The 72,089-nt window shown below is 44.8% G+C and overlaps 4 protein-coding genes across 5 annotated transcripts; 3 read left to right on the top strand and 1 right to left on the bottom strand.

The window, feature by feature from the left end:
- Nucleotides 1–29,168: 29,168 nt before the first annotated feature.
- LOC308169422 (UDP-glucuronosyltransferase 2A1-like) lies at nt 29,169–30,785 on the top strand (the record flags this gene model as incomplete). Its single annotated transcript, XM_080544104.1, has 1 exon — nt 29,169–30,785. The coding sequence occupies one exon, from the start codon at nt 29,169–29,171 to the stop codon at nt 30,783–30,785; it is 1,617 nt and encodes a 538-aa protein (XP_080400230.1).
- Nucleotides 30,786–32,839: 2,054 nt separating this feature from the next.
- LOC308169639 (G-protein coupled receptor 4-like) lies at nt 32,840–34,213 on the top strand (the record flags this gene model as incomplete). The annotated part of the gene is made up of 2 exons (XM_080544345.1): nt 32,840–33,420; nt 33,820–34,213. The coding sequence occupies 2 exons, from the start codon at nt 32,840–32,842 to the stop codon at nt 34,211–34,213; spliced, it is 975 nt and encodes a 324-aa protein (XP_080400471.1).
- A 2,111-nt stretch (nt 34,214–36,324) lies between these two features.
- LOC308169421 (prostaglandin D2 receptor 2-like) lies at nt 36,325–37,503 on the bottom strand (the record flags this gene model as incomplete). The annotated part of the gene is made up of 1 exon (XM_080544103.1): nt 36,325–37,503. The coding sequence occupies one exon, from the start codon at nt 37,501–37,503 to the stop codon at nt 36,325–36,327; it is 1,179 nt and encodes a 392-aa protein (XP_080400229.1).
- A 7,223-nt stretch (nt 37,504–44,726) lies between these two features.
- Nucleotides 44,727–69,426, top strand: LOC308169125 (RNA-binding protein FXR1-like). 2 transcript variants are annotated; one of them, XM_080543771.1, is made up of 17 exons: nt 44,727–44,982; nt 48,003–48,055; nt 49,196–49,289; nt 50,334–50,405; nt 51,717–51,865; nt 52,320–52,413; nt 52,671–52,787; nt 53,032–53,202; nt 53,355–53,433; nt 54,150–54,307; nt 55,232–55,318; nt 63,257–63,479; nt 63,735–63,923; nt 64,891–65,094; nt 67,412–67,519; nt 67,800–67,888; nt 68,005–69,426. In XM_080543771.1, exons 1-17 carry the CDS (start codon nt 44,932–44,934, stop codon nt 68,113–68,115), a joined length of 2,049 nt encoding a protein of 682 aa, XP_080399897.1. In that variant the 5' UTR covers nt 44,727–44,931; the 3' UTR covers nt 68,116–69,426. The 2 variants fall into 2 exon arrangements, with proteins under 2 accessions (XP_080399897.1, XP_080399896.1); XM_080543770.1 differs by having other exon boundaries at nt 50,334–50,420.
- The last annotated feature ends 2,663 nt before the right edge of the window (nt 69,427–72,089 follow it).

Raw genomic sequence — 72,089 nt, 5'->3', positions numbered from 1 at the left:
AAGGTGTATGTATTGTTATTGTAATGTTTATGTATATGTTAATGACGTGTTATATCCGGGGTGTGTCCGTGACCCGGATGCTGTGTCCGTGACCCGGATGCTAGGTTCGGTTGGTATATATAGCGACGGAAGTGGTCTGTGCGTGAGAGTGACGAGAGTGAGAAGGAGAAACGAGAAGTCGATCTAAGATGGCGGAGTCAGTAAAACGCACACCGTGCTGAAGCTGAAGACCTGAAGAGTGATTATTGAGTTTACCACTGGGACAGAGGGCAAACCTTACAGCAGCAATTCAACATCTCTCAACAGTCCACAAGGAGAACGGGAGACTCTGAGTGTCGGAAGAGACCTGCCTTTGGCATTGACTGTTCGAAGTGAATCACGGGCTACCCGCAACACCGCGGGAGTTCGGAGTTTGTTGAGTTGGCAGCGCTAGCCCAGTTTAGCTGTGTCCCCGTTAGCCAGCCTTGCTAGCCGCCGGCTGCTAACGTTGGCGCATAGCGAGACCCAAGCTGGACAGAGCCGTCGCCTCCACGAGTGGATTGCGACCGGCCGCCGACACCACCGGAGCTGACCGTGGACCACCGGACCTGAACCCTTCCCCAACCTCGTCGTTGACTACGAAGAAGCCCCTTTCCCTTCAGTTGCAACGTCACTCCCCCCCCCCCTTTGTCTGCTGCCTTCCTCGAAGCACGTGCGAGCTCCAACCAGGCCTCAACGCGCTCATTCTCAGTCCGGGACTCTAAGCCTTTTCCAGGCCAGGTACTGTGAGTGAGTGAGTGTGTGTGTGGCCGGCGGGGAGGGAGTAGATTGGGATGTGTATATAATCCGTATAAATAAATGTGTTTGTTCATCTTTGCTACATTACTGTGTGTTTTAGTTGTCTGTTAGCTAATGCTAATGCTAATGCTAATTCTAATGCTAATGCTAATGCTAGTACTGCTAGTCTAAAGGGTTGCTGGCGCCCCCTGCCTGTATCCTCCTACACTGCCGATTTAGCTCCGAGTTAGTTAGATAACCAGCCCTTCCTAAATTCTACAGTCCTTTAGCTACTCCCTGGTTACAGTTAATGTGTTACGTTAACATACCTGACTTCTATTCAGCCTGTTGTTCTGTGTGCTATTGTGTAGTTGAATAAACTTGCCTTTCCAGATTAAATGTCTGTTCTTGGTCTTGGATTTTGTGAAATACATTTCTAAATAAATGCGACTTATAGTCCAGTGCGACTTATACTGTATATGTTTTTTTCCTCTTAATGGCGCATTTTTTTGCCTGATGCGACTTATACTCCGTCATTAGAATTTGTCATTAGAATTATGAATACATTTTCTTTGATTACATGATGAGAGATATTCTGATATGTCACACCCTGCTGGGACAGTCGTTGGTAATAAACCAATCTCAATGGAAAAAAAACGATCTATTCCCAGAATCCTTGACTTCACAAGGAGACTGACAGTCTGTAATGTGTGTGTTTCTGTCAAACCCCAAATGAAGAAACAGCAAGCGTCTCACTCTAACCTGTCACTTCTGCCCGCATTCTACACGCGCACACACACACACACACACACACACACACACACACACACACACACACACCCTTTCCTTCATGCACACGCTGGTGCTGAAGGGGAATAGAGAAAAGCAATTTAATGACAGAAAAGCAACAACAACCATGATTATGATGTTTGTCATTGAGCTGTCACGGCCTGCCTCATGAATATTCATCAAGGTTGGAGTTTAGGCCCAACTCTGTTTTACCTCACTCACAATGGATGCGCTTCCTGCGCTTGTCTCATTGTTCACATAATAGACCTGTCAATCTGTTGACACACAAAGACATACTGCCCTGCACTACCATAAACAGCCCACATGAACTTTAATGTACACTGCAGACAGGATTGACATTGATCGAACATGTCAAGTGATTGCTGGAAATGTTTAGGCTTGTGTGGTCACAACCAGTTAAGACAATCTTGCTGTTTCACCTTCATGTACTGGTATTCACATTCTCATGTATGTTATAGTAGGTGGTTTTGCTCTAATGATAATACAACAGAATGAATTCATTGTCAGAATAACTACATGATTGCAATATGACAGTACTAGTGTCATAGGTCGCAGCTGTATTCAATAAAGTAGAAATATATTTTTTCATAGTAATGAGATGGATTGATGAAGAAGACAACATGTTGAAGATGACTAACAGAAGCATTGTGGCTAATAAGAATCATTCTTACTCCAGGAGATCAAGCTATTTACCTCAGCCAGTTACATCGCTCAAGCCCCAATCAGCTCATCAATAGATACCTCCAGCCTGCCTGAGACCATTAACACTGACCTACACTGAACTACAATTACCCTCCGAATTTGATCAAACAGGCCACGAGAACCCTCTCCCTCTCATCCCTGAGAGACACTTTTAAAAAAGATCAACATCGTTGCTTACAATGGCCCCTTGTAGATTGATGTCATAAAATGTAATTTGGATTTCACAGCTCCTCATTAGCTTATTTGCGTTAAAGAACATGTCTTCTCATTAGCGGGCTCATCCTTCAGTCTTCTCCCTCTGAGCGCCCAAGCGAAGTCTGCCTCCATTCAGCTGCTGCCTGTTTTCCTTGTCCCTGAAAGACCTCTATGTGTTTCTTAGTCAGAGGGGCTGGCATGTAATGCATTACTTTTATAATCCCTCCACCAAAAGGGATGAAGCATTTAATGAAGAAGTGACTCATAGAAGTGTGCCTGCAGTGAGGGGGAGCAGAGTTCAGTGGCTGGAGCAACTCTCTATCGCTGGCCGTCTCTCAGTCCCATGTCTCCCTGTGAGCTGGCTCTGGTCAACAGTTGTCTCCCCACAGTGTGATGTTGGGGAGTGTGCTGGCTGAATTGTAAATCAGCACCTAGACACTATTTCCTAGACACGCCTGTAGCAGTGGATAGAAATGGATAGAACATTGGATAGAACATTGGATAGAAATGGGCTGGGTGGAAATTTCACCATATTGCTTTTACCTATCCAATCCTCACTAGTCTACATGACTGTGTAGGTTTTCGGGGTTAGGAGACCATTTTTAATTCAGCATGAGTGTGGCGTGATGCGGGTGATTTCATTGGTCCTGTTGTTAAGAAGATCCCTAATGTTCTTGTTAATCAGAGGTTGAAATCCCCCTCCCCCTGTCGTGACTGCAGAACATCATAAACATTGAGTAGGATCAAAGCTGTGATAAAAGGAATGGTGTAGAGCCACGTAGACCAAGAGACATTGTCTTCAAAGCGCAGACAGCTAATCAACATAACCATACTCCATCTCAGCATTCCTCACTACCTTAAAATTGAATGTGACGCATTTAACATATTAATATGACAACGTGTGGAGATGACGCATGCTTCATCCTATTACTCATAGGATAGAGAGAGAGAGAGAGAGAGAGAGAGAGAGATGGGGGGAGGGAGAGGGGGAGAGGGAGAGGGGGGGAAGACAGGGGGTGGAGAGGGGGGAGAGAGACGGGAAGAGAGAGAGAGAGAGAGAGAGAGAGAGAGAGATCTGTAAAGGACTCAACGTAATCTATTTTAGGGCTTCCATAACCTGAAGGGACTCCATGTAACCGATAGGCCTTCCATGTAACTTCAATAGAGACGCCATGTAACTGCATCGGTCCTCTATGTAACCGCATAGGGCATCTGTAAGCTGTGAGAATTCTTTGCAACATTTTGCACCAGATTCTAACAAAGTCTTTTGCATATCAGTATCAGAGATTATCCCCTCAATAGGGGAAAAACAACATGTGTTAGATTAGATTATAGCAGACAGATGAGGAATGATCGGGGTTTCTTTTGGTCTCCTATTTAGAGACCATACATTAAAGCTCTCTGGCTGGACTGGGTGTTTGGATAGAGCTAGCGGTCTGTTTTTAAAAGAATATATCACAGCTAAGATGACATACGTGTTGTATTCCAAAGTCATGAAATAATTGAGGTCCGCTCAATGCTTTGTTTGTAGCTTTAGTGACAGGTGCCATTCATTCTAACAACACACACACACACACACACACACACACACACACTGCAAAGTATATAGCCCAAATACTGTAAAAGCATAACGTCAAAACGTGACGTCGCAAACACCAAAGCACACAGTGTCGTACATAACAATACTCTTCGAAGAGGCTTGTAGTGTTTAAGGTTGATCATTTACAGGCAGGTCTCGTATGCTTCTATTCATGCCCTTTGGGATTGTCAGTTCTAAAGGAGCTTTCCCACTTCTAAAGAAGATTATGAAATTGACACTCTTCAAACCTTCACTACATCAAATTATACACCATCCTCTATTGTACAATGTGAATGAGACACATATTCACTGTGGAATTTCAGAAATATTCATCCGGAGACCAGGTTTGCTATTCTTCCATTCAAAGTCAGTGGGGGGGGGGGGGGGGAGGAGAAAAGGAGAACAATTGTTGGCATGTCTATCAAGAACAGAATAAGCAACAACCATGCATTCAATCTGTCTCCTCATAAGGCTGATTATGCATCTGCGTTCCATGAACGTGTAGTCTATTAAGTTACCTGTTGGCTACTAAAATGAAGAATAGTTCTTGAGCAGTTTAAGACTATTTATTCAAAGTACAAAAGTATACAGATATCAAAGCTGGATTCTGGTCTGGTCTGGTAGAGAGAGAGAGAGAGAGAGAGAGAGAGAGAGAGAGAGGGGGACAGAGAGGAGCTGCTTGGTCAAGCTGAGAGAGAGAGAGAGAGAGAGAGAGAGAGAGAAGAGAGAGAGAGGCAGAGAGCTGTGTGTTCCAGAGGTGAGAGCGAAGAGAGAGGGCCCCTCAGAGCCCACACCCTTACTTATAAACAATAGTATGCAAATACAGTCAAAATGCAGTCACAGACAATGGTCCTATCACATTACCTAGAGATGGTCAAGGGGGAGAGGCCAGGAGGTCCTCCCTCTTGTGAATGACCATCTCCAACAAAGAGTCGTAAAACCCCCATTCCCAGCAGGACAGGCCCACACCACATACCAGGCATGTGTGTGTGCAATCAAGTGAAAATATACTACAAACGACAATAGTGGAACTCCGACCGCCTACCTCGGATGTCTGTAAATGAAGATTTCTTCAAAATAAAAGTCCCCATTAAACTTGTTAACAGTTTTTTTTCTGATTGCTAAGTCGCAGTGTTCAAAGCTGAAGTTACATTGTCAAAACATTTCATACAGTCTGCATTACTAACATGCATTTTGGCCAAAGCTCACTCAAACCACCAAAACACATACATGTCACAAAAGAAGCTTGTTCAACCATACACTGGCAACAAAGTTCACTCAGAAAGCATACGCAGTCATTCATAACACTCTGACCTACAAAACATTAACAATAGGGAGCATTACATAGTTTGAATGATTTTCACAAGAATGAATATGTAATTATAATAATGGTTTGATTTATAGTAATCATAGACAGAATAGTTGACTGTACAACTGTATTAGGCAACAAGAGTTAATCAGAAACGCCACAATTAGCTTTTTTTTTCTGTATCAGAGTACAGTACATTTACTTGTGTAAAATTAAAAGAGGAAAGAAATCAGAAATTCCAGGCCTACAATACAATAGCAATGATATATATAGCATATAATAATCATAATCATAATCATAATCATAATATGAATATGAATAATAATAATAATATTTTCTAGACATTTCAATATGATTACTGCAAAAATGCACCACATCATTCTGTTTTGAATGTTCTTCACAGTTTTGAACACAGTGTGTTACATTTTTACAACGTAGGGAAGGCAAGGCAAGTTTATTTGTATAGCACATTTCATACAACAGGGGCAATTCAAAGTGCTTTAAATACATCATTTAAAAATACAGTAAGAGGAGAATAGTAAGAAAATAAAAATTACAATGAATAAAAGCATATATGCATATATAATATATGAAGTAAATAGATAAAACATTTGATAAAACAATAGTTAATGGAAAAGAGATTGATAGAAAAAGACATTGATAGAAGTGTTTGTGTTTAATCATAACTGATGCAAAACGTAAAAGGTTTTTAGCTTAGATTTAAATATTTTAAGGGTTTGGGCCTGTTTGATTTCTTCAGGGAGTTTGTTGCTGCACCGTGTATTGCAGGACAAGTGCTATACAAATAAAGTTATTATCATTATTATTATTATTATTATTACTGTTTTTTCCAATTGCTAAGTCACACTGTAAGCATTAAGAAATAGTGAATAATTATAAATATAATAAATATTTTTTTACTTAATATAGTATATCTGGAAACAAACTGTTAAACGGTATCCTCTCAATGTATTATGGCATCAGGACTGCTGCTTACGTGATGCATTACAGCATCCATGACCTTACAGAGGAGGAGAAAGGCCCTGCATGTTTCTTCAATATCTGTTGACTCCACCTGACAGCTCCTGACATTTTGAAGGCATTGAAAAACACTGAAACACACCTCTACGGACTGCACCTTAGTTGGAGCCAAGGTTGGTTCATTTTAAATTGCGGTGAACACTTAAAAGTGAATATGTACGTATGTTGAGTGTCACATAACCGCTATGCAACACTTATGATCCTGATCTTGAGTGCTACTTAACTTTTAGCAGCCTTTGAATGAGCTGCGTTGAAAGCAGCAAATCAAAAATCCATGTGTGCACTCAGAAGAACTTAGAGACATGACCTTTAACTCAAACTAACACACAGTATAGAACAATTCCTTTTCCAGCTCAATAGTCTCCCAGTGTGTGTGTGTGTGTGTGTGTGTGTGTGTGTGTGCGTGTGCGTGTGCGCGTGTGTGTGTGTGTGTGTGTGTGCATGCATGCGTGCGTGTGCGTGTGTGTGTGTGCATGCATGCGTGCGTGCGTGCGTGTGCGTGTGTGTGTGTGTGTGTGCGTGTGTGCGTGTGCGTGTGCATGTGCGTGTGTGTGTGAGCTTAATTTAAACCTGTTCCACACAGACGAGCAGCGATTGGTCTTGACATCCTTATTGCATAAAAGTCAGGTTAGATCCAGGCTGAGTTAGAGTTATTGGTTTGTGTCCAACTCCCCTCCCCGATAGGATCATGTTACAGTACGAGGACTGGAGAATAAGGCCTATAGTCATGTCTGTCAACCACATCCAGGAACCATCTCCACTTGTGACTTGTTCCCTAGATAGGAATGCACACCACCTTTCTGCCACACTATATTTATGTATATAAAGATGAATCACAAATAACACATCACACATAAAATCACATCTTTAACCACTCATTCATACTACCCATGGCAGCCTTTGAATATAGCACGCAACGACAATCTATTCAAACTGAGCACTGATAGTACTGATGCTAACCCATATGTGACACGTTCTAGTCTTTTGGTCCGCATATCAGCAACCAATCAAAATGTTTGGACTTTTATTTTGAAACACGGAACTACGTTTCAACGTTGTTGAGAATCACAACTCAAACTCGCTAGTCAAGCCAAAATACTGCAACGGAATGGATTCGGTGAGTAATCCCCACTGCTACCTAGTTAACTATAACACTACTTTACATTGTTAGCAGGCTCATAAAACAAGCTGTGTTAGTTGACTAGTGAGTGTGTCATTGATTTTCAACAACGCGGAAATGTACATTTTCAAAAGAAAAGTCTGATCATTACATCACATCCCGATATGAGGACCAAAGCATTAGAATGTGTCACAAATGGACTTCCTAGGACCTGGGTAGTAGGGGTGTCTGTTTCCCTCAACCTTATATGGCTTCATGGCCATGCAGGCGAGGTAAGGGAGGGGGAAGGAAGGTAGGATTTCTTCTTTAATTAACAGTGTGAAGAAATTAACTCTTGTAGTCAGCGTGGTCTCTGCAGGTGTCCTCTTTATAGCAGGCTGATGCTGTATAATTAGACTGATGGAGGAAGCAAGCGTCTGATTACGGATGAGACATATGGTACTGTATATATCAGCTGTGAGGCAGAGACATGTGCCAAACTCTCTAAGCCTGAGAGGCACATGTCTCTGCCTCATAACTGATCACGTAGTCGTATAAATGTGTCCTCATCCATCCCTCTCATATCTCCGAAACATTCCTGAGGAGTTGGCAATTGGGTCTCAGAAGGTACTGAGGCTACACTAGTGTAAGCAGTGGAGGCTGGTGGAGGTAGTAATCAGAGGATGGGCTCATTGTAATGCATGGAATGGAAAGTAGAATGATACCTGTACAAATACGTGTTTGACACCATTCCTCATTCCATTCCATGCATTGCAATGAGTCCATCTTCTGATTTCTACCTCCAACGACCTCCTCTGGATATGGAATAGTTGGATTTAATGCACCGCACAGAGGTGTTGACTATTTCATGAACTGTTGCACATCACAGTCTACACTGCCAGTATATTTGCTCTGATAGACAGAGAAAGATACACAGATAGAATGGAGATAGAGAAAGAGATATCGATACTTGACACAATGGCACCAACATGTTACACACACACACACACACACACACACACACACACACACACACACACACACATACACACATACACATACACATACACACACACACATACACGCACACGCACACGCACACGCACATGGCACATGGTGATTTATAAACCCTCTAGATTTCCTCACACAATGGAAGCATTGCACGTTTTGACTTCCATTAGAAAGGCGCCCTAGGCTCCGCACGTTAGCTGTGTTTATAGGAAGGAGCAAACAAAGCAGAATGGTGAGGCTACAAAACAAGCATGAATAATAAAGAAGCCATTAAAGTCTAATTCAGGAGCACTGATCCTCAGAAGCCCTCTTTTCCATCCCATTGATTCAACGCTAAGACATATTAAATTCAAAAGCTCTGAGTAGAATGACAAAGAATTACGACCATTGTCTGGTTGACCTTTCTCTGCCATCCTGAGCTCTTCATTTAGACATAGGCCTGCTGCACATTTAGCAATGGCCCCTCCACACCAGCAAGCCAGGAAATCACAATGCACTATAGTTTTGATTTTGCACAACAGGTGAGAATAAGTTCATCCTACGACACCGTTGAGTTGGTTGATTGGATTTGGTTTACCCAAACACACTACTCTGTGATGTTGCTTTTCAGTGCATCTTATCTTTTTCTTCTCTTCTTGTCACACTGTAACATCCAGTTATCTGATATAGAAGTGTTTAAAAGCCTACTATCTTTCTTACATTAGAGAATATTCAGGTTCCTTTGATGCTGAAATAAAATCAGTTCATAGAATGATGGATCTCTTGATCTTCTCTGTCTGCTGGCTCCTCGTTGGCTTTAAGTCTTTGAAGTGTCAGTTCAAGAGAATTTACTGATGAGAATGTTTTAATTTGTCTTCATTTAGTAGAATTTTAAATATTTAGTAGCCAAGTTTTAAAAGTGAGAATGAGTGGATGACCAGTGATGGTAACCTCAGTGGGACCAGGAATGCCTAGGGAAAGCCTTTGCAGAAAGTTGCTACAAAAGGGGAGGAAACCAGTTTGAAACGAGTGACGCCTTGCGATACATCAACGTTTTGAATTTTGAACATTTAAGATGGTATAAGCTGCTCTATACCATAGTAGTAGTACACAGCACTGTAAATTGCACATACAGTATTAGACACAGGTTGCTGGTAGCTTACACGATTCAAGGCCTGTGATTTCTTCAACATTTTCACAGCAAAAATCACTTTAATATAATTTCCAAACCCTTACATGAACAAGTACGAACAAATTAGCATAGAGTTTCCTGTGGTTTTATTGTTTTGTTCTGAGGAAGATTTATCTTAATTAATTTAAAGTGTAAAGATAAACATTTTTGAATCCTTCTAATTTCATCATCTCAGCACTGGCTGCAATAAACCTTGTTAGGAAGTGGAGTGATTTAAGATTATGTTTAGTAATAAAGACAACATTTGGAATAAAACATAAATCTTTTGCATCAGAATGTGGGTGTGAGCTGTCGTAAACCTAATAGGCTAAGTTCATTGTCCACAGGGGATTCACTGATACCGCAAACAACGGCCTCACATTAATATAGATAGATGTTCGCTTTTGTTCTGTTACTGTGGAGGCTCTGCAATGCATTCAAATGGCTCCATCTTCCATACTGAATGTCAATAGCTATCATCAAATCTGATCACAGCTTTAACGCCCCCATACTAAGATAGTGTGGCGAAACAGTTACACTTCAGAAGGCAGAGGCACACTGATAAATGCTGGGCTACACTGACTAAGACCCTGAGGGTGTGTGAGAGAGAGAGACCACATACTGTACACACACCACAGGCCTGATGTATGGAGAGAGGGGTTGTCAGAGGTCACAGTATGTTTATAGCCAATCAGCAGCCTGACGCAGCTGTGGCCCCTCATTAGATATGTCAGTCAGAGAACATTAGCCTCACAGGCATCCTGAGGACAGCATCATACATACTGTTACCACGGTAATACACTACATAATACAAACTGTTACCACGGTAATACACTACATAATACATACTGTTACCACGGTAATACACTACATAATACATACTGTTACCACGGTAATACACTACATAATACATACTGTTACCACGGTAATACACTACATAATACAAACTGTTACCACGGTAATACACTACAGCATAATACATACTGTTACCACGGTAATACACTACAGCATAATACTACTGTTACCACGGTAATACACTACAGCAAACACACCTTGTACAACTGTGTGGGATATAGCTACAGAAACAAGTGGTAAAAGACTGAAGACCCATCTCTTTAGGATACACCAGGGCTCTTCATACTCAGACCTCTCCACCCCCTAACACCCTACAAACGTCCTTCCTTTCTCTAGCACTGTGACTGCCAATGGCACTTTTTAAAATCAAAGTTCCTACTTAAGATGACTGTTGTTGTCATCTTATCGTTGATTCAATTACTTAGACAGATGTACTTATGGTACATCTGGGGCGGCAGTGGCTCAGGAGGTAGAGGCAGTGTCTAATGATTGCAAGCTTGGTAGTTTGGCAGTTCGAACCCTGCCTGGCCAAGTGTCACAGTGTCCTTGAGCAAGGCACTGAACCCGTAATAGATCCAGGGTTGCCGTCTATGGCGGACCCCTTGCCTAAAAAATAAATAAATAATAAATAAATAAAATCCCAACAATTGACTGACAAGTTGATTGCATGGCAATAAAACAATTATATTATTATTATTATTATTATTATTGTAAGTGGCTTTGGGTAAAAGCATCTGCTAAATGATTTAAAGATGTGAGAAATGATCCCTGACCTGTAGAATGTCCTTGTTTGCCGACGCTCCACCTGTCGCCAGGACTCTGGTGCCTAAAACTAGGAACAGACAGAAGGACATCTGGGACATCAACCAGGCGAAATATATTACAGAGAATAAAACAGAGCATAGTTATCCTTGTTTGAACTTCGCGTCTAGTCTATCGAGAGAGAAATATATATTTCTGTGAACATGACATAACCATAACCTGGTGTCAAATGGATCCTGAGTACAGTATGTACAGTACGCTGTGCCTCCTACAATTTATTTGTTGCTTGGTTTCGCCTCTCAATGACCTTCAATGACGGGAGGCATGGCAGCAATATGGATAAAGGAGAGGCAATTAGAATTAAAGAAGAAGAGAATGCACCACGAGGCAGCAAGACAAATGAGCTTCAGTGTGAAGAGAGGAGGAGGAAGGATGAGAGGCATGTGGAATGATGGAGGAAGCAAGGCTTCTGATTTGGTGACCTTTCCCTCTAACAGCGGGAGAGAGATCCACCTCATTTTGGATTTACTGATGCCTTGGTATTTAGCTCAAGCATCCCCTCTTAGTGATAATGGACCTGTTGAACAGTCATTAGGGGAACAGCAGTCACATGTCTCTGCCAACATTACAACGGCGATGTCTTGGAACAGTTGGGTCATGTTCAGCCACAAAACAGCAGAAAAACGTTGAAACAGAGATGGTTCCACTTGAACTCATCCGATTAGAAATATGTTTTTCATTTTCCATTGTTAAAAATGTTGCTTCATTGAGCCAACTAAACACAAAGTTGGATGGCCTACACACACACACACACACACACACACACACACACACACACACACACTCCAAACACACAGACTCTGCTCGCTGCATATGGAGACTGACTGAGCTGATTAACATATACCTAATTTACATTCATCCAATATTCATGAAGCCTGCTGCACTCAAGCATCGACATACAGTACAGTAAATATAGACACACACACCCAAGATACAGCACACACATCAAGGGATTTGTGCAATATAAGGCCTTCTAAGACACAACCCATATGTTGCAGAGTTGAACAGACTGTTGAAAATAAATGTCAGAACCATATTTCATTTTGTATTAAAGGCAAAATGAACGCTCACGTGAGCTCATTGGAGTAATATGAATCCTCCAGTTAGCTAGACTATGAGAGGAAGGTTGATGTCTTTATCAATGGTGACAGAATTAGGATTTGTCCCTACAGAGAGACTCCAGTGAGCAGAATAATGATACTTATATATCATCTCTCGACTCCACAAAGCAATATATTAACTTTTGGTCTTCCGAAGGAGTTTTTCCTTGACACCGTGCCTCTGCTTGCTCTTGAGACTCAGGTGAATTTTTAAAGTACTTTGTAACTAACATTGTTTGTAATATGTGACAGTGGCTGGTGAAAAGTGCAACCACTCGCCAACCCTGAAACCTCGTAAACCATAAAAATAGCTTTCTTTTCAACAACATGTGATTTATTTATTTTCTTCATAATACGCGACTTGAAGTTTTGAAGTACCTACTCGATATAACAAACAACAGCTTTACGATCACTAAATACGATTAATTTATCAGCAAAGTAAGCTTGATTTTCGATCTGCTTGTTGGGGAGCATGTTTTGTTTTCAAGAAACCAATCAAAGTGAAGGGGCAGGATAAACACAACAAGATGGCGGCTTTGCATGGAAAAAAAGAAAAAAACTTTCTAAACATGTTCTCTTTTACTAGCTGTTAATAGCATAGAAATGGCCAATAGGAAGTTGGCGTTGGCGAAGTTGGCGTTGGCGAAGTTGCCGTTCACTCGGAGGGTAGAAAACACCACTCTGGCAGAATTATCTTTTGGAGAAGATCATAGAATTCTGTTCTCATGACGCACAAAAACGAAATTTTCTCTGTTAGTTGATTTCAGTTGTACCAACATTCAAATATGGATATCTTCTTCAACTTTTTCCCAATTTCAATGTATGACACATCATTTGAAAGCTTATGTAAAAAACTGAAAAATTACTTTGGCTACTGATTCCTGTTACGTCTGTAGTGTGTGTTTTTGTGTGTGTTTTGTTTGTTTCTTGTGTTTTCTCCCAGGGAGGTATTCCACGTATGTTGATTAGTATAGCCTGGTTCGAGCAACTCTCGATTGGGATTCAAGCCCAGACAGTAAAATTCTTAGGCTTTGGTTCCTGACATGATACACTAGTGGTGCAACTAGTAATAATAGATAGTTCAGTAATAAAGTGGCTGTGCGCTTAAGGTTTCTGTAGTCTGTATACATGGGGTGTGCTTGGGGATGATGGTCAATTGTCTACAATGGGCTTGTTCATGTTCTTCAATATATGGACAATGCAATTATTGGACTTATCCGGAACGTTACCCTTATGAAGACATTCATTACTGTGAATCAATGAGTCAATGCGGACGGTGGTCAACTTGTTCATGTCCAGCCTTGCACTACGTGCAATCAATATGAATGTAAAAAGTCAATATATTTGCATGAATATCAATATGATACGTAAAGTAAAGATATATGTACAGTGTGATGCGTACAGGACAAGGGCGAATAAGATATATAAGTGTGTACGTATATTCTTTGTGTGTATTGTATATAATAATTATGTGAGAGGTAATATTTAGATTTATGTTGGTGGAAATGGTATCCATTTCAAAGCATTTCTCCAGTTTCATCCTTCTGCCAGCAGAGTTGCAGTGGCTAATTTCTCCAGTTTCTGTGCGTACGCATGGGTACAACCACGCAAGGTTTGTTTTTTTATAAATCCCAACATTGCGTGGAAATTTGCATATGCACGTTATTGGGCGTACGCAAGCTTTATAAATGAGGCCTCTGATCTGGGGGACAGCATGCGTTGAAGCATTGAGCCAAAGCACATCCGTTTAGTCAAAGCTAAAAGCAGGGTCTGTCCCCTTTTTCGGCCCCTTTATGTTTTCTTGTGTGTTTCATGTGTTCATGAAATAAAAGTGACAACAAAGAACCTGCAAAATGTTTGAAGGGGTGAGTCCTCATCATCATCATCATCATCATCATCATCATCATCATAAAGACAGTCTCTCTCTCTCTCTCCCTCTCTCTCTCTCTCTCTTCCCCTTGGTTATCTATCTATCCAGAACTGGTCATTGCAGAGCAGGACATAGTGTGAATCTGAAATCTTTCAAGAGGACTAACAGCCAGAGTGAATTATTAGCTAGATTTTAATAAGGGAGAGAGAGAGAGAGATAGATGGACTCTTTAACACTCTTTAATAAACTGTAGCCTACTCTCAGCTATCTCCCTAACATCTCTTCTGCGAATCACAGCCCTTTAATTCAAATACATTGTTGTTGGTTTGTTCTAGAGTCCCTTATCTCTCTGTCTCGCTGTTGTCTGTCTAGTGGACAGGGAAACAAACTGATCTCCCAACACTGTGATACAAAGGCCAAAAGGCCAGCAGTATTGATGGAATGGCTTGTTTTCAGTGAAGAGCTACAGTATTTGTTAACCTTTAGGTCAATTATAGATGGCTATTGATGGGCAGAGAGAGAGAGAGAGAGAGAGAGAGAGAGAGAGATGTAGAAAGAGATAGAGAGATAGAAGAAAACAGGGAGACAGAGACTGAGGATACTCACTGTGAGACGGTCTGGTCAATTGTTCTGATTTTTCTTTCGGAAAAATGTAAGTACATTTCAGTGTTATTGAAAATCAATGACACACTCGCTAGTCAACTAACACAGCTTGTTTTGTGAGCCTGAGTTAAAACGCATGTTGAAAAGCAATTAAAAGTTTGTGAGTTAAGCTTGTTGTTTTGTACAGAAATGAGGCCTGCTCCACTTCACACTTGCACCATTTAGCAGACACTTTTATCCAAAGCGAGTTACAACTGGAGATTACAAGGACTGGAGTAACTCAGGGCAAAGTGCCTTACTCAAGGGCACACTAGTGGTGGTGTTCCCAGGTGGGATCATGACCTTCTGATCATCAATCCAACTGACTATCCACTAGGCCACTACTACCCTGATTCATCTCTTTTCCTACCCACCTTTGATAACAGGAGGAGGCTTGTCCAGACGACACTCCCCCCTGTCCTTGATTCTGGTGACACAATTTACATGCAGCAGCCTCAGTCCTCTAAATCGTTAGACTCAGTTTAACAGCTCTGCTGTTCATCTCCAGGGATTGTCCGTCACTGTCCCCCGTCCCGTCCCGTCCCCCACACACACGGATTGTTTCCACATCTACCATTGTCTTTCAGATCAATCTGTGGAGTGGGAGTCTTTGACTTAAAAGAATGGCCCATCATTGGTTTTTTATTTGGTTATGAAGTAGTTCTTTTAAAACTCCCATTCTAACCCTTAATATTCCACATGTTTTGTCTGAGCTGGGTTAATCTGCCTTTAGTTGTTGTGCCCTGAATACCTGGAATAGCCTTCAAAACATACTCAAATTAGATTATGTTATAACTATCAGTCGGTTTAAGACAAAGGATCAGTCATCCGAGTGTACATGTCTTGATTGATTATATTGTGTAAATTGTGTGCAATTCTTTATAATGTAGACTAATGAATTGTAGTTTAATGTAATTTCTGTATTGTGTATTGTTTGTAGTAGGCTAATGTAATGCAATATAATTTTAATGTAATGTAAGCATTTTTCTTTTCCTGATAAGGAGACCTTGGTCTCAGTAGGACACCCTTGTATAAATAAAGATTTAATAATCACTCACTCCTCACGTTGAAATACCCCCAGCTGTGCCATCTAATTAATAACTTTTTGGTGGCATAGCTGGTTAACATCAGGTATTTCAGTAACAGTTGTTATGTGTGTTGGAAATACAGAAGACGCAGGCTGGAGACTTGTGTGAGCTCAGTGTGAGGAAGCAATACTGTTTGCAGCAGTGTGACATCTGTTACATTGGTGCTGTGACACAGATTTGCAGGCGAGTTCAGCTCAACAGATGGGGTTGCTGTGATGTTGTGAAGTTTAAAGGGGTAATTATAACTGAGTTGAGATGTTAAAGTCACTCCTCAAGTTGAAATACCCACCCACCCATGCCATCGAATTACTAGCTTTGCAGTGGCGGAGTTGGTGAAAATCAGACAGTGATGATATTTACATTACATTTTTGCCATTTAGCAGACACCTTATTCCAAAGCGACTCAAAACAATACATTTGATCACGCACAGGACAAATCAGTCTTTCAGATTCACCCATATAGGGGAAAGAACCTTGCCTTACTATATCATGCCATACCATAGAAAGAGAGATGGTGTGTTTACCATATTATGAGAGCCATGTAGGAGAGGTGGTCAACAGGATTACAGAAGATAGGTCCCTCGACAGTGGGACGAGGGTGTTTGATCGACGACAAGGGCCAATGAAACCCATAGAATCACACCCGGAGAACGACACCCAGTGCTTCAGGCAAGCTAAATTAAGTATTTGAAAGAAAACGAATCCTATAGACCCAGTTTTATTTCAGAGGGAGAGTTGATTGTACTGGTTGGAGCGGTGGTTTGTTCAGTCGTCAGAGAGCAAGAATCAAAGGGAAGAGCTGTAACTCAATGAATGCATTTATTTAAGTGTTGCATTTGGTTATGATGAGAGCAGTGTGGTTCTGCTCGCTGTTTGACTGCAGACATGCAGCATGCACGATTTAATGACATGGAACCTAGCATGGAGCTGCAGCTGTACTGTCTGCATCGATGTACTGCTTCACTTCAGCACAGAGCTTCTGCATGGAAGTGGCTTCAAACCTCGGTCATCTGTGCGCCAAAACACTACGTTAGCCCGCTGAGCTAAGGACTAGTAGTGATTAGCTTCAGGGAGTCTTCCAAGTTGCTGGTAAGGTTGCTCTGCACATGAGAATGGTGTGTGGGCGGAGCTCTAACCACCTCCATGTGAGCCCTTCTTCCTGAAGTCAGCTTTACTTTGATACCTAGCACTGGTGCAGGCGGGTGGAGAGGACTTACTGCTATGTCTCCCTCCTGCAACCTCATCCCGGCCAGGGATCCTGAAGAAGGAAAGAATGTACAGTTCATATTCGTGTTCTTCTCACCATTTAGACCTGGAGCTGGTTAATGTAAGAATGACAGCCACAGAGAAATGTGTGTGTGTGTGTGTGTGTACACAGGAATGGAGCTAATTAGTGATGTGCTCATAACCACTGATCCCTTATTCTCTCTACCAGGAGATGCTGAAGCTTGTAGCGCAGGATAGCATCTCCCCTCTTCTGTCTTTGTGGTCGATCCATAGGCTTTCTGCTGAGCGGTGGAGGACAGGCTGCTTGTGCCTACCGTATATTGCCCAGGACAGCACAGTGTCAGCTCAGCCAAGGGCTGCCGCAACCCTCTGTGTCGATTGGCCTTGCCCAGCCATCCGTGAGGGTGTGCATGCTAGTGTGTGTGTGTGTGTGTGTGTGTGTGTGTGTGTGTGTGTGTGCGCGTGTGCGTGTGTGTGTGTGTGTGTGTGTGCGCGTGCGTGTGTGAATGTGCTTCCACATACTGTTGGAACCCATACATTTACTTTGTCATTGTGCATGAGGCAATACGATGATCCTCTCATGTGTATGTGTCTGCTCTAGTCCATGCTAATGTTTATGTGTCTTTACTAGTCCATTCCAGTGTTTGTGTGTCTGTTCTAGTCCAGTGCGTTCCACATTCAATGTACAGATGGAACCATACTGGGATGGACAGGACATCCCAGCACTGCTGTTCTGCCAACACATCCTAACAGTTTGTCATTGTGTTGAAGTTTCTGGGAGCTTCTTTTACATGTTTTCATTTGAGGGATTTGGAGGACAAGATTTAATCCTCCCAGTCAGTTTTTTTATTTTTTCATTTTCTGGTGACCTTGCAGAAAAAGCTGAATCAATCTTTCCATGCCAGTGACACGTACACAGACTGCCGAAACCACAAGAAGCCTGAGAAAAATGGTTCCAGGACAACCCTTATTCCAATTCTTCACCACGATGCAAGTCCCAAGCACTGGAATCAGTTTTTAATTTCATATCTGTCACCACCTTAAAAAATGCTATGCTGCGAGGATTTATGGGAATGCAGTCCTATAAATATATTGATAACTCACCCTTTTCCATAAGGTGGGATAGTCCATAAGTTCCATATACTTTCATTAATAGTCAAGTCATGGGCTGTGTTCGGAATAGCATACTAGCATACTACTCATACTAGATATGACGTAGATTTGAGTATGCGAGAGTGTTCACACTGTACAGTATGCGAGATTTGAGTATGTGAGAAATTGAGTATATATACTATATTTTCTGAATAATTTAAGTGTGATACGACTGTACACTTCTGGAGTACTGCTTCCCCAAAATGCATTGTGCGTCCAGGGTTGCCAGATGGGGCAGGTTATCGCCGAATGGGCTACTGGATTTAGAGGTTATAGAAAGTTTAGGCTGTAAATTGTAAATCCCATCTGGCAACCCTATGTGCTTTCAGCCTTGTCAAACTGCGTCATACAAACTTGTCATACAGCTGTTGTTTACATTGTCCGATAGCCTGGGGACCGAAAGCTTGCAATAAACATTGTTTTTGCACAGATTTGAGTGTGCAGATGCTGCTTTTTTGCACTCTATTTGATACTCTTCAGCTGCAGCACCCCAGCTAAGTCTGATCACGGATGAGCGGTGGTATTTTCACTATACTGGGAATTAACATGGTGAAATGCATTCTTAGACAAGGCTACGTCGTCATGATTACAAATATGCCACTTGAAATGCATGAAATCCAAGTTTATTTGTCTTACACACATGTTCGCCTAGTATTTGACTGCTTGTAGCCCAATCACGAATGATCCCAGCAGGGGCGGATTTAGGATCGTAGGAGATCCGGGGCTTAGCCCAGAGGGAGAATATAATGTGCGCGCAGAGCGCGCCGGAAAATTTTGCCTTCAACCTTCAACTTACCACCACCTTAAAGCGGACAAAAGGCACTGGAGAACACATATACATTCACACCCTTTAATGAAGCAAACTAATTGTGGTGGTTCTGGGCACAGAGGGAGGTCAGCACACGTAGCTCCCCCTGCCAGTCACCATCATTTATATTTGTATAGAATTACATAATTGATGGGCTGAGGCTAGTTATGTTACAGTATGTATATCAGGGCAGACTCTGTGCTCACCACTTATTGTATTTAGAGTCTTGTCCTGTGTTATATGACGATATATTACATGTATTGTTGGCCTGTGTAATCAAATACACAGTATTTTCACAGTAAATTCACAGTATGGTACTGTGAAATCAAATCCCCCCTGGGACATTAAACAAACTTAGTTAGTTAGCGTTACATCTTAGGATAGATTTGAGTCATGTTCTGTATACATACATACTACCATAAGGGCATACTTAATGTGGTTACTCCATGTTTACTAGCTGTAACATTAACGTTACATCATTCTTTTTCACTTGTTACTCAGTCAACCAGAGTGCAGATATCAAAGACTATCAGCCTGTTATTCACTTTATTTGTATAAAGTGAATAACCACTTCATTCCATCTGTTTTTCAAATAAAGTCCATTCCATTCCATTCCATTCCATTCCATAAGTATTATCCTTTGTTTGATTTCTTACCATGTACCGGAACAGTACCTTGCTATGTTTCATTTTCATTATAACATAACGTTATGTTATGATAGCCAGCTAGCATTAGCAAACCGGAAAAGTAGTGTCAGTGAGTCAGTCACCTTTCTAATAAGATTCACAAACCTGAAACATCATCTATGTCATCACTGCTGGTGATGTCATTGTTGTCAGCTGCTGATACGGCTGCTGCAACAGTTCTTGGCGCTTGTTTTGTTGAAAACAACTTTCGGATATCCATCCTTACACTTTTGCAAGTCAGGCACTGATTGAGATCACTTCTTCTTCAGGGCAGGGTAGGCTACGCAGTATGCAGGCTAATGTCGCGCAGCTGCTGCCTCTCTGTTGGACTCCGGTACTGCACGTTACTCACGAGAGTTTTTTTTTTTTTTTTTTTTTTTAAGTAAAACATTCGGGGCTTTTCAGAAAACATCCGGGGCTTGAGCCCCAGTAGCCACCCCCTAGCGCCGCCCCTGGATCCCAGTATTGTAGCTTCAGAAGGACAAGTTGGTTGTAGTGCTTGCTGCAGCAAGCCCACGATATGTTATTGCTCATATATATTTATTTTAATCATGTTATTTTACCAACTGTTAAGACAACAATATAGTAAGCTAGTTACTTGAGCTAGCTAAAGATATTGGCCCCCCAAATCATTTTACAATGTTTCTGTCGAACTCCGTAAGTAAGCAACGTATGTAAGCAACGCAGGGTGCGTTCATAAATTCGCTCTGAGAGCGCCGGAGCGCACACTGGGTTCAACGTCATAAAGGGACCAGGTAATTTGATTAGACAAGAGGCATTCCCATGAGTGCTGATCAGATTTCCAGGGCGAATTTACGAACACAGCCGTAATGTAGCTAGGAACAGAAGACGAAATCAGATATATAAACAGGTTATTTTGATAAACTGGACACATTTTGGGAATATATGTGGTTACTTTCTCGCCTGAAAACATATTAAAACTGTTAACACTTGTAAAGCCAAAATTACACCTTTTAGCCAATGGAGGTTTAAAATGGAGGTTTAAATCCCCCCCGCTCCCGGCGAAATGCATTCTGGGAGGCAGTATGCATACTGTGTAAACGGTCGGCTGGTTTTCGCATACTTATTATGAATGTAGTAGGCAGTATGCAGTATATACTCATTGAGTATGCTAGTATGCAGTATGCTAGTATACTATTCCGAACACAGCCATGCTCAAATTTCGATTAGAACATCAGCTATTTCACACGAACACCATTTAATTGTCAATACATTGCTTCAAGTAGTACAGTATGCTGTGGATATTGGAAGAAAACAGCAACACAACAGGGTTTATGTAGGGATATTTTTTTAGTATTATTAAAATATATATTTTAGACCACAGGATGAAGCAGTCTTCATCCTGTGATCTAAAATATCCCGCTGCGACTCACACCCGCGATATGGGCGTCGCCTGTGTTTTTATTGGCCGTAAAGAGCCTTTTATGCAGATGAGGCTGCAGAGCAGAGCCTATGGCAGGGTCACGTCATGTTCACTCTCAGCTGGAGGCTTTAACTGAACTACGGCGAGTGTCCCTCCACCCACCACACAGGCAGGCAGGGCCGCTGTCTGCACTGTAATGATGATTACATTAATAATGTTGATACGCTGATTTCTGTGTGTTATATCTCACTGCAACCTGCACAGCATTTTTTGCTCAACCTGTCTATTACTTGAACTTCCTGCAATGACGATTACATTAATAATGTTGATATGCTGATTTGCATTCTGCTGCTATTACTTTATTCTATTATTGTTGATTTGCATTCTGTTGCTAATACTGACGCTACCACTGCTATTGTTGATTGTGATTGTTGTTTTTACGTATATCCTGTATTTTATTTTATTATTGATTTTGTATTCTACTGCAATGCCAAGGCCGAATGAACCCGAACCCAAAAATATTACTCTGTGTACCCGTACATTAGATGTGATAAAAGCAATTCTGATTCTGATTCTGATTCTGATTCTGATTGTCTGCTGTCAGCCAGCACTGATTGTCGGGTCAATCTCTATACTCTAATGTGCCTTCCTCTCCTCTTCTCCTCTCCTTCACCTGCACCCATCTGAGAACAAGGGACAGGTGTGAAGGCAACATGGAGGCCAGTGGGCATTTGTGTTCACCCAGCTTGTTCTTCCAGGTCAGTGCAGATGGAGGGAAGAAAAGGAGGAGAGGAGGCCAGGTAACACTATTGAGATGAAGCCCAGCTCTGTGTTCATCGGGTTCATAGATAAGAGGGTGTTGTCATGTGACCAATGTTCTCAATGGGACCAACACACAACCAGTATCGATAATCAACTACTGCCACCCAGTGGCGACATGGTAGAATGGCAGGCATAGCCAACATGGCCTGACAGAGAGAGAAGCCAACCCAGTGGGACAAAGGCTTTACCTGGGTTGTCTCCTGTGAACGCCACCACGCTGCAGTCGTCAGGGAACCCATAGCGACTGACATAGTAGGAGGAGACATGACCCTGAGGAGATCAGAGAGAGTAGATGAGTAGAGGTAATGGCTCAGCTGGCCACCTGGCACCACAGCCTGTACGTGAATGCAGCAGTCGCACTACTCGGTCACAACTTTTCACTGTCCTGGTGCCCACTGTTGTCAGGACTGCAGAGTCACTACTTATCTTTCTCCGTAGATTGAAGACCCATCTCTTCAGGCTACATCTTAACAGTCCCTTCTAAAGACCTCAAGCCTCTTCTCAAGAAACCAACTCTTGACCCGTCTTCTGCCCACAACTACATCCCTCCTCTCCTTCTTATCTAAACCCCTTGTATCTAACCAACTGTCTCACTATCTCTTAGAGAACCTCCTTGACCCACACCAATCTGGCTTCAAGGCTAGGCACTCTACTGAGACTGCTCTCTTTGCTGTCACAGAGACCCTCCACCCTCCACGATCTCTCTCTAAGGGGGGAATGGACCAGTTGAATACTGTATGTATGTGAATGATTAATCCGATTATACCATATTCATTGATTTTCTATATAACATTTGCATGTTAAACAGCATAGTGCTAATTTCTTGAATGTGTGATATATGCTAAATAACTACTCCTTGTTTTATTCTCCCAAATAGCCGTGAAAACAGCCGTGTCACACATTACAATGGTGAGCCTTATTTTCTGTGATGCCAGCCTGCCCCCTACTGGGCATCACTGGGTAATGACAGGAGACAGGCTGAGATCCATTCTGCCAACCAGAACGTAACATTTCTATAATGAAGGCAGTAGATGGCGATTAGGCCATTTAGATATGGGGCAGGGAGAGTGATAGTTCTACCTATGTGGCCTTCAAGAAACTGCATTGGCAGAAGCTGCCAGTTCAGAGGTAACAATTGTTTGATTAATTGTTTGCTTAATCCAATCTAACCCTAACAGTCACAGATTACATTTAATTTAAACATACCTCTAGTTACTATGGTAACTGCAGTATCAACAACTATGCAAACGTGGACAAACGTGTCGTTGGTAAGACAATTTATATCAAAGCACAAAAGTAGTGCCTTGGTAATTGTTGAAGGCTTATAATTGCTTCAATCTTTCGACTCAAGCCCCAACATCGTTATTATTCTCTTTTCTCTAACTATGAAGGTTTGATAATGGGGTTAGACAAAATGTAATCCTTGTAGAACATGAATTCTGTCTTGAGTTTTAACTCTCTCTCTCTCTCTCTCTCTCCCCCTCTATCCCTCTTTCTTCACCTTCCTCTCCCCTCCTCCACCTCCCCCTCTCTCTCTCTTCCTACTCACCCTCTCCTTCTCCCTTCCTCTTTCCTCTCTCCTTTCTCCCTCTCCCTCCTGTCTCTAGCGACCATCTTCAGGAGGAGGGCATCAGCTGTCAGCAAGGGCCTGTGTAACCCCTTCAAGAAGACATCCAGGAAGACCCAGAAGCTCACCTACATGATCCACTGAATGTGTTTGTTTGTGTTGCATTTAATCTGTTGTATTCCTTGTCTTTTCTTATTTCACAGTTGGACTTAATCATGCACATTACCAGTGTGATTCATTGACACCGTATGAATAGATAATACTCCTACATTGTTATCTTAAAGCCGCCATAGGGTGCTGCCCAGGGACGTGCCGTCCATATAAGCAGGGTAAGCAGTGCTTACCCAACGAAAAAAGAAAAGAAAAAAAAAAAACGTGAAAATTAAAATAAAAGTGCTTGTAACCGTTTGTTTGTTTTCATTCAAAGAGTCGTATTTTAGGTCCCAGGGCAGCAGGAGTCATTCATTTTGATGTTGCATTTTTAGCGCCACCTGTAGGAGTAAAGCACTTCCTACTCTGCAAGCACTCCTCTCTTTGCTTTCCCTTGCGTACATTCGAATGCGTGAAAATGTCCTCTTTTTTTTTTTTCGATGCCTCAGCCCGCTGTGTAACGTGACCAGGGTAAGCATGCTTTCAGCCAATCAGAGTAGTTCTTTCATTCCGATAAGAGCTACTGATTGGCTATCATTTTCATGTTCACAAGGTCACAAGTTCATCAAGTTCACACTATTCTGCTCTTCCCGGCAGAATAGTTTATGCTAGCTCAAACAAAGGATAACTTGCGAATATGGACATTACTGTCAGTGTCAGCGACCTAAAGGGATTTTGTAGACTGGGCTGGACTGCAAAAACAGAACTACTGGCTAAAGGCCGGCCAAAGCCACCGCTCAACGATCTGCACACCCAGAAAGGGAGAGTCGCTAGGGGGTTCCAACAAGTCTGGTATGAGCGGAAGAAATGGCTATGTGGCTGTGCAGAGACCAATCGCCTCTTTTGCTACTCCTGTACACTGTTTTCTACAGGTTATAGTGTGTGGATTCAGAAAGGCTACGAGGACCTTAACAATCTTACCAACGCGCTCAATAAACACGAGAAGACGGCAACACACATCAGAAGCCAAGTAGCCCTGAAAACCTTTGGCACCACGACGCGCATCGACTCAGCTCTGGATGAGCAGACGAGACTGGCCACAGAAATTCACAACCAAAAGGTAAAAGAGAATAGAGATATTCTAAACAAATTAATAGATGCCACCTGCTTCCTAGCTAAGCAAGAAGTATCATTTCGGGGAAATCGAAAAAGAGAGACTTTCAAAACTGCAACAGGCGAGTGACTTCTACACTAAAGTGACAGAGGTGTTCATTCGCAAGGAGAGGCGAATGGACCTCGTTTTCAAGTAAAGGTAAGATATCATTTTTAAATTTACTTTGCTGGTTTATATGATTTATATGATTCGCGAGGCTGGTGGCGATCTTTAGCAGGCTGGCTACTTGAAAATATCTTGGTTAAAAAAAGATTGAACAATGAGCACCCCTGATATAGTCGAAACTGGCAACTGTTTTTTTGGGTTTTGGTAATCTGATCACAAAGTGACACTACCGTTTATTAGCGGGTTCTAGGGCATCAAAATTGCATTTCCTTGAAACTGCGTTCACTGATAGCGTGTATGTGTAATTACATGTACCGTAACATACACTCACCGAACATGAGATGTTGGAAACATTCGATCCAACGGACCCACAGGTGGATCCGAAGTGATATAAAGAGCTTACCTCGATCAATTCTCTTCATCGATATCACATTTTTTTTCACAACTTTGCATGCTATACGATGCCACCATTATGTTTCCGAGACGGTAAACACGGCCGAAGTCACTTCCAGTTTTCTCCAACTGGAGAATGTGTCATGTCCGGTTTCAACGCCGAATTTCCATACCATTGGTCGGCCAACCCAAAAAAATCCTAAAAAATGAATTGAATAAAAAATAAATCTGATACATGAGAAAGGTCAAAGGTCAAAGATGGTGCCAAAATATCTCCAAATGGCCTAAACATATAGGTGTCCACCTAAACATACCTGTACTAAAACAGGTACAAAGTTGCATTTGCTCACATTACTAGCATCGACTTTGGCACAAGTACTAATAAGACCCTGGAGTACTGATTCCTAGATGATTTGGGCTTGGTTATCAGGTTTCCAAGGTGATATTCACTGTAAAAGCTGTTGTTTTTTTAGGCAGAGACTGAATTTGAGATGTTTTATAATGTTCTAGCTCTATTTACTCTGACACAGTAACATAGATTTTGATTATGACACTTCTACAGCCACCCCACAGGACAGGTGTTAGCTTTCATTTGATAACAAGATCATTATGAAGGCCCTTGTGATTGTGGAGAATGGAGATATTCTATATTCACTGTGGGCATGTCATTTCGAGCAGAAAACCAGAAAAATGAGGTGGATAAGAAGAGGTTTTAAGATTTTTCAGGTGCACTTTCAAGCTGTGAATCTCCCATTCTACCACATCCCAAAGGTGTTCTACTGGATTCAAGTCCAGTGACTGGGAAGGCCACTGAAGAACACTGAACTCATTGTCATGTTCATGAAAAACAACTTTTGCTTTGTGACATGGTGCATTATCATACTGGAACTAGCCATTAGAAGTTGGGTACATTGTGTCCATGAAGGGATGCACATGGTCAGCAACAATACTCAAATAGGCTGTGGCATTCAAGCGTTGATTGATTGGTATTAACGGGTCCAAAGTCAAGCCAAGAAAACATTCCCCACACCATTACATCACCTCCACCAGGAGTGTACATTCTCCAGAATCATATTTACTGTGACCTCTCGCTTCAAAGAAAAGCACCACAATCCTTTAGGGATGTGTCTGGGGGCGTTAGAGGCTGTGGGGCGGAGGGTGGGGGGTGTTTAAGCCCTCCTACAGAAACAGAGCTGACCAGCGCCACCCTGTGGATTGAGTATGTCTTGAGGAAGAAAGGGCCAGCTCATCTGAGCAGCACTGAGGCCTCCATCCTGCCCTGGTACTCCTACCACAGCCTGGATGTGGCAGTGCTGCTCCTTGCCCTCAGCGGGGCCCTTCTCTGGGCCACGGTCTCGATCTGCAGCCTGGTGTGGTGCAGGAGCTCCAAGAGGAAGACCAAGGTGGAGTGAATGTCTCTCTCATTGGCTGAACTACTTGTATCCTAGTATCTTAGTGATGAGGGTTACTAACTTTTATCAATCAAATGGGTCAAAATACAAACACTTATCATTGCTCCTCAGAAATGGCAATCTGATGTGCTGGAAATCATTGTGGTAATAGCCCACATAACATAACATATTATGTTACACATTAAACCCGATGTTATTCGATGGAAATAACCTTTTGAATGGTGCTCTTTGGAAATACCTCAGATACAGTGTACGTAAGCTTCAATGTGAAAGAGAGAGTTTGTAAAGGCTTTATATCTAAAAACAGGTAGATGACTGGTCGCTCACTGGCACCACTTTTTTGTTGGTATCAAGTCCGCATGATTTCACCACAATGTGAACACAATGTTCTGTGTACAGGGATAAAAAAATAAACCGTGGGTGCCCCAATTCTGGATCACATTAGTGTGCCCAAAACAAGGATTTAGGTCAGATGAAGAAGGAGGAACAAAAAACAAAGGATCCCCCAGGATCTTCCACATTCCTCCCCTACCTTACTCACCACCATACAGCTCTGTAATTCCGTTCATAGACCATCTAAACTAGTGCATCTGGAATATCACATTTCAGAGGACACACCGCGGGACGTGTACGAGAGTTGGGGACAGCCTTTGTCTCACCGGTCACGGTGAGTTTGCCATTACTTCCGCTGCGTCTGTAAATAACACCAGGCAGACCTTTGCATGCAGCTGACAGAGTGAATGTGAGACAGAGAGTGTGAGAGACAGACAGACGCTGCATCATAACACATAGACGTCTGGTATAACAAGGTACTTTCTCACATTTATTGTACTAGTATCTATTTACGTTATATAACCTCTATTTTCTTCTTCGGGGGAAAAACATGGCCTGCAGTAGTTTTTTCTTCTTTTTCTTTTTTTTCTTCAGAAAACAGTTCATTCCAAATCCCACATGTTTTTAAGTCAACAATGATATTGAAACAACACTGAAATTCTTCTAAAAGCAAGTTGCGCCGGTTAAGCTTAATTAAATGGTCAGTTACCACCAAGAGTTAAATCAGAGAAACCATTTCTTAGTGATGTACTGTATAGTAGAATACTGTAGAGAAATGGCTCTGGTTCCGTACTACTTAAAGCTTCAGAACTTGTATAATGTACAGTACAGTACTATATATGTCTGCTGTACTGTTGTGCAGTGAAATGGAGTACAGGACAACAGTAGTACAGTAGATGAACATTCCAGGTGATGTCACCCATATCACGTGTTCCTGCATGGTTCTGGTCACTAGACGGGTTTATCCGGTCCTGATATAGGCCAATCAGGGAGGTTTCAGCCTGGTGCATTATGATGTAATCTTTGAATTATACACTAAATGGCCTAAGTTGTGGGGAGTGGACTGTTAAAGGCAAGCACACTCCAGTGAAATATCACTTTCTCTAGCTGAAAAAAACATGATGATGATGATGATAATGATGTTCTATTGCCAGTGATGCCATTTTAGTCTTTAAATCCTTGTTTTAGTGGGTGAAATGTTTCATTTTGGCAAAAGGTTGCAATAGACTGCATGCTTAAGTGAAACATCAGGTGCCAAAAGTCACTGTAGGTTTCTCAAATACGACAATAACATTGACTGTGAAATCAACAGGCTGACTCAGTCATGATGAACCTTTGAAGGATGTCTCAATTGTTGGAGTTAAAGAAATTGTTCAATTTCATATTATCCCATGGTCCTTCCTGTATTGAATTTGTGCCTGTTTCTATCCCTATACAGTAGGATGCATTGTTTACAAGGCGCCATTCTGACCAGTATTGCACTGGAGAAGCCATCATGGCATTCATCAACTAGCCATATATACCATTCCTCATTCCATTCATTCCATTGAGCCTGTCCTCTGATTACTATCTCCACCAGTCTCCCCTGCTTCATTCCCACAGCAGCATTACATGTATTTGAATATACTTTAGTTTTCCCAAGCTGAAACACAAATGTCCCAGAAATGTTCCCTCCCTACCTTCAGATAAATAAATTAAAAATCTGCTTTACATAACCCACTGGTGTATTTGGATATCTTCCAGTTACATAGTATAGGCAGGCAGTACTTTCCACTGTGGAATTTATTTTGCAGAGGAGGGACAATAACTCCACAATACAGTTCCACAGCCCTCACATTCTGTATGTTAACTTTAAAATGTACTTGTGCAAATCGAACAATTTCTATTGTATACATTTCTATACCTCCTGCGGGGAAAGTTTTCTGAGATTGTAAAAATATGTTGTTGCTGTTCTTTCTTGTTTTTTTTCTAAGAGCTCCGCGAGGGATGGGTGTCTATGGAGAAACGACGCCACTCATTTGCCCCTCTCTCTGCCTCCTTCTCGTCTTGGCCTGTGGTTGCCATGGAGGCAGGGTCCTGGTTTTCCCTGAAGACGGCAGCCACTGGGTCAACATGGAGGTGATCCTCAGAGAGCTGCATTCCAGGGATCATGACCTCACCGTCCTGCGCTCCTCCAAGAGCTGGTACATCCCCGAGAGCTCCCCTCTCTACACCCCCATCACCGTGACACTGCCAGGCGGCGGAGGAGGAGAAGGAGGGGGCGACATCGGCCCCGACTTCTACGCCCTCCTGATGCAGCGCTCGCTGGAGCTGCGCAAGATGTACCCCCTCCGGCGCTTCTTGGAGCAGCAGAAGGACGTGGCAGCCATGTTGATGATGTTCCACGGCGGGGCGCTCAGGATGATCTCTGCCATTCTGGAAGAGTCCTCCCTCGTGGCCAAACTGAAAGCCTCTGACTTTGACGTGATGCTCACTGACCCTGCTTTCCCCGCAGGGGTCCTCCTCGCCCAGTATCTGGGCCTGCCCATGGTCTATAACGTACGCTGGCTCAACGCGGGCGAAGCTCACATGACCATCGCCCCCACGCCGCCCTCCTACGTGCCCATGTACAACTCCCTGTTCCACGACCGGATGGACTTCCTGCAGAGGACGGAGAACCTCCTACGCTACGTGGCCAGCCTCCTCCAGGAGCACCTGGTCATCCTGCCGCTCTACGCCGACCTGCTTCAGCGCCACTTCCCAGTCGGCGCCGACCTGCTCTCCATGCAGCGCTCGGCTGACGTCTGGCTGATGCGCGTGGACTTTGTCTTTGAGTTCCCGCGTCCTACCATGCCTAACGTGGTCTACATTGGGGGGTTCCAGTGCCGCCCAGCCCAACCTCTCCCTGCTGAACTGGAGGCCTTCATGGAGGGCTCTGGGGAGCATGGGGTGGTGGTCATGTCCCTGGGGACGCTGGTGTCCACTCTGCCCAGGGAGATGACTGAGGCCATCGCTGCAGCCTTCTCCCAGCTGCCCCAGAGGGTGGTGTGGAGGTACCTGGGCCAGAGGCCTTCCTCACTGGGGAACAACACCCTGCTGCTGGACTGGCTCCCCCAGAACGACCTCCTGGGACACCCCAAGACCCGAGCCTTTGTGGCCCACGGAGGCACCAACGGCCTGTATGAGGCCATCTACCATGGGGTCCCTGTGCTGGGCCTCCCGCTCATCTTCGACCAGTTTGACAACGTCCTCCGGCTGCAAGTGAGGGGGGCAGCCCGGGTGCTGGAGGCAGCCACTCTCACCACAGAGGGCTTCGTGGGGGCCCTGAGGGATGTCCTGGAGAAGCCCTCCTACCACCTCAGTATGCAGAGGCTCTCCCGCCTGCATCGTGACCATCCCCTGTCCCCGTTGGCGAGCGCCACCTTCTGGATCGAGTACGTTATGAGAAACAAAGGAGCAGCCCACCTGCGCACTGAGGCCTACAGCCTGCCCTGGTACTCCTACCACAGCCTGGACGTGTCAGCGCTGCTCCTTGCCCTCGGCGGGGGCCTTCTCTGGGCCTCGGTCTCGATCTGCAGCCTGCTGTGCTGCAGGAGCTCCAAGAGGAAGACCAAGGTGGAATGAGTTTGACTTTGACTTAAGCTCCGCCCACTTTGACTTAAGCTCCGCCCACTTTGACTTAAGCTCCACCCACTTTGACTTAAGCTGTTTCAGTTTTTTTTTTTTTTTTTTCAACTCTCCCAGTCAACCATCCAACCATCCAACCAACCAACAAACCATCCAACCAACCAACCATCCAACCAACCAACCATCCAACCATCCAACCAACCATCCAACCATCCAACCATCCAACCAGCCAACCAACCAACCATCCAACCAACCAACCAACCATCCAACCATCCAACCAACCAACCAACCATCCAACCATCCAACCAGCCAACCAACCATCCAACCATGACTTAAGAAACCGCTTAAGCCGCTGACTTATGAAACCGCTGTCAAGCGTTACAAAAATGGCTCAGATGATCCCTGCGATAAGACAGGATGAAGGTAGTTTAGAAATGTAAACAAGAGTGTGTTGACAGTTGAAAATGTTATCCTGTATTCAAAGAGAAGTACACAATTCAAAACCGAGGTCAAGCTCTTCCCATTTAAATGGTCCCTGCAGTAAGTCTCCCATACCTTGGCTCGTTTATCATACTGCAGTCTGGTGACATTTTAAAGGAAAGGGCCAGAAGAGAGTAGTTAGACCTCTCTATGGAATCATGTTTTAAAAATACTGCCTAGCGTCATTGTCTCAACATACCCATTCTCCTCAAACAATTAGAATTGTGCAGGCAGCTTTTTTCCTGGGCCAGAGCCAAAGTCACTTGTTTTGTGACTAGGCTACATCTTTTACTAAAACTTCATTTAACATAGAAGGACCAGTCAAGTTGTCATTCACCAAATCAAACAACAACAACAAAATAAGTGTACTTTTATAAGTATCACAAAAAAGTCTGAATAAAGAATTTCATGTGGAGAGATGGCGCTGAATTGACCTTTTGTTTAGCTCTAATCTCTGTCTATCCATCATTTCCTCCTAAACGCTTCTGTTACCTCTGACCTGCTTGTTGACATGGGAATACACACACACCTAGACATAAACACACACACACACACACACTCATGTGTAATCAGTCATGCAATACAGGAGGGAAATGTTCGACATTATCAAATCCACAACGATTGTCAATTATCCAACCTAAAAAAGTTTCTGCAAGTGTTTCTGAATCATCACTGACCAGTTCATCATTGAAAGTGAAGCATCCTGTTGTATCCCCTGATCCCTGCCCCCACCCCTTCGCCACCCAAAAAAATCCACGTCCTCAATCATTCTCTTCTGTGTTGGGGAGTGAAGGAGAGAGAGAGAGTGTTTTTGTTCGGGAGGAGAAAGGCGTTCTCCTGCCTCAGGATGTTGCCCTTAAAGCTGAAGAAGTGTGTTTCCTGCTGAGGAAACGATCACAACATCGACAAGGCCCGGTTAAGACGCTGTGTTCCCCTCGCTCCGACGCGTTCAGTGCACAGGTCACCAAGCAGAGGGAACGGTTGTTCTGGGAAAAAGAAAATCTGTGTGGATTTTAGAACTGGTAGAGAGGTGAGTGAACAGACTCTTCAGAAAACATTTTGTAACGCATGTTCAAATTTCCACATCGTTTTAGGCCATAGTTATGCGCCTGTTATATATGATATGCATGCATAAGACTGCATATATTTATGTGCTTATGAAAACCAACTCCCTTTCCGTCATTATTTCCTCCAAGGTTTTCAAAAAGATTTAAATCTCTTGATGGCTCCTACGCAGTCTGTGATGGCCTCATCCTCAGACACAAGCAGTGAGCACCTGACTCTAGCTGCAGCAGCCAAATAACATGGACAGATTAGATGACTACGTGTACAATTTCATCAGAGACCTCCTCCACGGTGCACTAGTTATAGTCATAGTTCTCTTTGTGACAGAGGGCTCAGCATTTGTGAGTGTGAAAGAATATGGGTACAAATCAAGGAGCTCTGACATCAACACCGTTCTGTGGGTGTATCACTTCATGTGAGAGAGTGAAATAAAGCCCTATTGTGTCCGGTTTCCTGAGTAGGTCATTGGAGGATTGCCCCTCACACAGGCACACCAAGAGACCGAGATGTCCAATGACAGCTGCAACCTCCCCCTGGACACAGACAGAGTTGGTCTCACCTATATCTACAGCTTGGCCTTCTCCTTGGGTCTCCCAGTCAACCTGCTGTCCCTCTGGGGACTGTACCAACTGGGCCGCTCCGGCGGGGGTGGCTGCCAGCTGGTCTACATCCTCAACCTGTTGCTCTCTGACCTCCTCCAGTTGCTCACCTTGCCCCTGTGGATCCTTTACCTACAGGGGGCGCACCACTGGCCTTATGGCCGAGCCGCCTGCGAGTTTGTGGGCTACATCTTCTACGTCAACATCTACGCCAGCGTAGCGTTCCTGTGTCTCATCGCGCTGGACCGCTGCCTGGCCATCGTGCACCCGTTGAGCAGCCGGGGGGTACGGACGGTGCGGACGGCAGCCGTCTCAGGGGTGGCGGTCTGGACCCTGACCTTCCTGTTGTGTCTGGGGGGGCTGCTTCCGTCTGTGTTTGACTCGGATAGGCTGCTTTGTCTGGAGCAGTACCCTGTCAGCAACAGATACGCCCACTTTAAGATCGCTACTGTTGTATTGGGGTTCCTGCTGCCCTGTGGGATACTGGGGTGAGTGTAATAGTCTGGTTGTGTTTTGATCTAGGGTTAGGTTTAAAAATTGGGTCATTTAATAATATTGAACAATAACCTTATTCCATCAATTTCCGCGATTCCATTTTTGCTCATAAATATGTGTTGACGATGTGGTCATTATTGGGCAATAATAACATGTTACTATAATGTAGTTACATGTAATTACAGCATTACTACAGAGATGTAGGGGCAACTTCATGTAAGCTGATGTATTCCATGGAATTCAGTGGCCAAGTGCCAAAATCACATGTTGTCCATAATGAAGATCAGTGCAATCAAACAATCTTATCTAGATTACAAATAATTTAAATATATATATATATATATATATTGTTTTTTTAACTGGATCTGTATCATTCTGCCCCTCCCCTTCAGCTACACCTCCGCACGCATCGGGGTGACCCTGAGGCGCTCCCCCTCCGTCTCCAACCGCGAGCGCAACAAAATAACCGGAATCCTCATTGTGATCACCGCCATCTTCATCCTTGTGTTCGGACCCTACCACCTAGTAGGGGGATACAGGTTTGTGGCCCTGCTCCTAACAGACGAACCCTGCGGGTTGGAACAGTCCATTTTCCTTGTCTACCGCCTCTGCTACGGCCTGACCAGCCTCAACACTCTGTTGGACCCCCTCTTCTACATCTTCCTGTGCCAAGACGTCAGGCTGGAGCTGCGGAGGTCTCTGCCCTGTCTGGGGCAGGGTCCCGGAGCCCCTAAGCAGGTCACCCTGAGCCTCAGAGGGCTTCCAGATCAGAGTGATAGCGTTTAATAACGACCGACCATAAAGAAGCTCATCAATTGCATTGCATTCGCCTTCATTAGTCAGGGAAGAGGGTTGCAATAGTGCCACCCAGTGGGGAATATGTGTGTGTGGCTGGCTGAGAGGCATGAAGCTAACTGTTGCATCAAAAGCATGCTCAAATATGATGATGCCATACTTCATGTCTTGTTCCAGTGTCACAACGCCAGCCTGGCTCTGTATCCCATATAAAAAAAGAGTCTCCGAAACAGCCTGATCTCGCCATAGTTGTAGGCCTTCAACCACTAAATGAGCCCTTTGGAAATCGTATAATGTAAACAAATTATGGGGGTGGTTTGGTTTTCTCATTGTTTGGAAGTTGATCCAATCACTTTGCATTCGTTTTCAGCCACAACCCTAGGCTTCAATGAGAGGAGGACATCAGACTGATACAGGAAATTAAACAGAATGGTGAAGCAATCAGACTGTTTCCGTCAAACCAAGTCTCTATGGAAACTATATTTGACAAAGACATCTGATGTGACTGCCCTCCAACACACTGCCATAGCTGCCTCCCTGTAGAGATAAACCACAGCCTTGTGAATGCTTGTAACAGGATTCGAATGAGACAGAAACAGACCTTTGATATGATGTTTTATTTGATAGTTTGCTTGTCCCTCACCACAATCTCATTCATCATTTTCAACATTTCAGCCCTTGTTTTCATGACTTACCTGATGTACTTTGCATACAGTAAATAAAGCATCTCTTTCTTCCGTGGTAGAGATAATGGGTTGAATCGGATTGGCATCAGAATCTGAATCTGAATCTGAATCTGAAGCAAAGGTTTGTACAATGTGACGGCTGTGCAAGTCTCAGTTCATTGGTGCCTGGTGACTTGCACCTGTGGCTTGTGGTTCATGTCCATGTTGATCAGGGCTGAAGTGAGAAACGTTCAACTCCGTCAACTTCATATCATCCGAAGTTTTACAGACATATCGTATTTACCCCCCCCCCCTTTTAAATCGGTAGTGGGTAACTAATAGTATGCAAATGCACATTATTTATCTGCAGGCCATGCAGCATGGGCAGCAAAGCAAAAACACAATATTTAGTTCCTGTGTGTGGAAAACTTTACATTTACATTTTCGACATTTAGCAGACACCTTTATCCAAAGCAACTTACAACAAGTACATTTGTCTAAAGTAAGTGAATCATCTATACATCAGTCATCATTAACCAACTCTTTGACTGCCAGCCATGTTCAGAGCGGAGAGCTCCACACTGCCAGACTTTTGGGGCATTTTCGCTGAACTTTGAAGACCCACCAAATATTGACTTTTCGGACTACATAAACATTGAACATATCTACCAAAACTTTAGACTCTCTTCTTTCATCAGAAAAATAAAGTTTGTTTCTAGCCTCTTTGAGTGTTTAGAAATCGTCCGTAGAACATAGGGTGGTTTCAGCAAAAACACCTGATTTTGACCAATAAACAGAGAAAACGAGCTTTTTCTGCAGAACTTTTTTTTTTGCACTTTTCTGTATCATCCGACTCTGAACTGTTTGAAGAGTCGCGCGATGGCCGCAATGCTCCGCGCCGCGTTTGGCACATACCCTGATCCGTTTCGCCATTACTACAACCCACAGCAAGCCACTTCCTTCTCCAGGCTTTTATCGAACTACTGCCCCCATCTGGGACCGAAATACATTACACCCAAGTCTGAAATTCACTCGCTAGGTGTAGAACATGTCAATAACGCGATCCCCGCGAAAAAATGATTTTTTTTCCCCAGTCAACGTTACTATTCTATAAGACGCCAATTGGTGTCTTTGGCAGTCAATGAGTTAAAAAGATATATATATATATATATATATATATATATATATATATATATTTGCTAGGACCAGGGGCCTTTGGCAGTTACAATGCTAGAAGAAGGAAGAAATACTTTTTAGATTTAGATTTTTCTTTTTTTTAATATTATTACATTTTGAGAAACTGTACAGGGGGGTATTGGGGATGAAGAGGTCTTTAGGAGGGACAGTCAAACATTCAGTCTATGGCGGACATAACACTGATTAAAAACTGAATGGCTTTCTCATCACAGCCCATCAAAACTGGCATCTGGACTAAATTCAGGTCATGAGGACTCCTTTAGTGGAAGAGGAGTGGTCCTTCTCCCTCTCCACCTCCCCCCCATCCTCCCTGGAGTCTGCCTCCCTCAGGCTGGAGGGGATGAGGCCTCTCCCCCTCAGCTGAAACTCTGAGATGCTGATTAACGTGCCGGCCGTACTGCGTCGCCGTGGCAACTCCCCCAGGTCCTCGACTAGCACGCTCTCCAGCACCGTGCTCAGCGACTGGCGGATCTTACTGCACAGGTCTGGGCAGCTGAACACGTACAGGATGGGGTTGATCACACTGTTCAGGAAGGCTAAGCTCGCTGTAATGGGCATGCCACGAGCTACTAGCCCCTGTAAGGAGGGCTGGTGCTTGACTACAGCCTCCAGTACGCTGAAGACGTGGTAGGGCGCCCAGCACACCACGAAGCTCATCACCACTGCCACCACCAGCCGCACGAAGCGGAAGGACCGGCGCTTGCCCTGATTGCGCCGCACGATGTGGACGGTCACCGTCACGTAGCTCCCTATGATGACCACCAGGGGGAGCAGGAAGGCCAGGAGGAACTTGATCAGAGCCAGGGACTCCTGACGCACCTCACACAGCCCTTTGAGGTCGATATCACCCAGAGGAAGGAACTGGGCGTAGTTATAGTAACACATGACCTTCCCGTCACGTCGGGGGATGGTGTCACGGAACAGGTAGAACGGGACGGTGCAGATCATGGCCATCACCCAGGTGACCCCACACACCCTCCCGACTAGCCGTACGTTCCTATGGTTCTGGGCCCACACGGGCCTCAGTACGACCAGACAGCGGTCCAGAGAGATGGCCGCCAGGAGGAAGGCGCTCACAAACATGTTGAGGAAGAAGACGGAGGAGTGGAGGCGGCAGAAGGTGTTTCCCAGGGTCCAGGTGCTGCCTCGGGCCAGGAAGACAGTGAAGAAGGGCAGGGAGGCGGTGGCCAGGAGGTCCGAGGCGGCCAGGTTGAGGATCCAGACGCTGATGATGGAGCGGCGGACCTGCAGGCCGATGACCCCTAGGATGAGCAGGTTCTCCAGGATGCCCAGGGAGGAGACCACGCCGTGGAGACAGACTGTGCCCAGGCTCATGGCCCCGGCCCTGGCTGAGGAGTTGGGGGGCTCACTGGAATTTACCATCTGCTGGATGAGTGGGCAGTAGATGGGGCTGGTCATCTTTGGAAGCTGTCTGAACTCCCCTGTGAGATTCTGACTCGCCTACCTTCAGTCCTGAACTTGGCCGCCGTATACAGCTCTGCACCACGATACTGTAAAAGAGCCATGTGATCATGTCAATTGTCAAAATTCATACGATATATTACAGGCCTACATGATTTAATTGTGTCATTAAATGCAGTTTTTCTTTGGTGTAGCTAGATGTGAATGTACATAATGTCGGCATATTATGCATAATGACAGTTTCATTTTTAAATGTTCTAGTATTACTATCTCAGTGTTTTGGGACACTGTGAATGGGTGAATGAGAGGCCATTGTAAAGCGCTTTGGAATAAGGCGCTATATAAGTCAGTCCATTTACCATTTACACTGCTGACCACAAGGGGGTAGCAGAGAGCCTTGTATTTTGATGGAAGTACAGTGCCATAGGAAAGTATTCAGACCCCTTCACTTTTTCCACATGTTGTTGTGTTATAGCCTCAGTTTAAAATGGATGAAATTAAAATAGTTTGCCATCAATCCACACACAATACCCCAGAATGACAAAGTGAAACCACTTTTTTGGAAATCCTAATCTACACAGTGTGTAATTGATTCCTAAGCAAATCAGAGAGACCCTATAAAACCAAATATATTAATTCCAAAATTACATGAACTATTGTTCTTGCATTAAGATGGACTCAATTCAACTTATTGAGTCATTTGTTGATGACATGTTTGCATTTTAGCTCATTTTAAGAGTGTCATATAAGGCTCTGAATACTTACGTACATGGGGTATTTCTTGTATTTCAATTTTAATTAATTTACTGCAATTTCAAAAAACGTGTTTTCACTTTGGCATTCTGGGGTATTGTGTGTGGATTTATGTCAAATTATTTTAATCAACTTTAAATTGAGTCTATAACACAAGAAAATGTGGAAAAAGTGAAGGGGTCTGAATACTTTCCGAATACGGTCGCCTCCATACGGTTGTTACTACTTACTAGTATCGTCAAGTGACAGTAGCTGTGTGATTGAAGATATAATCTGAGCATGTCCGCAAGAAACGTTATCTCACAAATCTGACCTGATTGTGGTGTTGTGACAAAACGATGTTGCAGGTTTTTGTATTTGTTTGAAGTTTTATTGAGCAAACTGCTCCGCCGCATGTCATCTCAAACTGAAACTGATATGGGTGAAGTGGCAATATTCATACAATAGGCTATATTACAGGCCTACATTTTCAATTGTCATGTCATTAAATGCAGTTTGTTGGTGTAGCTTGATGTGAATGTGCATAATGTTTGTGTAATGTCCATATGTGCATATATTATCTAGCCCCAATACCTGTGTGAAGTTTGAAGATATAATCACTCACTGTTCTCTTTGTCTCTCTTTAAAGAAACGTTATCTCACGATTGCGGTGTTGCACTAAAACGACGTTGCAATGCAACTAAAGTTTGCTTGAGCAAGCTGTGCTCTGCCGCTGTCATCTCAAACGTATAAGAGAGAGCGGGGGGTTGTATTTAATCTATGCCTCTACATCCTCTGCTCTGTGCACAATCTGCCATGCATGTCACGTCAACATGATTTCATCTAGGCTATGCCTCTACATCCTCTGTGCATAATCTGCCATGCAGTGGCGGACTCAGGCTGTTTGAAGGGCAGGGGTGAAAAACGTTGTACAGCGCCCGCACCTGTGCATCAGTGCACATGGTCAAGTTTAGACCATTGGAAGGACAGCCAGTAGGGCACATCCTCTAATTTTGCCACTCAAAAGGGCATTTAAGACAGACGTTTTTCAACCGTGGGGGCACCAGGAGGGGCGGTCGCCCCCCTTGCCCCCCTGTGAGTCCGCCAGTGCTGCCATGCATTCATCATAAACATGATTCATCATCACTAAAAAGAGGTATACAGCCTATAAAGACAACTCACTTGAAAAAGTGCCCCCCCCCCTCCTCCTATTGGATTCGCACAGATAAAGCAAACCTCTCAAAACTCCATGACCTGATTCACCACACTAAATAATGAATCTTTATAAAATATCTCAATGTTTAGCGCATTTTCCAAATATTCATACAGATCCAAAATCAGCAGTCATATTTACGCTGTCTAACATATCGCAATTTACAGTAAAAAATAAAATAAATGTGAATCAGTTATACAGAGCAGTGTACATGTGCAGGTGGTCATTATCTTACCATTATAGTTCAGTTAACATGCGCGACGATAGGATGCGGAACTGTCCACATTGTTCATAATAATTCGAACAGAAATCCACTTCGTTTCCTCGGTAGGCTATTTCATTAAAAATCACATATGAAATGACATATTTAGGCTACAACACAATTAAAGCATGTTACCTGAGTGTCTTCAATGTGAAACAACAGCGATCAACCTCAGTTGCGACTCCAGACGTGTTGCGCTGGTTTTGACAGAGGCATTCCTGAGCGATGCTCAACAGACCAATGATGAGAAGGTCCCGTTGATAACTTTTTTTTTTTTTTTTTTTACTCTTACCCCTCTTACCCCCTTTTTTAACATTTAGTCCTGGAGTATAATATTATTATGATAAGCCTATGATGGGTGCAATTTCCTTTAACTTAATTGCAATATCAGAATGTCATAACTCAGTTGTGAAATGGCACATACTGTAAATTACAATTAAGGGGGGCGGGGGTGGAATCGTAAATGCAAACAAAATGACCTTTCGAATGTCAACATGCAGTAGGCTATACTGTACATCATGTAATATTTGATCATGTAGCCATTTGCTTGGATTTGACAAGCTCCATCATAGGCTATTTTACCCTGCTCATTCTGTGTCTGTGTGCACAGCACACCAACCTGTTTCTTGATAGACTTGATGGGGACATTTACTGGTATGGTAACATCGAAACAGTCAGACAAGATACATCCTCATTCCTAAAGCAACCTCAGGCGCGTCGCAGCCGCGGGTGTTGACCGCACTTTCACACAAACACAGTTGGCCATGACTCCTGTAACTTTTTTTTTGCCTTTTGAACTTGGTGAGCCTCAGTTATGACATAGATGTCTACCAAATTCCAACATGATCAGATGAAAAGCATGGCTGCGGCTGCCACATGCCACTAAATATTCTGCATTTCCACAAAAAAAAAACTTTAAAATACCGATTGACATGGAAATCGGTATGCTTGTAGCAGTCCCTGCAAAGTTTGCGACGGACAAGTTCATACTTGAAAATAATACACAGCTATGTATTAATATGTAGCTTACCATAACTTATGACATATTAAAATAGGGCTATGTCAGTCATTGTTAGTCTAATCAATCTCAAAGTTAGCGTGGTTTGAGACAGTGCCATAACAGATATGTGTAGCCTACCTAATGTGTGGTTATCCCTTGCGCCCTTAATTACAGCTTGCGGCTATATTTTCTATATTAGCCTATTCTTTCAGGTTAGTGACATGTCAACAAACACCTCTATACCGTAGCTAATCTGAATATAGATGGGTTGTAACGGTAGCGGCAAGCCGGCAACTTTTGCCTTTGCAAAATGTTTGCCTTTGCTTAAAATCAGTGGTAGGCCTACTATGTTCATACTCAGACATTTCCCCCCTAATTGTGTTTTAGGGGACAATACTAGGCAATAAGGACAATTTGGCACTTTGTTATTTCTGTCACTGGTTTTTAGTAGAATACTGTTTTTGTAATCTGAAACCTGCTGTGTTCTTGCCAATTTCACCCACTGACACTGGTTTTGCATCTTGTTATTATGGATGAAATAACATAAAAGATAATTAAAGTCTTACTTGTATATATTTTTGTGAAAAGCGTGTTTTAACAGACACTAAAAAGTAATTGCTTAATACTATGGTATGTGAATGTTGTGAATATAGTAGCTTCGGGTGAAGGGTGTGGTGCTGCAATGTACATTTTGAAGAAAATGTAGAAATGCATGGTAGCCTATTCGTTTTGATTTGGCATGTTGTGGAGACTGGAACGGGGGCCGAGGCTGCTCCAACCAGCTTCTTGGTATAGGCCTATGTGTTTAGCTGGCCTATTTGTCCAGATACATTTAATATCTGATGTAAAAAAGTGCTTTATTAATGTTGTATATTATTATCGAAATATAACCCCAAAATATGAAATAGAACCAAGGAGTCCAGAATGTCTTGTTTCCGAATAAATTCTACAAGATGGAATGATATATCCCATGCCCATTTGTGGGTCAAAGATGTACTGTATGATACAGACAAAGATGTACTGTACTATATGATACAGCATCATTTAGTTGATGGCTGACAGTGTATTATGTAATGTGGTTATTGAACACGGAAGTATTGTAATGAAAACCACACTATTTCCTTACCGTAGCCTGAACTTGCTGACACTTGCAAATAATCCCAGACGAACTGGACATCTTACTTAACCTGTTCCCTCTGGAATGTGTGATGGCAAAGCATAATAAAGCCATCACATACACTATTGTATGGTACATGTACTGTATTAATGACAATAAAGACCATTCATTCATTCATACACTCTTGTTTCATAATTACAGTTATATTGGTCCTGTGGAGCAGGATGTTCATAGTCAGCTATAGGCAATATATTTCATGTGCTCAGTTGTCTTTTGTTCATCTGCCTGTCACTCTTTTTAATAGACATTTGTACATCAGTTGGACGGCGGCCTAAAACAACAACTTGTGAAATGATTGGTGCTGGCAGCCTGTTGACAAGATGACTTACTATAAAACGTGCAATGACATCTCAAAGGACAGTCTTGTTCAGTGGCTATGTAAGCTGAGAAGCATAGCAGGAATGCTGTGTGGCCATGTGGCTGTGCAGGTGGTTACTGACCACTTTCTTCATGCTGTGCTGAGCTGGTCACAGCTGTCATGCAGAAGTGGTGAAATGTGGGTTACACAAGTTTTTCCACGGTTCCTCTGCGTACCTCCTCACCCTTAGTCAACAATATAGCACAATAAGAAAGAATGCAGGGATTTTTTAAATTATTTTTTGCAGACATTGGTGTGAGGATTGTGTAGCGTGTCTGTTCTGAATGAGACAGTATTGTACCCATGGGTACCCTCTCCTCAACACATTCTGCTGTGATACAATTCGCAGATACTGCCCTCCAGTGGACTGATTGGGAACTGCCACCTAATTGCAGTAGGAAAAAAAAAGAAAGAAAAAAAAAAGAAAGTGTGAGACCAAATCTTCTGTAAGAAACTTAAGAAATTACATCATACCGGTTGAGCTACTCTATTATTTTGTGTATAAAATAGAGGAGTGCTCTATCTACAATCAATTGACCCTTATATACCATGCCATTTGTTGCACTTTGGTATACTGATTTAGAAACAAAGATGACCATCAAATACCATAATGCTGGAACCTCAAAACATCTGTGAGCAGGTCGAGCTGACAGAGCTGATGGATGAAGTGGCGATGCTGAACCAGTCTGCCTTATGAGCTGGTCAATGAGAAAACAAAACATCACTCAAAAACAGAGCAATATACATTTACATTACATTTCATTTTGGGCATTTAGCAGACACCTTTATCCAAAGCGAATTGTAACAAATATATTTGACTAAGTAAGCGAATCATCTATCCACCAGATAGCAGGAAAAAGTAATCTATGCTCGGGCCAGGGGTCAGACTTATCAAAAAAATTCAGGTTTATTTTGACATGTCTCTTTTGTCTCGATTTATCAAGAATAATCCTGGGTTTTCCTTTAGCGACGTTGATGGAAAAACCCCTGGACAGATATATACAGCAACATATTGCAGTATGATGTCAACAGAGGAAAGGACCAATAACATATTCTGTTTTGGCCTCTGTCTGTAAGATCAAATGATGACCAAAACCGTTATGTGCTTGTCACTCATGACCTCTGACCCCTCATGGCTGCTGTTCTCCACAGCTGTTCCCTCAGATCAGCCAAGATGTGCTAGCTCTGTTCTGTGTTACTTTGGTCTCACAATATCTGTAACTCAGGGCTTTGCGGTTTACCGGTCAATAAAACATTGTAGTGTGATCAGATCATCCATCAGTCGGTCAGTTTCTATGGCCTAATAAAATGTAGGTTATGGGTTTTGTTATGCTATGTTGTTTCCTACTTTAAAGGTTAGATTATATATCCCTCTAGAAATAAAAATGATAAAATATGTTGTATTTCGCTTGTTTGCGCTACTGACCGTGTGATGTTTGCGGGTTCGGGTCGGGTTCTGATCATTGTTTTATCTGCATGATACCAGGTCAAGCGGGCTCGGTTCATGTCTTTGTTGAGAAGTGCATAAATATATAAATGGCCGACCTGCGGACCACTGGTGCCTACATACATGGCATTGTTTTATTCATTCTATAACTTTTCATTCAACAACATTGCCTTTACTCATGTCACACTGAATGGGGGACAGATGGTCCACACAAAAAAAAAAGCAATGTAATTGACAGGGAATATTTCCAATAGAGGAGTCTAGATGGAACATTCGCCTCATTTATTGGACGGTAAGATCTGACCAGCCTCTGACTTACTAAACCAATCAAGGAACGATACGGTTGACTGGCGAGAACATTGACCAATGACAAGTCAGTATCACAATTCGGGGGCGGATCTTTCACGAACGAGGGGTGGGGTTTTCGAGGTCATTCGGTGCCTCACTTGATTCACTCTGTCGGCGTGCGTTTGAGGGGACGGGCGGTTGGAGTGAAGGAGTTGCCGGGCAATAGTGCACCACAAACGCGTTTTTTTTCTCGGGACTCGGAGGCTTCGTCGAAAGCTAAAATTACACGTCTTCGCAACAAAAGAAAAGGGACCCCCCGGCGACGACTTTCCACAAAAACTTTCACCGGCGTTAATTAATACGCTTAACTTTCTTTCTCGAGCATCCAACTAGCCAACTGGCGGAATCAAACCCAAGGTGTTGGGGTGGTGGGTTAGCTTGATTAGCGGTATAGCTAGCTAGCCATTGAGCTAACATTCCCCTTTGACATAGCATCATTAGCTCGCTAGCCTTTCGGGAGCACATTGCAACTTGACCGTCGTGGTACCGCCTTCTCCCCTCCCCTCTAGCATCACCTTCGCTAGTGCCATTTGAGCACGCCAAGCTAACCAAGCTAATCGACAGTTTGTCGACTGTTTTAACGAGCTAGTTAGTAAACGTTATTAAGTTGACGGTATCGGAAGCTACCCCCCGTTGATACCATCAACTCCCCCCGCCCCCCCCAACAACCCCTCTCTTCACCTTTGCCCCTCCACACCGACCGAAACACTGGAAATCCACAAGCGGCCGGAGAGCGGCGGGGACCCCCCCGCCCCGGTGCCCACCGCCAAGCTGGGTCTGGTGGTCCCGGACCCCCAGGGGGTCGCGGTCGTAGCGGCTACGGAGAGGCTCGGTAACACCCGTGGTGGTGGTGGTGGCGGGGACCAGACCACCCTACCCTCGACCACCATGGACGGGCTGGCGGTGGAGGTGCGCGGCTCGAACGGGGCCTTCTACAAGGTAAGAGAAGGAGGAGTGTGATGGATTCTGAATTCTCTAACCTCTGATTGCTAAGCTTGATTTCTCTAAGCCAGCTGTTGTTGATTTGTTGACCAATACCGACATCAGTTGTGCAGCAAGCAACCTTTCTATCTTGCTTGAATTCCTTGCAAATGATCAGGTTATAATGTCGCCTTAAATTAGCGAGGCAAGTTTAATCATGACAACAACCTCGCTAACTCGACTAAAATAGGGACCTGGAGGGGATGGACCGGCGACATGTTTTGTTAGTCTCGTAGTTAACGTTAGCTTGGCCGTGGAAGGGGGGACACACTTCATCGAGGAGGCCCCGGCCAGACTAGTCATGATCAGGTCGCTTTTGATAGCTTGATCGCGGTTCTCTGGCTCAGCCGGTCAGTGTTGTTGGGGCTATTGGCCGTTGTGTTCGGTCACGATCATGGCCTACTTTTGATTGTCTCTTAATGTCTTAGTGTCGCTTATTGACATTGTTGACTAGTTGACTGGGGCCAGCTCCCTGTTTGGACAGGATTGATCTAGCTAGTAGTAGTAGGAGCAGTAGTATGCAGCGTCTCGATCTCGAAGACACTCCTTGGAGTTGCTTGCTAGCTAGCTAACCACCACTCACGTTTCTGTGTTAACCCAGTCTTTTGCTAAGGGAGTTAGATCACGTCAGGGAGGGTGATCTATCTAGCTAGGGCATATCTGAAATGCTAAGTCTTGCGGGCGTTGTTTATGAAATACCAGTTTATATCGATTTGTTTATCTGCTCATCCTCCACTGTGGGCATCGTTTTTTTGCGACTTCACTGTCCTCGTGATGTGATGGGACATAAAGTGATGCGAGATGATGTGCGCTTACGTGAGGATCGGTAGGTCGCAAGGTAGCTAATAAAATGACAATGTGACCTTTTTTTGTGTTATGTATGTTGTTGTCCCGTCTCAGTGGACGAGGCTGCTTTCATATGACAGTACAGTGAATCAAACTCACTGTATTTTACTTGGATCACCAGTCACGTGGCGTTGAAACCGTCTGTGTCCGTTGTCTTGTTTCCAAAACACTTAGTAGACATCACCACATAACCATAACAGACTTGAGTTCCACCACAGGAATTCAACGCATCCATTTATTTTCATTAGGATGTCACATCTTTTTTGGTCAGTCAATTGACTTCTTCATTCAGTTTGTGTGTAGTTGTGTGTTTGTGTAGTTTTAAGTCTAGCAATGTTCAGCAATTGTGTGAAAGTCTAAAGAGGGGTTATTTTGTTGATTGACACCCAGCACAAAGCTACGGGTCCAAAGCAGGTGTGGGAAGAACAGGTGATCCTAATCTGGACACTCAACTCTCCTCAAGGCCCAGCCTCCCCTCCCTGTACTCTTCTATCCCTTCCTTTTACCATTTCCTGAAGCAAGTCCCCTTCCTTCCCTATATCTTCCCCTACTCTTGAGTTGACTAAAGTTATAGTTATCCCTCCTATCACTCTCTCTCTCTCTCTCTCTCTTCCCCCCCCATCCCACATGGTGGTTCAGACTATATTTACTCTCCTCGCGCTCCCTCACCTGTTATTCTGTTTTACACAGGCTGACAGTTTGGCTCTCTGGCTGGCCTGTATCTTCACTTTCCATTCAAGCATACTTCTCTTGCTCTTTCTCTCTCTCTCTCTCTCCCTCCTCTTGTCACTCCCTTTTGTTCACAAGGCTAACATGGGTCTACGACAGCGCGACAGTCACGTTTCTGTGTACCTGTTTCTTCTAGCTCAGAGTAGTAGGTGAGCCTACTGGGGCACAGCTTACATCGACGCTCTGTAATGGCAGTGGTGCTTAAACCTGGCTTTCCCCATCGTAGAGTCCCCTCTTTCAGGCATGGAGAGCGGCATATGGCTCGAAGAGTGACATCATTACGTGACTGCCCATAACCACCCGATGCCCCTGTGTCATGAGGCTACCCTCATACCAGTAGTGGGCCTGACCCCTGACCTCTGGTAGTGGGCCTACACCCTGAAAGGCATACCACCGTTCATCGCATGACACGTGGTCGCTTGAATAATCTCCCGGTATCAGAATATAAACCCCTCACGTTTTTTTCTTTTTCTATCAAGGCCGCTATCAGAACAGTGTTATTCACCCCCCCCCCTTCGCAGTTTGAGTGACACGGACAGTGGCTGTTTGCGTCGACTAGAGTGCCGTTCTGGCCCCCCTCTGGCACTCTGACCATATCTGGGGTCTCTGACAGCGCAGCAGTGGGAGCTGGGATATAAGTCACATTTGGTGTGAGAGATTGTGCATGAGGGAATCTCGACGGTGTGACCCGTATTGGTTGGCTTCCATACATGCATATATATGTTTCGCTTCTGAAACTGTAGCCGGCTTTCCTGGGAAGAGCAGACCCTTTCCAGCAGGTGAAATGTCCTCCCCTCCCATCCCCTCGCTCCAGTCTCCCTCTCTCTCTCTCTCTCTCTCAGGCTTGGCCAGCGACCCCTCCGTCCCATATAAGGCAGTGTCACACTGAGTAGGGTCCCCCCGCCCCCCCCTCACTCGGGTGGTGTTGGTGGAAGTTTATAGCACTCTGGGATAGATTTGTGGAGGGTACTGACGGACGAGTACGGTAACAGATTTAGAGGAGGGGGGATCTCTGGGTAATGGCTGTTGGTCTTTATCAAGGATGCATTTTTGTGTCCTGTTGTCACATTTACTTATGACATCTATGCTCATGCCCCAACCTGTCATTTCTCTTTCTTTTTCTCTCTCTCTCTCTCTTTCTATTTCTCTCTCTCTGTCTCTCTCTCTCTGTCTCCCCCTCTCCCGCATATCCAATTGTGTCTCCCATCACAGTGGGGCTGTCTTTTCCCCACACAGCCAGAGGGGTGTCACTTAAGTGATATCCTGTCCCCAAAAGTGCCACATTTCAGTTCTCATTAACAGTCGTAGTGTTATCAATGCTTATAAACACATTTTAACCCAGACACTTCCTTGCTCTGCTCATTTGAATAATATTTATTGTGGTTTTCCCTTATTTTTTTTAGGGATTCATCAAAGATGTCCACGAAGACTCACTCACAATAGTATTCGAAAACAAGTAAGTTCTCTCCTCACATACAGGAGTGTGTGTGTTTAAGTAATCTGCTTGTATTTGTTATGTGATTCATTGAAAACGGCCGGAGAGCGACCCCTCCCCCCCCCCCACACACACACACACACACACACACACACACACACACATTGCCCTTCCTCCTCATATTGTCTGATTGTTTCAGTCTCTTGGCCTAGTCCTGCCCTCTTCAGCTGAAAAAACCCTGTTTCAGCACCTGTGGCAAACTCAGCTGTCGGCAAAACCCTTTATAGTTTCTCCACCCTCCCCCGTAACTCCTGTCCTACTACGTGCTGCCACCTCCCCCCCATTCCTCTTTATCTAGTTGGCTCTGTCTGTCGACCGGAGTGTCCCTAAAAATAGTCCCCTGAGGTATGCGAGCAGGAGGGCAGGTCCTGCCCCCCCTGCCATTCTTGGAATGGTTCTGTCACTCTTAACTCCCGACCCGCCCACAGCACCCTCCCACGTCCACCTCACGTCCCCACTCCCACTGTACTCATGGATGTGTGTGTGTGTGTGTGTGTGTGAGACAAGCCGGTTGTGTAAGACACGACATGAATGAAAACCCCCAGGCTTGTTCTGAGTGGCTGCCTGATCCTTGATCCACGACTCAGAAGGGCCACGTTCTCCATCTCTTCACCCAACGGATCCGCCCCCAAAATAGGATGCAATGATACCTAACTGACATATACGACTTACGACGACATGAAACGATATTTAGAGCCCCCCCCTTTATTTTAGAACATACTACCTAAATATCTCGCTGTGAATTTGCTGAACCTACAGTTGGTTGAACTTCACTTGCGGTGCTGTTTTTAGACCGGTTCTAATTCTGAGTGTTTTATGTAAAAGGACATCCTGCTGGACTTTGCTGTACAAGCCATGATGTTCCTGGGAACCTTATTAAAGCTACTCATCCAGTTTCAAGTTTCATGTGAAGTGTCGGTTGGGCATCGATTAAACCTGTTATAACTGAACATCTCTCAAGAAAAAGCACAGAGGAGTCTGATATTGTAGACCTGTAGTGTTTTCACTATGAGGTCAAAGGTGACAGATTTCCTCTATTATTCGGATGCTGATTGATGTGTGTGTGTGTGTGTGTGTGTTTCCCTCCCTGTCCCCCAAAAGCTGGCAGCCAGAGAGACAGCTGCCCTTCAGCGATGTGAGACTGCCTCCGCCAGCAGACTACAACAAGGACATCGGCGAGGGAGAGGAGGTGGAGGTAGGGCAGCTACACACACACACACACACACACACACACACACACACACACACACACACAGGAGTTAGTGGGAGAGGAGGGGGAGGTAGTGCAGCTACACACACGCACACCCAGAGTTAAAAGAGACACACCTGATTCTGTGCTAATAAAGGTTTTGTGTTGGTTTATTGGTTATTATCAGTTGTATCAGCGCTGTGCAGGAACAAAAACATGCACACACACACACACCATTCCCCCAGGAGCTTGACTTGTGACCCCACCCCAGACTTGTAGGGCACTGACCACATTCAGTCCCCTACATGTCTGTCTGTCATATCATATCAATAGATGCCATTTAGCTGACGCTTTTACCCAAAACGACTTACATTGCAGTGAGTGAGTGCATACATTTTTCAATATATACGATCCCAGTGGGAATCGAACCCACAACCTAAACCTTGTTAGCGCCATGCTCTACCAACTGAGCCACAGAGGACCACAAAGGACCGCTCATAATCCCAGTCACTATGCACCGCTCCCCGCGATTCCATTCATAGCTGGAGATTACCCATGAGCTGGTGCCCAGCCAGAGATTACCCAGTGTCCCATTCACTGAGATGGGGGGGAGATTAACTGCGGTCCAATTTAGACACATGATTAGTCAGGATTCCATTTGTGACACTAGTGTCTCCCCCGTCCAGACAACCTCTCTGGCTTCACTGGCACCCCATCCCTGGATCATTGCCCCTTACTTTATGTATCAGAATTATTTTTATTTAATTTTTTCGTACCTGAAATTGACATTTATAGAATTGTGTTTATGTTCGGGTCCCTTGCCATTTTCCATGCCTCTTTCCCTCTCAATACCCCTGACTTAATCTCTGTCCCTTAGTTGTAACTCTCTCCCCTGTCTCTCTCTCTCATATATATGGCCCTCCCTTGCTGGCCTAAACAGTTCTGCTCTCTCTCTCTCTCTCTCTCCCATCTATCATTCTCCAGTCTCTCTCTCGTATACGATATACATGTCTCTCCCTCGCGGCCCTAAAGCGTTGTGTGTCTTTGCAGGTGTACTCCAGAGCCAACGAGCAGGAGCCATGCGGTTGGTGGCTGGCTCGGGTCCGAATGATGAAGGGAGAGGTGAGTCAGGGACTGGTGAGTTTGGGGTCGGGAGCACACTGGGGCCGGCATGGGGTCGGTGCGGGGGGGGGTCACAAGAGTGTGGGTGTGTGTGGGGAGGGGGTCAATTACATGGGGGGGGGGGGGGGGGGGGTCGGATGTAATTTGAGGAGGTAGTGGCTTTTACAGATTTTGGTGTTTTAGGTGTCTTATCTGTTTCTCTTGTTTTGAAATCTGCCATGCTGTCATTTCTGTCACGTGCATGCTGTGCTGCATCGGTGTTTGACACACACACACACGCACCCCCCCCCCCCCCCTCTCTCTAAGATGGGATGGGATGTAAAATTGGATGTCCCCGTGCCAGACCTACTGTAATGTGGGTTAATTAGTTGGGTTAACAACACAGCATATGTGGTGTTTAGGCAGGGCCCCTAGGATCACTCCCAGTGTAACATGAAGCACTGTGGGGCCTGTGTGACACAGTCTGTCCAGAGGTGAAGCCGGGTCACGGGGACGGGAGGTGTTGGGCCCCAGGAACTCGCCCCGTGTGCTTGCCCGGCTGTGTGAGGGGCTGTGAGAATGGCCTGTAGGAATGTCGTGGGGTAGAGTGATGGTTTTAATTCTGGCCTTTGAGCATGGAGTGTGGTGTTCCATCTCTTACCTCTCGCTCTCTCTCTCTCTCTCTCTCCCCCCATCTCTCTCTTGCTCTCCCCTGTCTCTCCCCCCCCCCTCTTTTCCTATGTCTCTCTCTATCTCCCGCCCCCTTCTCTCTCTCCCCTCTCCCGCATGCTCTCTCTCTCTGCGAGTGGGCAAAAGAGTATTGGTTCATTTATCATATGAATGAAGCCGCAGTTAAATGAATGTTTAAAGCGAGGTGTCATTTCTTTATGATTTTACTTTGTCAAAGAAACCGTATAGTGGCCTGGGGTGGTCCAGTGGTCTAGCACCACGGTCTATAGTGCACACATATGCCCATGTCGGCATGAGTTCAAATCCAGCCCATGCCCTGCTGACATGTTCTTCTCCTACTTTCCTGTCTGTCTTCACTATCTGTCCAATAAAATGGAAAAAATATGAGTGGGACTGCCCAAAAATATTTTAAAAAAGACACTGTATGACTCTTCAACACGACGGTGATCTAAGTAGTTTTGGTGATTTAGCATTTTGGTGATTTCGGGTTACCACACCGTAGTAATGTTAACTCCCGTGGTAACTGATTTGACGACCACCCCCCCTATTATTCAACATAATTTAAAATCCAGGTTAGTCTTCTTCTTTTTTTGTTGCCATTTCTATGTCTGAGAACCCGTGTGTCTGTGCTCCACCCGTCAGTTCTACGTGATCGAGTACGCCGCGTGCGACGCCACATACAACGAGATCGTCACGTCGGAGCGGATCCGGCCTGTGAACCCCAACAGCCCTTCTACCAAGACCTCCTTCCACAAGGTCCCTATCGCCATCCCAGAGGACCTGAGGGAAATGTGAGTTTCTGACCCACACATACATACACATGTACATCTAGGTACATACATACATACACCCCCTCCACACACACGTACATATAGATACATACACACACCCCACACACATACATACACCCACCCACCCCACAGAAACGCACACACCCCCCACACACATACATACACGTACATATAGGCACATACACACCCCACACACACACACCCCACACATATACATACACATACATATAGGCGCACACCCCACACACACACACACAGAGTGTATGACCTGGGTCACACTGCGTCACCACACCAGCGTGCATGGGCTTCTCATTGTGGTGTCTGGCCCGGGCCTCCCTCTCCGCAGCCACAGATTGTGATTGTTATTGTTATTGTTATTGTTATGGTGATGGGCCGTAGAGCTCCTTCCATAACCAGACTGACCTCTGTGACCTCCGTCTCCCGCCTCCGGCAGCTGTGCAAACGACAACATCCACAAAGACTTCAGGAAAGCCATCGGAGCCAACTGCATCTTCTACAGCGCCGCCACACACGAGATCATCGTCCTGGTCAGTGTCCACCGCCGCCGGCCTCCTAGACCCTAGCTCCGCTGGGCAGACAGATCATCTCTGTGGTGTCTCGCTCTCTCTGTCTCTCTGTCTCTCTGTCTGTCTCTCTCTCTCTCTCTCTCTCAATCTCTGTCTGTCTCTCTCTCTGTCTTGTTGTCTGTTTGTCTCTTTCTCTCTGTCTGTCTGTTTGTCTCTCTCTCTCTCTCTCTGTCAATCTCTCTCATTCCATCTTTTCCCCCTCTTGTTTTCCTCACCAGTCTACGAACGAAACCACAGTCAAGCGTGCTACTCTTCTGAGCGACATGCATTTCCGCAGCATCCGTACCAAGCTTATGCTCATGTCTCGCAACGAGGAAGCTACCAAGCACCTGGAGGTATGCGCATGGCACCACATGCACACACACACTTCACATATCACACACACTCTTCACATATCACACACACACACACACAGACACTCACATGTCACTCGCACACACACACACACACGCTTCACATAGCTCCTAAAATCAATCACTCAACACAATAACGTAACCTGCAGGCCTTCCAGTCAAACAGCTGTAGACACACACACACACACACGCACACAGGTGGTCACCTACCCCTCCCCCCCCCCAGACGAGTAAGCAGCTGGCGTCGGCCTACCAGGAGGAGGTGCGTGTGAGGGAGGACCTGATGGGCCTGGCCATCGGCTCCCACGGCGCCAACATCCAGCAGGCCAGGAAGGTCCCCGGAGTCACCGCCATCGAACTGGAGGAAGAGAGCTGCACCTTCAGGATCTACGGAGAGGTGTGTGGGGGGTGGGGAGGGAAGGGGGTGAGGGTGTGTGTGTGTGTGGCGGGGGGGGGGGGGGTCTGTCTGTCTGTCTGTGCGCGCGTGTCTGGTTGCCACTGTATGAGTTTCTCATGTGAAGTAGGAATGACGTATTGTTTTCCCTCCAGACCCCAGAGGCGGTGAAGCAGGCCAGGGTCTACCTGGAGTTCAAAGAAGACTACTTCCATGTCCCCAGAAACCTTGTGGGTGAGTGGACGTCCCGTGCCTCACCACTGAGGGGAAACTCTTACACGTCAGGTCCCTTACAAGTGGGGGTAGCGGTGGCCTGGTGGATAGTGAGTTGCCCTGGTGATCAGAAGGTCATGAGTTCAAATCCCACCTGGGGAACACCACCACTAGTGTGCCCTTGAGTAAGGCGCTTAGCCCTAAATTACTTCTGGGAGACTGTCCCTGTAATCTGTAATTGTAAGTCACTTTGGATAAAAGCATCTGCTAAATGGTTGAAATGTAAAAGTCAGTCAGAAGCCTTTAAAAACCGAACCCTATAAAGACGTAGGTGTATTCTGCCCTGCAGAGGCTAACCGCAGTAACTACAAAAAAAAATATGAGTGAAATTGAACTTCTGAACATCTGTTTTATCTTGTGACAAAGTTTCAAGAGTTCAATCTTGCTCCATTTTAGAGAAAAGGGATATAAAGATGCAGTGTTGCATTTGGCTGGATAGTCAAAGTCAGTTTAAAGAACTTTAAAGCCATTTTACTCAGTTTCACTGTTTGTGTAGTTACTGCGGTTAGCTTCTGCAGGGCAGTATTGTGCTTTCTCAATACAATGGCCGTCTCGGTGTGATTTGTACAACCCCCTGATTCTTCCACCTGATAATGTTGTCGTTTTTAATTTTTTTCTTCCTCTGGGTGCTCCTTCTTCTTCTCCTCCTCCTCCTCCTTCTCCTTCTCTTCTCACAGGCAAAGTGATTGGCAAGAACGGCAAAGTCATCCAGGAGATAGTGGACAAGTCTGGCGTGGTGCGGGTGCGGATCGAGGGGGACAACGACAAAAAGCTTCCCCGGGAGGAGGTAGGCAGGCAGGGGGCTGGCAGAGAAGACACTGCCCCCAACAAAGAGGTGAATGGAGCGCCCCGCTGCTCTCCCCCCCCAAAAAAACAATCGTACCAGGGTGTATATATCCACCGATGAGCCAAAACAGTATGACCACTGCCAGGTGAGGTGAATAACAGTTGGTTATCTTGAGATAATGGCACCTGTCAAGAGGTAGCGATATATTAGGGAGCAAGTGAACAGTCAGCCGTTGAAGTTGAGGTGTTGGATGCAGGAGAAATGGGCAGGAATGAAAGACCTGAGCGACTTTGACATGGGCAAAATTGTTATGGCCAGACGACCGGGACAGAGCATCTCTGAAACGGGAAGACTTGTGGGTTGCTCCCAGTCAGCAGTGGTGAGTACCTACCAACAGTGGTCTGAGGAGGGACAAACCATAAACCAGCGACAGGGTGTTGGGTGCCCAAGGCTCATCGATGCGTGACCATATTAGGCATAACACCAACAGCGTATTAGGCAGGTGGTCATAATGTTTTGGGTCATCGTGTGTGTGTATACGATTTTTCCACTGTGTCCCATTTCACTGTGCTGTGTGTGCCACCATTGTTTCTGACAATCTGACAGTCTGTCTGACGTTATAAGTTTCATGCACGTTGTTACCTATGTTGGGTGTGGCAGGGTGGGGGCTGGGGGGGTGGTTGGGTGGTTGGTTGGTTGGTTGGGGTGTCCATCCGTTCAGCTGCTGGTTAATGTTGTATGGTTGTGTTCTGTGTGCTTTTCTGTGGTTGTTTTCGCCTAAAATCAGATTCACACCAAAAAAAAATCAAGTATCCGTGTAGAAGATGTAGACACTTTGTCTGTTGCAAAAAATGCTCTGACTTAATGTATGAATGAATGAAGACGCGTACACACACATGCATGTGCCCTCCACTCAAGCTAGTCCACCAGTACTCTCACTCACCTTCCTCCTCCTCCTCTTCTCTTCTTCAGGGCATGGTCCCCTTCGTCTTCGTGGGAACTAAAGAGAACATCAGCAACGCCCAGGCTCTTCTGGAGTACCATGTGGCCTACCTAGAGGTGAGGCTGCAACAACAACCATAACCACCACAAGCACCACCACCACCACCACAGTATCACCAGTAGAGGGCAGTAGTCTGCCTTCGACTCTGCTCCGTATCAGTCGTACCTCAGGGCCTCACAGTTCCAGCAGCGTCACCGCGGCCTGGCTGGATTCATCACTGTCCTCTCTCAGCCCCGCCGGGGCCCGAAGGGGAGGCTTTTCTCAATGTAACGTGGCAGTGAATGACTGGCCCAAGTCAATGGAGGACTTGTAGGCCATTTGAGAGGGGCAGACGCAGTATTCGTTGTAGGGTGGGTTTGGGGGGGGGGTGCCAGATCATTCCAAATTGGTCACTTGTCCCTCACACCACCCACTGTGAGAAGCTGCTGAGAGCGGCTAATTTTGCCCTTACCCCGTGTGCTTTTATAAATAGCCTCCTCACTCAAGGGTATAAGGGATGGGGTTGAGGTAGGGGTAAGGGGCTGGAGTGTAGATTACAGGATATCTGGACCCTCAACCCAAAATAACAGCCACAGCCAGCCCACCCCCCCTCCCTCCTTCACACCCATCTCAACCCACCTCCCTTAGGGCTCAGCTGTTCTATGTGGGGGCAGCTGTCGCATTCTGGAGTGACACCCACCCCCCCACCTTAGGAACTGCTGTCATTGCACTTTAGTCCAGCCCCGCGACGCCACCACTGATCCCACCCTCTACTCCCTACCCAACACCCCCCACTCCCTGCCCCCCATATACCACAAGAGCAGAAAAGAAGCAAATCAAGACACTTTTTAAAAAACTATTTTTGAGCTGGTCACTTCACAAGATCACGTCAAACTGCAGACTACGCCACACGGCGAGGTCCTGTGTCTGATCTGTTGCCTAGACGATGCTGATGAGCTCAGGCTCTGCCCAAATGTGACAGTCTGATCATTTGGTCCGCATGCCGGCAACCAATCAAAATGTTCAGACTTTTATATTGAAACAACGTTGTTGAGAATCACAACACAAACTCGCTAGTCAAGCCAAAATACTGCAACGCAATGGATTCGTAATCCCCCCTGCTACCTAGTTAACTACAACAACGCGGAAATGTATTCACATTTTTCGAAAGAAAAGTCTAATCATTACATCGGATCCCGATATGAAGACCAACGCATTACAATGTGTCACAAATGTAGAATTAATTGATATTCAATAATCAATCACGCTCTCTCGCTCGGTCGTAACATGTGTTACGTTATGTAACAGAACATCGGTACTGGGCACTTAATTAGGAACACCTGTACACCTTCTCATTCATTCAGGTTGTGTAATGGTGTGGGGAAGTGGCCTGGGGTGGTCCAGTGGTCTAGCACCGCGGTCTACAGTGCACATATGCCCATGTCGGCATGGGTTCGAATCGGCCCATGCCCTGCTGACATGCCCTCTCTCCCTTCTTCTCCTTACTTTCCTGTCTGTCTTCACTAGATATGTCAAAAAAATAAATGGTGTGGGCAATGTTTTCTTGGCACACTTTGCGCCCGTTAATACAAATCAATCGTCTCTTGAATGCCACAGACTATTTGAGTATTGTTGCTGACCATGTGCATCACCTTCATGGATTCTTAATAGGACTAGATGTTAAAATCCCTAAATAATTAGCACAACAATTGACTGAGTGGAGCTGGAGATGTCCTCTTGGGTGGAGTGGAATTTGGCAATGATCACGTGGTGCCACCAGTACGACACATCTTCAGTTGTGGTCCCCGACCTCATTGGGTGTTTCGGCCATTTATCACAAGACACCCCAGGGCTCTACAGTGCAACCATTTCACTCGCATTTGCGACTAAAAATACATCTGTGCGACTAGAGAAATAAATTCACGAGCACACGTGCGAGTACAGATATTATTATTTTTTATTTTTTATTTTTTTTAAATTCTAAAAATAAATCTGCGCGAACCGTGTGGCCACATTTTAAGCCGTCAGCCAGCCCGCTACGACCACGGGAAGTCATGTTAAAAGTGAAGTTACTTCTGTTAAACTGGCGCTAAGCTAACATCGCTAATCGCTAACTCCCTTTTGGGCCTTAAAGAGACAAGCGCCCTTTTCTCATCTCAAGCTTCATTAGCTTCATTAGCTCACCACATCTACAGATTTGGTCCCACACACTCCAGATTTGAACCCAAGGTTACAACCAGGGTTAACTACCCAGGGTAGAAAGTAGAAAGCTCTCAGACCTTCAGAACCCATTGAAAGTAGTGGAGGTACTCCAGAAGTCCAAATGCATCTCTAATCCTAGGAAACCCTAGGAAGCAAGTTGCCTAATGGCATGAAAATGCAACATGTTGTACTTGAGTGTGGCAGAGAGGTGGGACCCCCGGGGATGGTGGTGTGCTAACAGCTAGCCGCCGCAGAGGCACCGTGCTGGGCTGGCCACCTCCACATGTCACCACCCCGGGCAGCATGGGGCTGGGGACTGGTCATCTGGATGTGGGGTAGTTTAATACCCCTAGATGTGGAGTTGTCTGGCCACCGTGTGTGACTGATGTAGCCTGACCCAGCAGCAGGGAGGTGGGCAGCATGGAGACAGACCTCTGCATGGCCTGGCTGGGCTGCTAGCTGACAGACCTAGCCCTAAAGCCTGGCTGGGCTGCTAGCTGACAGGCATGACATGGATGAATGAATGAACATGCTGCTAACCAGGAGAACTTGACACAGCTAGTTACCATAATACAATGCCATCAACTCTGCGTCTAGTAGGGCTGTAGGCATGGGCCAATGTGTGATTTTGGTGCAAAAATTGCAAAATCACTAGTAAAAATGTGTTATAATTACATTTTTCACTGTGCTCCTAAATTTCTTTGTGTGCCCCTAACATTTTTCATTTAGGAGCACATGTGCTCCTAGTGAAAAAGGTTAGCGTAGAGCCCTGCACCCTCTGCCGAGGTTGGCCCACCACAGGCTGATCAGGCCTGGGTGTGTGTCGCACGGTGGCACCACGTGGTCATTTGGGAGCCCATGTTGGATCCCTCCGTTCTGCTGCAGTGGACAGTTCTTTAATTGCCTTCCGTTGGGCCCGTCCTCTGATCCCTACTGCCCTCAGGAGCCTTGTGGTGGAGCTGGCTACAAAGCCTCTGCAGCCCACCTCCACTGGCCACACCTTCAAGTTCCACCCCCGCCCCTCTGCTTCGACTGCTTAGTTGGTACAATGTACCCAGTGGTGTAGTCTACGTGATACGCAGGACTACGCCGTATACCCACTAGGAAAGGACAAGGATTTGCGTATACCCACTAGAAAATGCGCGAGGATACGTAACGGCGTTTTGTGACAGAACTTTCACTTTCATTCATAAAATTCACCCCGTCTGTGTTACGAAGCACTTACTTCGAACTTTCTGACACATTCTCGTTTGTTATCGCATAACCAGTCGTTCAGAATGCTAGTCTCAGTATTTCCCCTACAGAGCCTTGGGGTGGGCGGGCCGCGAATTTGCGAAACCTAGGATGGTAGGGGGAGGGGGGCAATGAGGGAGTGCTTCGCCAACCAATCAGGTAGCGGTATTGCCCTGCCTCCCTTTACCATCCTAGGTTTCGCAAATTCGCGGGCGGGCCAGACCTCCACACACAGCTTCGTGCCACTGGAGAATGCTTTTGTTTTGTTTTGTGTGCGCGTGCGACGCGAGAGAGTTTTTGCAGGGTGAAAGCTCTGCAGAAGAAAGTAAGCAAGTTGAAACGTTAGCAAATATAATTACTGTGTTCTGACAGAGAAAGTTGGTTCAAATTAGTCGTTATTATTGTGATTAGAAAGTGTCTGATTATAGTTTCATGGTGTGAATAATAGTGTCAAAGAACTAGCAATCCTTTTATATTGGAAGTCCACTAGCCCCCCAACAATCAACTCATGGATAGAGGACATGATGACATTTATAAAACTGGAAAAAATTAAATTTACACTTAGGGGTTCCTCTCTGAACTTTCTTGCCAGATGGCAACCATTTTTGTCACATATAGACAACATGTCTGAACTTCCAGAGTAAATGTTTCTTTCTACACTCTGTTTTCCTGTAATTATTATTTATTATTTTATTTTTTATATTTTTGCTCTCACCAACTCATTTTCATTTTTAGACCCCTCTGAGCAATCTTTTTTCTTCTTTCTTTCTTTCCTTCCTTTCGTTTTCTCTTGTTTTCTCTTTTTTTTCTTTTCTTAGGTATTTAGACTATAATTTGTCTTCAAATAATGCGATATGCTTGCATTGTATGTACTTATGTGTAAAGAAAATAATAAAAAATCTATATAAAAAAAGAAAAAGAACTAGCAAGCTAGCTAGCTCAGAGGTGATTAGATGAGCTAGTCTGCTGCACACATGCCAGCTAAAGAGCTAACTGGAGGCACTTTATTATTTTACTTAAAGTAGATATACTATCTTTCTTATTCTGCTAGAATTGGGCTTTATGGTAATACCATAATGGTATATTTACAGTACATGGACAGTGGATTGAAGCATTGGAACAAACCCTCACTCATTGGAAATGTCTGTTTTTTGTAGTTGGACATACGATTTTCTTACAGGTGAGAGAGTAAGTAAAGACAGTATCTGACTGCATTGCCCACAGCAACCCAATATTCAATTAGAATTATGTTATGATTTGATATGAATTCAATGTATACCTCTTATTAAATTATAAATACTCTGGTTGTTATGTTTGCCTTTTGGTTGACAGCAAAAGAGGGAAAGAGGAGGATAGGGAGGGAGAGAAGGAGAGAGCAGGATGGTGTCGGCACACCAGAGAGAGAGAGCAAGAACCAGGTGAGAAAGTGGACAGGTAGTCAAGACCACATAAGTAAGTAGCCTTGAGAACCAATGGTTCTGGAGCCTAACGGCCCATAGGGAAGGAGCCTATCTCCTGTTTCTGTAGCGTGAGGCAGCTTGATGTACAAGTACAGTCCATGCCACCCCCCCCAAGGCAGCAAACACTGGTGTAGATGCATACTGTATGCATAAGTGAGTGTGGTGGTGCTTATGGGGTGTCGCTACGGGACAGGTGTCGCTCTGACTGGGAGGGCAAAATCACAGTATACCCACTAGAAAAAACTAGACTACACCACTGAATGTACCTATCTTCTAATGGCTAATTCCAGCATGATAATGCACCATGTCACAAAGCAAAAGTCATCTAAAACCTGTTTCATGAACATGACAATGAGTTCAGTGTTCTTCAGTGGCCTTCCCAGTCACCGGATCTGAATCCGCTATAACACCTTTGAGATGTGGTAGAACGGGATATTCGCAGATTGAAAGAGCACCTGAAAAATCTGCAGGAATTGCGTGATATAATCATGTCATCATGGACCAGAATCTCAAAGGAATGTTTCTAACATGAATTGAGGCTGTTGAGAGCAAAGGAAGGTATTAGTATAGTCAGTGGCGGCTGGTGATAAAAATGTTGGGTGGGGCACAGGTTATGGGGGCATGCTCCACGGGGAAGAATATCAACTTTGAAATCTGGATTTTAGCATGAGAATATATATATATAACTTGTATTAAAGGGCAAACTGCAAACACAACAAAAATATAATGTACAACAACTGACAAATCAACTGGAATAGTCTTTGTTAGCAGAGTAGACCTAATGTTAACAGAATGGACTTAAACCCTTTGTCTATCTGTGCAGCGGTAAGGTGAATAATTCTAGCAGTACTGTCCAGACAGTTGTCTTGTTTAGCCATTCAACTAGGCCTTATTTATTCAATGGAGAAAGACATGGAACACAATGCAATTGTGATAATAAATGTGTTCTTTGTTACTTTCAAACCCTGTGTCCCTCCCCAGTTACACTACTTGAACATGAATTTTGCCCTTCGTTCCTTCAGGCCTGCAAATCTCTCAATGACTTTCTGGTTAAAGTCTGTCATTTCAATCACCAGTGTCTTCTCCATTGACATCATGGCCAATGCATTCAGCCTGTCCTCTGTCACGGTGTTCCGGAGAAAGGCTTTGATCCTTTTCAAGGTCGAGAAGCACCTCTCTGCCTCCGCCGTGGTCATGGGTGTGGTTATGAGGATCTTTAGGACAGTGACAGTCTCTGAAAACACTTCTCCAAGATTGTTCTCCATAAAAAGCTGGAAGAGGTCCACAGCACCACGACAGGCTCTGAACTCCTCCTTGCTGTAGAGGAGATTGAGCTCGGTCTTCAGCTGGCTTCCACTGAGCATTGGGTAGGCCTTCAAGGTGCTGTTCAGTGCATCCTCGGGAAAGGCCCCCTTGTACTCTTCAAACCTGTCCCCCTGCAGCAAGGTGGCACTGACCAGGTGGTTTGTGAAGGAGAAGCGCTCCTTGGCGTGTCCAAGTATGGTATCACAGACCTACAGAGAGAAGAAGAATTAAAAAATAATAAATAATAATATGTACCCTGTTCTTTTTTCATGCTAGTGTTTTAATAATAATAATAATAATAATTCATTACATTTATATAGCGCTTTTCCGAGGCTCAAAGACGCTGTTTTGGGAGTTCTAGCATTCTAGCGTTGAAAGGTTAAAGGTCCCATATCCTTTGAAAACAGTTTATTGTTTTTGTACTCAGAGGGCTTATGCCAACACTGTGAAAATCAGAAATCTGTACCTATTACAGTATTTCCATAATTTCATAATTCATATTTCTCCATATTTTGCGGGGTATTTGCAACATAGCAATGACCAGGAAGTGAATTAATATATAAAATAATATATGGGACCTTTAATGTTAAAACTATACTGAGCACAGTTCCCTCTCCAAAATGTCAAATATAGTACTTTTCTGTTTTTAATAGCTCCTTATTGTAAATGATGCCTCAGGATCAAAAAAAATTTTAGTCACATTTCTCAAAATTGTGTGCCTCCATTTTATTTAAACAAAGGCCTCCGGTGTAACATGGACTGTGACAGATTCTACAACATCAACTCACCTCTGCTGCAATCCTTTCATGGTCCTCTAGACTGAGTGCCCGACGTCTCTTTGTTGGCTGAGACCCAGCGCTGCTTTGCTCAACCATGGCATGGAGAGAATTCCTCTTGTTTGCTGATTAATTTGCGAATCGGGTCGTTCCGGTCCAAGCTCTTTAATCCGTTTCTGTTCTTGAATTGAACGCCTTGAAAACGGGTTTTCTTTAAGCGAGACAACCGAATTGTCTTTTAGTTCAGAAGCACTCTCCCAGTAGAACATGCAACAGGCTCCATTGTTTCACTCTCAAAGTGAGGCGCCAAAGTCACGTAACAGTAATGAGGTCTACAATTGGCTATGGGGAGTTGCCTCCCCCTCCTCCATCTGGACGATCAATTGGCTATGGCGGAGATCCCTCCCCCTCCATCCGGATATGATGTAATCTAGCATCTATATTTGCTCTCCGGGAAATAGGAGACAGCCAATTGGAGCGCTGCTACAGCTCACGTGTAAGCCAAAAGTATTTGGCCTGCCATAGACTTGCATTCGGCTGGCGCCCCGACTCCTCCCCTATGCATTTTAACAGTGAATTTTACACACACACAGATAAAATGTTTATTGTATTGGAGGATTTTTAATGAATGCTGATAGGCGCCGACAGAATATCAGCCGCATTTTGTGAATAAACAATGTTTATTTAAAAAAAACGTTTTACAAGTCGCAACTAGGAAGTGAAGGTGGGGGCGGCGCCCCAGCGCCCTCTATTGGCCAGCCGCCACTAAGTATAGTGTTCCAAATAAGTGTTTCAGTGACTGTTTCACTCACCGAGCACTTTATTCTGGTCCATGATGACATGATTGCATCGTGGGTTTCCTGCAGATTTTTCAGGTGCACTTTCAAGCTGTGAATCTCCTGTTCTACCACATCCCAAAGAAGTTCTGTTGGGTTCAGATCCGGTGACTGGGTGTATGTTCTATGTACCTATGTATTCTTACATGTACCATCTCTCTCTCCCTCTCTCTCTCCGTCCCCCGTCCCCCCCACCATACCAGGAAGTGGAGCAGCTGCGTCTGGAGCGGCTGCAGATCGACGAGCAGCTCCGTCAGATCGGGGTGGGCTACCGGGCCCCCGCTAACCGGGTCGGGGGCGCCGGGCCTGGGGAGAGGGAGAAGGGCTACCTAACGGACGAGAGCAGCAACTCCCTCCACACCTCCCGCACCTACGGGGGCCGCGGGCGTGGCCGCAGGACCCCCAACAACCAGTACTCTGGATATGGTGAGGAGAAGGGAGGGGAGGTGGGAGGGTGGGGTAAACTACTAGATTGGCGGTTCAAACCCCGCCTAGCCACATGTCGAAGTGTCCTTGGGCAAACGCTGAACCCCAAAGCCTTGCATGGTAGCTTGCCACCATTGGTGTGTGAATGTGTGTGTGAATGGGTGAATGAGAGGCCATTGTAAAGCGCTTTGGAGTAAGGCGCTATATAAGGCAGTCCATTTACCATTCATTTGGGTGTGTGTGCGTCACACACAGGCACTAACTCCGAGCAGTCCAACGCCTCGGAGTCAGAGGACCTGAACGAGCGAGACCAGCGGCCCCGCGGCGTGGGCGGAGACGAGAGGGGCTCCCGCCGCGGTGGCGGCGGCAGGGGCCGCGGGACCAACGCAGGAGGGCGGGGCCGCGGAGGACCCAGCTCCAGGCCGTCCAACTCCATCAGCTCAGGTAGAGAGTAGGGATGTGCATAACTCTATTTATTTAATTTTCGAATACTAATCGGTGGGTGCTATGAACGAATAATAGATTTTTCGATCTGTACCGACATTCACAAAGGCAGCCATGGATCATCGGCAAGAAATCAGTTAATATAACGCCCCAAAAAACACCTTTAACAGTGAAAAAAAAAAAAACTTGAATTAATTTCTCCTTCTGAATAAATAAATGAGGCTAACAACAATAATGCAGAACAGAAAAAAGCCATGCCGCTAATACCGACGCTCGCATTGGAGCGGCGCCCGCATTGTATAGCTGTTCAGCCTCAGACTCTCAGAAAACAGGGACCAATTAAATGTTTTTACTCGCATCAAAACCTGAGGAACACTGGCCGCCAGCGTTAGAGCCCATGGCTATTTCACCTTTCTGCAACGTTACGTTTGACGCCTCTTAATAGCCATGTCTGCCTCCAATCTCTTTCTCCTTCATAGAGAATAATTACTGAACTATATTAATATTATGCTTGTGTATTGTGTATATTGTTTTTATGATTAATGCAAAAATTACAACAAATAATGCTACAGAAGCAACATTAGTTCTGTCTGTTAATTTGTGTTTATTTGAATGGAAAGGTCCTAATGTTAAAAATCGAGTCGAATAATCGATTATTCTGTCCCATCCCTAGTGGAGAGGCGCAGGCGTTAGGATTTTAGCATTGGGTTTAGAGGTCCAATATTGTTACTGGTTTGACTGAAGTGATCAGCTCTGATGAGCAGAATTGTAACGTGATGTGTCTGTCTCTGGTGGGGTTGTGTGAAGGGGACACCGTTTGGGATGGTAATAAATCCTCACACTATCTCTCCACATCTCCCTTCCTCCTTCCCTCTCTCTCCACCCCTCTCTCTCTCTTTCTCTCCCCCCCCCCCTTCCTCCCTCTCTCTCTCCCTCCACCCCATCCCTCTCTCTCCCTCTACCCTAGTCCTGAAGGACCCAGACAGTAACCCGTTCTCCCTGCTGGAGGGCGAGGGTGAGCTGGCGGGGGACACGGACGCCAGCGAGGGCGTGGCGGGGGGAGACCGCAGGAGGCGCTCCCGCCGTCGTCGTAACGACCAGGAGCCCAGCGTGATGGACTCCGCCGCCACCGAGTCAGACGGCCAAGCCGGCCCCAGCGAGAACGGACTGGGTGAGCAGGGGCGTGAGGGAAGGGACAGGACAGGGCGGCCATTTTGCTTTTCAGTCAATTCACAATTTTGATCAAAGCTTTTGTGTTACTGTTACATGGTCCAGTGGTGTAGCACAAGGGCCTACAGTGCACACACACACACGCCCATGTCGGAATGGGTTCGAATCCGGCCCATGCCCTGCTGACATAGCCTCTCCTCCTTACTTTCCTGTCTTTCTACACTCTCCCTTTCGAAGAAAAAGTATGAGAGTGGGGACTGCCCACTGTATGGATGTGATGTACCGATGCCAATGTGTGTGTGTGTGTGTGTGTGTGTGTGTGTGTGTGTGTGTGTGTGCGTGCGTGCGTGCGTGCGTGCGTGCGTGCGTGAACGTGTCTGTGCGCGTGCGTGCGTGAACGTGTCTGTGCGCGCTGTCTGTGCGCGCTGGGGATTGTGTGTGTGTGTGTTTAGTTTATTAGTTTATGATGTCGTGGACAGTCCCCATGAATTAACTGTAACAACAGTAAATGGAGCAGCTTTAGCCTACATGGCTAATTTCCAGCTGTAGTCCCCGGGCCAGTTGACAACAGGCTCCCTAAAATAAAATACATTAGTTTAAAAAATTACAATTGCAGCAAACACAAGACAGTCAAGCACAAATGGCAGCAACATCAATACAGTACATGAGATAAGAACAGTACAAAGGGGACAAAGGAAGAGCAAATAGTCATAGCAATATACAGACATAGCAGCATACAGACACAGCAACATACAGGCACAGCAGCATCCAGACATTGAAGCACACACAGACATATGCAGGCGGGTAGCAAAGATAGAGGTGTACATACAACACACACGTCACATCTGACAGAAATTAATGTATGCAGTTATAGTTATTGCTAAGCCATGCCAAGGTGTGTTGTGAAGGTGGAGTATGTATGTATATTTTTTATGTAGGTAGGTAGTGAGTTCCAGTTTTGTATTGCTATAACAGAGAATGATAATTGACCAAATTTACTTTTCCTAAATGGGACTAGAAAGTCGCCTCGTGTGGTACTTCTGGTGCTCTGACTGGTATTGTTACGTTGGGTTATGAATGAGTTAAAAGGAGGAGGAGCAGTGTTATGTAAGACTTTGTAGACCAGGCAGGTGTTTTTGTATTTGATCACATCTTCCCAGCTCAGAAGTTTACGGTTATTTAGGATAGTACAATGATGAGAGCTGTTAGGCTTCTGATCCAGGACTTTAAGGGTTTGCTTGTAGAGAATGGCTAGTGGCTTTAGTGACGAGCTGCTAGTTTGGCCCCAACTTGTCAAACAGTATGTCAGATGTGACATAATCATGGCGTTCATGTATAATTTGGCAGCATTAAAAGTCATTACATTTCTGATATATTTAAAATTGGTTAGGCTAAACTTCACTCTTTGGCATACTTTCTTAATGTGTGTTTTGAATGACAGATTGGAGTCAATAATGATACCCAGATATTTAAATTGTGGCACAATGCTAATATTTTTACCTGAGATTAATATATTGGACACAATGTTACATTGTCTTTTAGTAAAAAAACATTCCTACAGTTTTATTTACGTTAAGTTGAAGGCATGAACAGTTCAGCCAATTTGTGATCTGATCCATAGCTGTGATGAGTTTGGCAGCAGCCAGATGTTTGGTCTTGGCATGCACATATATTACGGTGTCATCAGCATATAATTGTATTTCGACATCAGGGCAGACAGATGGCAGATCATTAATGTATAGGCTAAACAGAGGCGGGCCGAGCATTGATCCTTGAGGTACACCGGTGCACAGGTTAAGAGCTGATGAACGGTGGTTGTTCACAGAAACATGTTGACTTCTACCAGTTAGGTATGACTCAATCCATTTGAGTGCTAATGAGGAGAAGTTAAAAGCAGACAGTTTGGCAATAAGGACCTTATGGTTGACTGTGTCGAAAGCTTTGCGAAGGTCTAAAAACACAGCACCAACAACACCTCCTTTGTCAACCATTGCTCGGACCTTCTCTAAGAAGAGACAGTTAGCTGTTTCAGTGGAGTGATGGGCCCTAAAGCCAAACTGCATGGGATGGAGATTAAATGGACCATTATTTAAGAAAGAAACAAGCTGCTCTGATACCCACTTCTCGGCAACCTTGGAAATCACAGGTAAAATGCTGATTGGGCGATAGTTGCATATGTTCTGGGGGTCATCTGACTTAAATATGGGAGATACAATTGCGGTCTTCCAGGTACTTGGAAGTGTGTGTGTGTGTGTGTGTGTGGTCAATCTTCCAAGTCTCTTCACCTCACACCTCTCCACTCCCTCTTTGCGTCTCAGACGAGGAGGGCAGGCCCCAGCGCCGCAACAGAAGCCGCCGCCGCCGTAACCGCGGCAACCGCCCTGAAGGAGGCTCGGCCAGCCGCGACAGACAGCCAGCGGAGAGCGGTGAGTGTCATGCCGTTACCTTCTACACGACCTTGTGGACCCTAACCTAACCGCCATGTCCACCACACCATGTTCTGTGTGTGGAGAAAGTTGACCCGTCAGTCATTGTGGTAGAGGTACCAGGTAACTGGGGTGGGGTGGTTTACCAGGTAACTGTCTCTCTACTATATAACCCTCTGGGCGGTTTTACTGCTCTTGAGTGAACTGATGGTTTTATATGCCCTAGTATTATTATTATTATTATTATTATTATTCACTGTTCTTTGAACTGTGTTCCCAGTGACCGTGGCAGACTACATCTCCCGGGCAGAGTCCCAGAGCAGACAGAACCTGCCCCAGAAGGAGATGCACGCTGCCCCTGAGCCCAAGGTACACACACACACACACACACAGACACAAACACACTCTCCACGATGTTGGTTTTAGTGACCAAGGCGAGTGTTTGCATGACGCGAGTCTTTTTTTTTCCTCTGCTCTTTTCTCAGGAGAACGGGAGCAGCGCCAAGAGAGACGAGCGCACACCCTCCAAGCGTTCCCCTAGCAACGGCATGGCCACGCCCAGTGAGACCCTGACCCTGGTCAACGGAGTCTCGTAAAGGGCTTAGCCGCGCCCCATAAAACCCACGTCTAGAGCAAGACTTTATGGCAAACTCTGTCCCTGCTTGCATTAACTTAAACCTTAAAAACAGATGAGTGAAAAATACCTGACAAAATACCTGAATTCATACCACGAGAGAGAAATGTACAAAAAAACGACAAAAGCATCTACTTAAAAACACACGTAACTGTGTATGTTATCCTATCTATCAGTACTTAGTGCTTATTTAAAAACTAGCTTGCCAGAAAAGAGCTGGTGGATATGACTTGATTTATAAGAAATACTGACACACAGAAACAGGACGAGACTTTTTCTTTTTCTTTTACTTTTTGGGGAAACGGTTCTCTTCTTCCTTTTTTTTTCTTTTCTTTTTTCTTTCTTTTTTTCTTTCTTTCTTTTGTTATCACTGCTTTTGGACTTGTGGTGGCTCGCCCAGTCAGACAGACGCGTCTCTAAACAGTGTTCAGTCCAGAGGAGAGATGATAGCTAGGCTGGAGAGAGGGTAAGGTGGCCTCAGGGTCCAGTAGTCAAGGAGCACCCTGAACCTTGGGGGGGGGATAGTGGTGATGGACAGAAGGAAAGAAATGGAATTATTGATAGACATTGTGCCTTGAATTTAAAAAAGAACAAAAAAAAAACGTTTAGTTTAGTTTTGTTTTTTTTCGGTTTTAGTTTGTTTCATTTCACAAGAGGAAAGGGGGGAGATGTTTCTTCTTTTTTTGTTGTTCCGAGGAGAGAACAGACCAGTATGGAGGGATAGAGGAATTAAAGGAGTGCAGAGGTGTTACTGTGATAAGAGGAACAGAATGATAGGAGTGACTGACCAGAACAGAAAAGTCTGGTGCCAAATGAGTAATTCAAGGCGCTTGTCCTCAGTAAGAGTGGACTGGACAGCGTTAGGGGCTGTGTGTGTGTGTGTGTGTGTGTGTGTGTGTGTGTGTGTGTGTGCGAGTGCGCGTGAGTGTGTGTGTGTGTGTGTGTGTGTGTGTGTGTGTGCACAGTTGAGAGAGCTGGCGACCACAAGATTGGAAATCGGGAGGGAGGAGTAACAAATTGTTGGAACGTAGCCCTGGGTAGGTCACAAGGCGAGGCCACTCTCTAGGACGGGCCGGATGGTGAGGTGGTTGTCTCCCCCTTGCTCTACTCTGGAGTGGCCAGGGCTGTCCCTAAGCAGCCTTACAGACAGACAGTACTGACTGACCCAGACAGACAGACACACAGAGATTGTGGACTTAATATGTGGATGTTAGACTTATAAGGTGAACTTCACAGTGCCTCTTTCTACAGGCCCACTTGCTGTGGTATAGGGAGATGGGGGGGGGGGGGGGGGGGTATAGCACAGTGCTCTTGCTTCCAGCCACACTAACGCCTTGGTAACCACTGCAGCATGCCTACGGTCCAAACACACATGGCGACCACAGGGGGCGGGGCATGGGGGGGGGAGACGAGACAGCAGACCGTTCCGCACAAAAGTCAGAAGAGAAGAGTCATCCACACACACACATACACACACACATGCGCATCCATCCACACATACACACACACACACACACACACATCCATCCACACACAGGCGCACATACAGTGTGCAGCTGCAACACACTACGGTTGCAACGGTCCCAGTGGTAGGAGGTGTGGGTTACAGTGTGGCCGCCCGCCCGCTCGTGCTGGAGAAGAGATGACCGTGTGAGATGAACTATAAGCGAGGTTGTTGTCCTGTTCCTGATGGTTGTGGTCGACAAGGAGGGCGGGGGGTGAGGGAGGGAGGAGGGAAGGAGAGAGAGACAGAGGGAGAGACTCAAAACCCCAGTGGCTCCCTGGATCATGTTGTTACTGTCGTCTTGGTTACCGCTCTCAACTTTTTTTTGTTGTTGTTCTTTCCACATCATAGAAAATATGAAATAAAAATGGAAGTGAAATCAACCGTCTTTGAAATGAACTTTGATTTCTTTCTGTGGGTTTGAGCTCTATTTTTCTAAATAAACTGCATGATCATTTAGCAATGCATGAGGGGGGAAGAAAAAAAACTAAAAACGTCACGTATCCAAACAGTTTTGCCATTCTTTTATTCACTAGTACTGCTGCTATATTGTCCAAATTGAATGTCTTAATCTCCTGCTTTTAAAGAGAGATACTGTACCCTATAGTGATGACTTCCTGTCTGACTGTTCACCACAAGATGTCACACTTAGCTAACCGTCTGTCCTGGAGGGTAGTCCAACAACGTCGCTAAAGACCAATCCAGGCATATTCTGATAAGTCTCGTCAGACTTCATTTCGATAAATCTCGTGAGAGTTATCAAAAATAAGCCCGGATTTTCTATTAGCAACATTGATGGAATACCCCCCTGTCCTCTTCCACACCAGTGTTGGTTCTACGATATTAAACATATGGGGAAATATGATGCATGATGGCGGCCACTTGATCACATGATTGACAGGGTAAAGGGGTGGAAGGGATATGGTTGGATTAAAAACCGGCCTCTGACTAGTGTTGCCCTTTTAAGTTCAACAATTGTGTTCTTGTGTTTCTGTGTCAGAGTATGAGAGCACTGAGTATGTTTACATTGGTTCAGTTGTGCATGCATGCATGTGTGCGTAAGAGAGAGATGAATCACTGTCTTGTTTTTAGTTTGTGTGATACATATACCTCAGGTGTGTGTGTGTATGTGTGCTCGCTCGTGTGTGTGTGTGTGTGTTCATTCCCTCATGTGGCAGTGTATCCCCATGTCCTGTGGGGTGAAAGTTGACCTGTTTTCAGTGTTTGTATGCTAGTAGTACTGTTTGTTTAGGTACTGTCTACTCACTCAGTGTCAGGTTGTGTCTCTGCTCTTCTCACTCATGTTCTGATGGCAATAAAGGACTTTTCATTGTTTGATAAATAATTTCCAGTGTTTGTCCATCTGGTTGAAACAGGAGACTGCTAGATAATACAGTTTCTCTACTGTGAATATTTATTTAAAAGTAATTCTTCCTTCTAGAACTGTGAATGCCAGTGGCCCCTGGTCCTAGCATAGATTTGTTTTCTTATGATGACTGATGTATAGATGATTCACTTATTTAGACAAATCGCTTTGGATAAAGGCGTCTGCTAAATCTCTGAAATGAAAACATATACACAAACATTACCTATTGGTAGCAGTAACACGGTGGGGCAGTCCATTCAGGCTGTTACATTGATACAGTTGCAGTTGTCTTCTTTTAGGTCTGTACTCCCAACAGTTTGAATTTGAAATCAAACAACCATATTATGGGGTCAAAGTACAGATTCTCAACATCAATGTTTTTTTCTTTAAAAATGTGTTCAACCGTTTAAAAATGACAACCCATCTATGGAGGGCACTATGTCCATCAGAATACAACTTTTTAAAAATCTGTAAGAATCATTTTTAAACATACTCCCCCCCTACATACTGCCTTAGCTGATACAGGGCTTTCTTGCACATTGGGCAAAGCTCTGCAATGAATGAATGAATGGTCTTTATTGTCATTGATATAGTACAGGTACCAAACAACGAAATTTGGGAGGGGGGGCTCCCCTGGTGCTAGGAAAAAAAAACTAAAAACAAGAAGGGAAAAGAGCTGGTTTACATAAATAAAGGCTATGTACACTATCCACTATACTATACAAATAAAACACTGTGCTGTACTCTATGCTATGCTATACCTATTCTAACATTTTCTATCTCTGAACCTTATGTACCTGAGGTTTGTCATATTGCACATAGTGTTATTTCACATTCATTTAAAGTGTCGCAGTTTGCAGGTTTGAAATGTTCACAGTTGTGTTTCAGTATTGCACTTGATTTCAATCTAGTAGCTGCCATCAAATTGTCTAGATTGTCCAGGGCCTAGAACCTAGGCTTTTGCTGTGTTCAGGGCCTGAATGGTGCTGGGGTAGAAGCTGAGCTTCAGTCTGTTTGTCCTTGCGAACATGGTCCTGAACCGCCTGTCCGAGGGCAGCCGAGCAAA

The sequence above is a fragment of the Nansenia antarctica genome, assembly GCF_963989245.1.
Source record: "Nansenia antarctica genome assembly, chromosome: 13".
Lineage (NCBI taxonomy): Eukaryota > Metazoa > Chordata > Actinopteri > Argentiniformes > Microstomatidae > Nansenia > Nansenia antarctica.
This window is presented reverse-complemented; position numbering and strand designations above follow the sequence as displayed.

Coding starts and splice junctions, on each gene's coding strand:
- LOC308169125 (XM_080543770.1), top strand. CDS start 44,932: ATGGACGGGCTGGCGGTGGAGGTGCGCGGCTCGAACGGGGCCTTCTAC. Junction 48,056..49,195: donor ACAATAGTATTCGAAAACAA/GTAAGTTCTCTC, acceptor GTCCCCCAAAAG/CTGGCAGCCAGAGAGACAGC. Junction 52,414..52,670: donor CACACGAGATCATCGTCCTG/GTCAGTGTCCAC, acceptor TTTCCTCACCAG/TCTACGAACGAAACCACAGT.